The sequence below is a fragment of the Schistocerca americana genome, chromosome X (assembly GCF_021461395.2).
Source record: "Schistocerca americana isolate TAMUIC-IGC-003095 chromosome X, iqSchAmer2.1, whole genome shotgun sequence".
Classification (NCBI taxonomy): domain Eukaryota; kingdom Metazoa; phylum Arthropoda; class Insecta; order Orthoptera; family Acrididae; genus Schistocerca; species Schistocerca americana.
The window spans coordinates 840857082-840929170 of record NC_060130.1 but is presented as its reverse complement, the minus strand read 5'-3'; the positions used below and the strand labels follow the sequence as shown (position 1 = coordinate 840929170).

General features: G+C 43.5%; 1 protein-coding gene across 1 annotated transcript; it reads right to left on the bottom strand.

Moving 5' to 3' along the window:
- Positions 1–15982: 15982 nt before the first annotated feature.
- On the bottom strand, positions 15983–54934 carry LOC124556343. Its single transcript, XM_047130311.1, has 4 exons — positions 54838–54934; positions 53031–53150; positions 16971–17202; positions 15983–16808 (listed from the first exon to the last, which is right to left on the bottom strand). The coding sequence occupies exons 1-4, from the start codon at positions 54932–54934 to the stop codon at positions 15983–15985; spliced, it is 1275 nt and encodes a 424-aa protein (XP_046986267.1).
- Positions 54935–72089: the final 17155 nt, after the last annotated feature.

Genomic DNA, 72089 nt, shown 5'->3' with positions numbered 1-72089 from the left:
AGGTTAAGCAGTGTGTAGGCTTAGGGACTGATGACCTAAGCAGTTAAGTCCCATAAGATTTCACACAAATTTGAACACTTTTGGATGACCTTCTTCGTTATGGACTTAGCCTTGGGTGATAATTGCCTTGTATATTAATTAATTATTTTAAATTATATTCCCACAGTCTATTAAATGTGAGCAGTTAAATGGAAAGTGTTTCCTTACCCTTCCGATTGACCACTTCCGTCTTAACTATTTGTATCTTGTTAAACAGTTTATGTGTCTGTCATGACATTGTCTTTTCTAATTTTCACACATATTTTAATGTTGATGATTACGTATCGTTTGTTTTGTGGGAATTCTCAAGCATCATTTCATGTCATAATGTAATTATTGTGATTTTGTGATGTGTCATGTAATGTGTTTGGGAAGAGCTTGTGTAATCCTTGTCCTTTGTGAAAAGAAAGAAATCATTGTTTACTTGTGTCGCGATGTAACTGACAGGTAAGTGCTTGTCTAGACAGCTTGGCTAAATGAGCCAGTGGGTGTGTCTTCAACGGAATAGTTGTTGTCTCAAAGTAGCGAGACTGTCTGACAATATGGGACTGTTGTCGAAAAGATCCTGAGCTGGTCAATGAATGAATGTATTTTGCGTTGGTGTTTTTTTATCACCAATTAAAGTAAATTTTGCACATATTGTTGGACCTATGAGAATAATGACTAGACCCACATGCCTAGGGCATCAAATTAATAAAGAAAGATAAGACGAACATGGACAGTACTGCTTTTACGTTCCCTCCTTACCCCTCTAGTAACTAACAGAACGAGCGTGGGTGTTAAAAATTTATTTAGTGTACTATGACCATTCTGAGTACCACAACCTCAACCTAAATTTCTAGTCGCGTCAGAAGGTGATGCAATAAGTTCGACTGTAGCCGCCATGAACTAATTTCGTAATGTGATATGCAGATTTCCTGTTGGTAAAGTAATGCATGTGTAACGTGGATTTGGTTTGTACGTGGGGCAGGACTGATGATTGCCGAGGACACTGTTTCCTATTTTGTAATATTTCTTTCTGTCATTAGTTCGTGTGTACTGCCTATGGTAGTAGCTAAGGCGTGGCCGGGGTGGTTCCGTTAGACAGCAGGAGGGGCAGTTGCGACTGGGGGTCTGAAGCGGGCTCGGAATTAAGCTGTTGTGTGGCAGTGGCCGGCAGCTGTGTCATCCTTCCCTCTCAGGTGGGCGGTCAGCAAGCGCCGTTTGAGGGGATTAACGTTTCGGCGAACTGAGTGCACCTAGTTGGTGGGGTCCTCATACAGTCGGATGCACATCCGTGGGGCTATGAGACTTACCAGTGGCGTCTCAGGCTTGCGGGCGACCACACAGAAGCTGAGAGGTGCGACCGGACGTCGAGCAGTGAACAGCGAGCAGCTCCAGCCTGCCCAGCGTGATGAGATCGTTTGAGGGTATTAACGTTTCGGCGAACTGAGTGCACTTAGCTGTTGGGGTCCTCAAACAGTCGGATGCACATCCGTGGGGCTATGAGACTTACCAGTTGCGTCTAAGGCTTGCGGGCGACCACACGGAAGATGGGAGGTGCGACCGAACGTCGAGCAGTGAGCATCGAGCAGCTCTAGCCTTCTGAGCGTGATAAGATTGTTTGATAACGCGTGAAATGCTTAGCACCACCGTTAAACGCTGACGCAGATACTTAGCGCCGCTACTTAGAGACGGTCCACTTGGAGCTCTGGACATGGACACCAGGACGAGTTCTGTTTGGTTGGCGCTTGCAAACTTTAGAAAAAGTTCTGCGGTTCGTCAGAACAGCAACTTTCTGAAGCAGAGGTCTCCCACCACTTGCTTAGCATAATAAGAATGATTCCACTGGCAAAGACTTTAACAAAAGTTTTACATAACAGAAGGAAGTGTTAGAGACATAGAGAAACTGGCCAAGAATGAGACAATCCTTCAGAGTGGCTCATGCGTATCGCGAGCGAGACTGAAGGGTATTAGAGATAAGATTTTGAATATTCAGTTTTCGAGAGATGCCCTACGACCTTTCGCAATCCACTACCTGCTTTAGTGACAGCTCAGCATAACAAAAGTAGGTCCATGCAGCGATGAGGCGAATCAGTAGCCCTGACTTGGTAACAGGCGCATTTTTATGATTCGCATAACTAGGAACTTAAATCGGCCATACATTGTGAGTTGATACCCTGGCCACGGCTTTTCTGTTTAGTAGCACAGCTTGTCCCCTTCACTTATCGTAATCGACGCAATCATCATGACCAATGAGACCCCGCATTTTCCATTCAATTAAGTACGTCGTGAGTTTATTATCATAATTGCTTCCATTCCCTCCCGGGGGTATCCTTTCTGATCCAGTATCACAAGGGATTAACTTGCAAGGATTCAGATTCCGTCTTGCACTTATCTGCAGTTTGTGTACGGTCAAAATTTGTCATTAAATCAAATTTTTGATGAATTCTATTTTGATTTCAGTAGATGAACATACGCTCCCCTACACCCACAATTATTAATTTAATACAAGACCAACATCTACGATTCATTTGTCGGGGCCAACCACCTGTTCCTTTTCCTTGCGCATACCTCATTATCATACATCTGAAACGTAGTGGGTCGATCCTCATATCGAGAGGGGATGTTTGATAGTAATCACTGTTTTAATATGTACACGTGTTCCTATAACCCCAGTGTCGTACTGCAAAAGACTGTTAAAAATAATCAACCGATATGGACATGAAAAGAGAAGGAAAAGCGGCGAAGTTAAATGGAAAAGTACAGCTATTGGGTTATGCAAACGAAATTGCAGCCACAGCGGAGTCACAGGAAGAGACGGCAGAAACCGTAGAGGACTTATCAAAGAGCCCCAGTAAGGCTGGACTGACGATTCATACAGACAAGACAAATGATAGAAGAATTCAGAGAAGCCAGTAATAATGCCCCCATTGCAGGTTGGAATATGGAATATAACCATAGTGGAAAATATTAAATACCTTGGCACCTTGTTCAACAGGCAAAATAATTTAAAATAAGAAATTAACAACGTATTGTCAATGGGTCTAAAACTTATTTCAGACTGAAACATATAAATTCATTAACAAATCCGTCAGCTAAGACCAAACTTAAAGTCTATAATGCAGTGTTAGTACCAGTGTCGTTACATGGCGCAGAAACGTTAAGAACCAAAAACAAAAAAGAAGAGAGGCTGCTCATCTTTTAACGGATAATCATGAGAAAGATCTTTGGACCAATCTGTGAAAAGAACGCGTAGAGCGTTAGAAAGACCCAGGAACTGTACGGCCTAATGAAATATCCGAAAATCGCACAGAAAATGAACGCGCCGAGAACAAGGCTGGCAAGGGACGTTACGAAAAGGTCAAAAACGAGCAGGACTAAAGCTGTGCTTATATGAAAACCTGGTGGAAATCGACGGACTGGAAGACCAAGGAAGCGGTGGGAGGATGAACTGCAGAAATACTTTCAGCAGTTGGGTGTCCGTGGGAAATGGATCCAAAGTGCACAAGGCCGCCATCTACGGAGGAACATAGTGAGTTCAGAGCATGATCTTCAGCGCCCGTGATCGCCGATATGTTTGTATAATATGGGATAACGACAAAGTCCCGCAGAAGAAGGAATTCTAGTCTTATTTGCATCCGCGACATCAAGTTATCCGTGATTCTATAAAACGTTGATGGTGAATATCACAGGCTTAATGGTGATCACTTCGAACACCTTCTGTAAATGGACGTTCATGCCACCTTTGTGACCTTCGTTGACCTCCAAAGAACTTACTGTTACACACCATTGGATTCATCTCGATAGTCGCTATCAGAAAATAAGTACCAAGCTATAGCATTCCATTTTAAAAAAACAAAGTTGACATTCATATCTGTGAAGCTACCCCACCTAGCAACAAAAAATCAATGTCATATTATGGACCCCGTTGTCCGATGCAACTTTTGTCGCTCAAAAGTTTCAGCTACTATCATACTTTCGGAGTTATTCTTGGTGGCAAAAGTTAGTGAGTTACCCTGTATATTTTCCTTGTCTGCAACGTCATCAGGCGGCATTGAATCTCATGGTGAGCACTAGCCATGATGTTTTGTCTCATCAAGGCAGCTACTGCAGACTACTCCCTAGATTTGCCATGGATAATACTAATCTAGTTTCATCTTCCTGAACTGACCATTTCCTTTGTACGGAGGGATTTTGACTCAGATTTCGGCACACTAATGAGAAGACATAAGGATTGCAGTCGAAAGAGAAGATTTTTGTCATGATCCTTATTTCATCTTAAAACGTGCGTTTCTAGTGTGATGAGATGCGAATGAACAGTATAACAATATTAATTCCGGTTTTATCAGCAAACTTGTTCGCATGTTCGTAGATATAAAAGGGCAATGTACACAACATAAAAAGATTAAGATACTACACCAGCAAGGGACTATACGCCAGTACACATGAATTTTTTGACTCGTAACTACGTTTTATTGCTAGAGTTCAATTGAGATTTATATTTTTGTGTTAAACTGACAAGTCTAACAATACTAAAAACGATCTTTGTACGAGTAAAAGAATCACAAAGATACCATAGTAGCTGACAAAAGAGGCCTAAAAATGAGAAAAATGAACAAGTGGTAAAGCAAGTTAACGAATTTAATAAAGTCAGTCGGGTGTGTAATACGTTCGTGGATATCAGAGTAAGACTGCAACTGAATGGTGTAATCTACGTAAGGCCATGTTACTGCTCCTGTGGTCATGGCCCATACGTGCAATAGTTATTCAAAATTAGAAAATAGAGCTCCGTAACTTCTTTGCATGATCTATTGTTAGAGACCTTTTACTTCTTGTGGTAGATCGAACTATTACTACAGACGGTAGTGAACCTGAACTACGTGCGAATACATCACATGACGAAAGAAGAACACTACATTATCTCAAGTACTACGCTCAGCTGTCTTACGATGAATTTCGAACAGGCATCTGACATGAACCGAACTACAGGTCACCAGTTAGTTCCTAATTAAGATGCATTTTCACGACGTAGGTGACAGACCTTATAGTTTTTTAACTACTACCAATATGTATTTATTCATCAAATAGTTAGCATACTTAATATGTGGTATTAGAATTAGGATAGGGTCACCTTGGATGGACTTAAGAAGACATGAATGATACCAAGACATCTAACAGCTGGATCGTAAAGGGTAGATTACACTCACGCAGGTTAAGATGAACGACACGTTACAGCACAAAAAGTCCTTCTGAGAACCTCGAACGTTTTGAGAACAGAAATAAATTTCTAGTACGAAGATGACATTCAGTGTCTTTACTGTCGTCGGTAGTGATTTTTATACCAGTTACATTTTATTTCATTTTATTTTGAAATAAGTATTATGCTCACTTAAAATTGCTTTACGTCCGTAAACTATACAACGATGATTTCTGATACAGCAGTAATATGCATGTCGAATGGCATATGACACGGATTACATATAGTCTTGATGAAATAGCAATTTAACAACAATTTGCAGCAAAATCGTACTTGTCTCCGTCATCGATTTTCGCAAGTGTCTCAAAACTGTAAACTGAACCGTAACTCGAGTCTTCACATCTACTACCTTCGACTGGCCAAAGGAGACGAATCTATTTGAACGTAATTTGTTTGATGCTGATTGCGATTCTCAAGTTTCTATTCACATACATGTGCATGTACTCATTATTAACACACGCTGCCATTCCTTTATCGGTCCACTTGCGAAATTTCCTATTCGAGCGCGCAACTTCAAAAATTCAGAATGGGGAAGAACCGTAGGACAGTAAAAACATAAAAATATTGACCGAGGCTCCAGATCGTCGAGTGCCTAGGGTAATGGGGTCCTGTTGCCTTGCAAACCTTGGCGAACCTAATTCTCAGGATCCTATTACCGTAAAAGAGCCTACACTAAACGTGCAGTCATATGACCATCTGAGTTTACGACAATGTCAAGCCGCTGCGTAACCGTTTCTGGTGTTAACTGGCAGCAGTTCCCAGCAGCCGTTGCCAAATCCATGCACTCTGCACCGCCCCCAGAGCAGAGTTGGCACCGCAAGCAGCTTATGCGGCAACACCACACACCCCACCCACGCCACGATACAACTGACACTACAGTTTCCACCAGACACTCTGGGTGTTAACACGTCACGGAGTAACAGAGGAGACTCACCCTTGAATGGCACTTCAGATGATGATGTTTGGTTTGTGAGGCGCTCAATTCAGTGGTCATCAGCGCCGTACAAAGTCCCAATTTTTACGCAGTCCAAGTTTTACACAATCCAATGCAGCCACTGTCACGAATGATGATGATGATGATGATGATGAAATGATCAACAACACAAACACCTAGTCCCCGGACAGAGAAAAATCTCCAACCCTGTCGGGAATCGAGCCTGGGACTCCGTGATCCAGAGGCAGTAACGCTAGCCACTAGACCACGAGCTGCACGCGCACCTCAGATGACTTTCATCTAGTGTGTGACTTGAGGGAACAGTGAACGGAGAACGAGCGCTTCAGTATAGCTAGAGCTACAAAGCATTATTTTCTACTAAGAGTAATTTTCTAGCTTCAGTCGGTCTTGACGTTCCCATACCTATGTGAGGGATGACAACAAGGGAGATAATCCACCGATGGGAACTTGATGCAGACTGCCTGCAGAATAAATGCCCTCACCATAGAGACACTAGCTTACTCCCTTCCCTCCACCAAATACGGAGGTATCTACATGACAACTCTGAAATTCGTACTTAGGTTCTCGCAGAGGGTTCGTAACACCACTTTCAGATTATTTCTCGACCACGCAGTTTCGAATTGGACATGGGAAGGGTGAACACCTAAATCTTTCCATGCGAACTTTGATTTCTCTTATCTTATCACGATGGTCGTTTAACCCTAAGTAGGTGGGAGTCAAAAAAGTACTGTCACCGCTCTTCAGTTGGTTTATTGCATCTTGTAACTGTTCTCCCAATAAAACGCAGTCCATTGTTCGCCTTTCCCGCAACATTTTCTATCTATAGTTTCCGATTTAAGCCATTGGTAACTGTCATTCCTAGGTATTTAGTTGAATCGACAACCTTTCAGCTTGTATAATTTATCTTCTAAACGAAATTTAACGGAAGTTTTACACATGGCCCAGTCACATTAATGTGACCACTGCCTATGTTCCACGTCAACGTGCGACAACCACTCACAAACGGCTCGCGTGTTGGAAGCGGGAGGGACGCGGAAAACAGTGCAGTCGTTGTCCTGATGCGCAAACTGAGCGGCGTATCTGACGTCCAAAAAGCTACGATCAGTGGTTTTCGAGACAAGGGTGGAAGCATTTCCTATACGGCTAAGTTTATAAACTGTTCAAATGCCGCCGAAGTTAAAGTATGCTGTGCATGGCAACATGACGCTATCCAAAACATACGCCCCGGGTACAGCGCTGCACCATGGGCCATAGATCACACGGGTGAACGACTACTGCGCAAATACCTACGAGCGAATAAATGTAAAACTGTTGAGTAACTGACCGCCCACATGAACCAATGGGCTAGCAACAGTGTCTCCTCATCGATCGTTCACCGAACATTGCTGCGTATGTGCCTTCGCACTAGGTGCCTGGTTCAAGCACCAATGCTGACAGCTGTTCACCGCAACTGGACGTCCATACGTACACTGGATGGCGACAGGTAGTCTTTTCAGTTGAACTACGTTTTCTGCTTCATCGGACAGCCGTTGGCGTGTACGGCATGAAACGCCAGAAAGCAAATACCCTGCAACATCAGTCGGAAGACTCCAGGCCGCAGAAGGGAGCGTTATGGTTTGGGCAATGTTTTCGCGTAGATCATATCGTCATTCTGGAAGCCAAAATGGATCAACACAATTATGTATCTATCCTTGGGGGCCATATCCACTCCTGCGTGCAGTTTGTTTTTTCCTCGGCACGATAGAGTCTTCCAGCAGAACAATGCAACGTCTCACAGTTTGCAGTGTACATGCGTGGCTCGACGAGCACAAGGATGAGTTTAGCGTATTCCCCTGGCCACCAGACTCGTCGGATTTAGACCCAGTCGGGAATATGCGAGACCACCTCGATCGGGCTGTTCGCGCCATGGATGCTTAACAGAGAAAGGTAGCTTGGCTGACCACGGCTTTGGTGTCGGCACGGCTCCACATCCCTGTCGGTACCTTCCACAATCGTACTGACTCTCTTCCTGCACGTCTCGTAGCGGTCAGCCATGCAAAAGTCTGTCACTCAGGCTTTTGCGAGATGGTGACATTAATATGACTAGACAGCGTAGTACTCATGTGGAAGACCTTAGACCTTTTATTGTCCAATGTCGATTGCGACTTTCGCAACATGAAAGTATCTTCTGTAAATAAATTTGGAATTCGTAACGATGTAATGACGCGCGTACTACATGATGAACAACAGCACCAACTGCAACCAATCTAAGAGGAAATAGGACTGCTGATATCGTCTCCTACATCGCTAGTATACGTTACGATTAGCAGAGGGCCCGTAACACTTAGGGAACCCCAGATATCATTTCTGTTTCACTCGATAACTTACCCTTAATTACTAGGGACAATGACCTTTTTGACAGGAAATCATGAATCCAGTGGCACAGTTGAGATGATACTCCACAAGTAAGCAATTTTTATGAGAAGTTGTTTGTAAGAGGCGGTGCCAAAAGCCTGCTGGAAATCTGGAAGTATGGAATCGACTTGAGATCCACTGTCAGTAGCAATTATTACATTCTGTGATTAAAGAGCCAGTTGTATTTCACAAGAACGGCATTTTTTGTATCTGTGGTGGCTATGCATCAATAGATCGTTTTTTAGGTATTTCATAAAGTTCAAACACAGAACATGTTCGAAAAACTACTGCAAATCGATGCCAGTAATATGGGTTTATAACTGATCGGATTACTTCTGTTTTCCTTCTTGTGTGTTGTTGTGACCTGTGTAACTTTCCAGTCTTAGGCACGGATCTTTCGTCAAGCAAGAGGTTACGAGGTTGTGTATCGTTGCTAAAAATGGAGCTCTTTCTCAAGCGTACTCCGAAAGGAACCTAACTGGCATACATTCAGGACCGGAAGACCTGCCTTTATTTAGTGACTTAAGTTGCTTTGCTATACTGAGGATATCTACGTCTAAATTATTGATGTTGGCAGCTGTTCTTGATTCGAATTCTGGTACATCTACTGCATTTCCTTAGGTGAAGGAGTTCGGGGAAACTTTATTCAGTAACTTCGATTAGTTGCACTGTCATAGGTAACATTACGATTGCTATCCCACAAAGGAGGTATTCATTTGGTTTTCCCAGTGGTATACCTTACATGCAAAGCGAATCTCTCTCGATTTTCTGCCAGATTTCGAGACCAGGTTTCATTGTGGAAATCGCTTGAAGCATATGGCATTGAAGTCCGCGCAAACTTTAGAGCTTCTATAAAATATTGACAATCTTAGATATTTTGGGTTCTTTTAAATTTGCAAAGCTGTTTTCGTTGCTTCTACAATACTGTCCTGACCTGTGTTATGTACCGTGTGGCGATCTGTTTCATCCCTTATTATTTTCTTTGGTATGACTGTCTCAATTGCCGTCAAGAAAATTTATTCGGATTGTAGCCACATCTGGTCTGCGGTTACGTATTTAGTTTAGAAGGAACGGAGAGCATCTCTTAGGAAGGTGTCAATACAATTTTGCCTACTTTTTTAGACGGATATTCACGGACTGATAAGAAAAGTGTAGCACCCAGAAGACATGGTCGGATGCCAATGTAATTTCGTACACGTACACAACATCAGTGGGTATCTAAATGATTGGGGTGGTAATTCTCTGTGACAGGTAGGACGACCACAAGAGTGCATTAATGTTGGTCGTCTTTATGTTATTACCAGGCCTGGTGGGGCATAAAAGGGGCATGTACAACGTCAGTAGTTGAGTGATCACTGTGAAGAGCATGGACTGCTGATAAATGGCGTCAGAGTGTGTCCGGCGTTGAATCGTAGCTCTGCGCTAGCCCGTAAGATTATCGCCGTGAGACAGCGGTTGAAGGGACTTGCAGAGGATAGAGCAGCACGGAGAACTGCACCAAACTTCGGACGGAAGACCACAACAGTAACAACAAATGTATGTGGGTGGATCTGTAGTTAAGCTGGCTAGGTCACATCTAATGTTATATAGCAGGTAAAGAACGATTTTATTGGTCACAAAGTATGCATGACGCGTTTCGGAATTGTTTTCATCTTTAGAAAGCCAAGTGCAAAGTCGTGCCCTTGTCCTAGGCATTGTCGTTTTTCACTAGGATTTCTGAAGACGGGAGTAATTCCCAAACGAGTCATGCGTATTTTGTGATCAATAAAGTCATTCTTCACCTGCTGTATGACTTTTTATGTGACCTAGGCAGCGTAACCGCAAATCTACACATATTTACTAGAATGGTCGCTAGTCTCCTATGTCATTTCATGTTGGTTGGTTGGTTGTTTTGGGGAAGGAGACCAGACAGCGAAGTCATCGGTCTCATCGGATTAGGGAAGGACGGGGAAGGAAGTCGGCCGTGCCCTTTGAAAGGAACCATCCCGGCATTTGCCTGGAGCGATTTAGGGAAATCACGGAAAACCTAAATCAGGATGGCCGGACGCGGGATTGAACCGTCGTCCTCCCGAATGCGAGTCCAGTGTCTAACCACTGCGCCACCTCGCTCGGTCATTTTATGTCACACCGTTATAACAACATACGTTTTTTGACGTGGGTGATACAGGCGTTAGGTACGTTCTTTAGATAACAGACAGTACCATTGAATGTGCGAATCAAAACGTCACCGTTGGTGGTCACCGTCGGACGACGACATTGCTTGTGGACGAGTTACGCTCCGTCTGTGTGCTGCCAAAAGAGAACATCAGCGTATTTGTTTTTAAGAACCGAAATCATTCGTCACTCAGTCCATCACGCCTAACATTCGTTTAGTAGAGCGCTGCAACTTACTGCTCAGATCATTACCACATAATACATACCGAGCTAACTCCGTACTCTAGGACAAAGCACGAGCTCTATTCGGCTCGCAGGCTACGGTATGCACGGGCACCCATTGTTTGCTGGAACGTCCATTGTTCACAACCGTAGTAACTCGGAACACCACCTTTTAAAACACCTGAAAATTTATCTGTAACAATCAAAAATTTGTTTGGATCGTCAACTGTTTTTAGAGGTTTTAACGCCTTTGCGCAACTAAATGTGTCCGTAGTTGATAGGACTGAGATTAGTCGTTGGCGAGAAATTTCAAGTTCATATTTTTCATTGCTCTTGTACAACATGAGGCTTCATGATAGTTCCATGAAATGCTTACGAGAGGAAGTAATACGTTCCTTTAATTATTCTGAAATGGACGTTCTGGGAATTTGAACAGTTAGCCTGTATGTGACGTGCAAAGTTTTTCAGGTAGCGTTTCTAACTTTCTTTTTGAACGTTTTCTGTTGTGGAGCCAGTCCAGCACTGATCTCCAACACTAAATAATCTAGGAACTACTGTTTTATAAACGACTTCCCAAATGGATTTCTAAACTTCCTTAACAGTTTTCTAATGAACGGTACAATTGGATCCCGCACTCCACAACTAAATTGTTCCATCCTAAATCGCTCCGGATAGACTCCGATAAATTTCACGGTTGTAACTAATTCCGATGACTGATCGGCAGTGGTTTAGCCAAGTAATGCTTTCTCAAATTTACGTGTATGTTTAAATTTCTTCCATCTGACCGATGAAGTCATCCATTGATAAGGTATGTGACCATCCAGATTTAGCATGTAGTAATTCCATGGGTACGTCTTGATCGCTAAACTTTTAACGATCAGGACGTTTCCACGGAATTACTGCATGTCATAGCGTTAAATTGGCGATCATCTGCCAGTTTTTACAATAAGTGTTCATCATCTGCGATCTTCCTTAATTTCAAAAAAAAATTTATGGTAATGCAAGCTCCGTGTAACAACTAGGCTGTGTGCAAATACTGTGAAGGTCCCACGACGGGGTATATCTGAAGAGCCACCGCACGCGGTATAGACTGAGCACCCTTCGTAGTTTCGGCAAACACGACACAGTGTGGGCGTATTGACACTGTAGTTGTTCAGTGGACGCCTTGGCATAGTAAAAGTACTTACGTTTCGATCGAGGAAGTTTAACGTAAGCGCTGGAGGAATAACTGAGGTAAGTCTACAAATATTCCTTCAAAACTTGTCTCAGTTTCACGGTTAGTTCTTAGTGTATGCTAAATAGTCAAATATTTCCAAATGTTTAAGTAGGTGTATCATCAGTAAGTTCTACTGAACGTTTTTGATTCTACAGCGGCCATCTTGGCTCTCAAGGTCATGAATTTATAACATTCGTCGTCTCACCCCTACAGATCGGGATACAGACGATAATCAACTCTGGTGGATATGCCACACATGTTTTCGTTAGGGATGCTTCCCACACAAATCAAACAACGTAAGTGAAAACATTTCTGTTTTATTTGTATTTTCGTTCAAATGACTTAGCACGCACAAAATTTCACATCCCGACGGCCCGGATTACGACACAAAAGAATAAAAGAAAGTATCCCTAGACATGTGTAAGGAGTGCAGAGAATTATACCTCAAAATAGCAAACACCAATGATTTTTTATGTTGCGCGACTTGCAAGATTTAGTTACACGGACATTGCACAATTTACGATGAGTCTTGTGCAGATTGTGGCCAAGAAAATGCACAGTAAACCGAATGATCTCATTTTGTAAATCTTACTTTTGTCTTTTATTTAATATTTCACCATGATTTATTGTGTGTATTAACCAAAAGTAAATGGATTATATGTCTTAGCCTCAATGTCTTCAACTACCGGTAAGGAAACCAGTGAACTTCTTAGACATATAAATACGATATTAAAAAGACTAACGTTAACACTTCATTGTTTTTCTTCACGACACAATATATTTATAACCCGAAATGTATTTATAAATATGTATATACAGTTCCTGACTTAAAAACAAGGTATTTTTGTAGTTTTTAGCATCCGGCTTACAACTAGTAGCACTGGGATACACACCGCAAATTAAAGATGTTTTCATGGTCAAATATTATGTCTAATTTTACATTGAAAAAGCCAAAAAGGGGTATATCATAGACAGCTGATGTGTCTAGCTGTACAAAAAGAAGTTTTACTAGAAGTGCGCCATGGCACATTAGATATGCGATTTTGGAAATGTGTGCCATCTCTCCCGGATTTAAACTACTTCCTTACCGGGCGAAAAAGTGTCCTTTCTCTTTAGTGATGTTTATCACTGAGACCGACGTGAAAGTATTCTTCCATCCATTTAAGCAACTGGTCCCAAATTTCATAAACAGGTATTTTCTTTAAAATCAGTGCAGAACCGTGTCGATGGCCTCCCGGGAGCCTTGTGTGTCTCATGAAATAACAGAACCAGCTAAGTTTCAAACTAGTACAATTTCGAAAATCTATATTGATTCTCACGGATAAGTTACTGGGCCAAAAAAAAAAAAAAGAAAGAAAAAGAAATGCCGGCCTCTGTGACCGAGCGGTTCTAGGCACTTCAGTCAGGAACCGAGCTACTTCTATGGTCGCAGGTTCGAATCGTACCTCGGGCATGGATGTGCGTGATGTCAGGTTAGTTAGGTTTAAGTAGTTCTAAGTGTAGGGGACTGATGACCTCAGATGTCAAGTCCCATAGTGCTTAGAGCCATTTTAACCATTCAAAAAATATGATCCTAAGCAAGCACATTGTCTGTTCTATGTTTCTACTACAAACAAATATACAGTGAGTACTTTCTTCCATTCAAATGGGACGCTTCGGTGCTGCTATTCTCGAAGAATTATTGTTGCTGATACGGGAATTATTTCTTTCGCAAACTGAGTATAAAATCTCACTGGTACATAAAAAAGCATTGTAGCGCGCCCTATGTGGAGAGAATTTAGTTACTTTTGAATCCCACAGTCACACAAATATTAATAACGTTTGAGCCGTAGCGATTATCTAAAGGAGAAAATTCAGTGAGATCTTCTTCTGTGAAGCAACTTCGAAAGACAATATTTGCTTCTGTCACCTTTATCTTTAGCCTCAAATTTCTGTGCTTGTATGATCAACGAGCTGCTGAATGGGCAGTTTTAACCCCTTTCATAGGCTAAAATTCCTTGTTGGTTTTTGAGAATACGGATTTTTATCCTGATGGTATTCTTACCATGTGAGGAGCGAAAACTAGTATTCGTAATGAATCAGATATCTTATGCTGGTTTGTAGTGTTACTGCAGTTTCTTCTCGTCTTACTTGTACAACGGCTCACCTGAGCACATATGTGTAACATAACGGCGAAATTCGGCGACTCAGGTAATGAAGGTACCTCTTCTTATCTCTGTTAATATTCTGCAATTGTTGGGTGCAATTTCCTAATGTTGGGTGCCGAGCCAGCTGTTCAGATCACTCGTAACTGAAATGGGGGATGCTATAGGCTATGACCATGCGAGCGTCTGGATGACATTGAATCAGTATTGACTTTTATACTCTCTGAACTATGCCGTCCTTCAGGCAAGGTTTATTTGGTAACACCACACTCACGTTTACGCCAGCTATACCTGTTTTACGGACTCACTTCCTTCCTTTACAGCGTGAATGTGTTTTCAGTTTCTATACTGGTTCATGTCCTCGTCGTTGTATTGTGAACTAAGATGAAGTCTATATATTGCGGACCAGCCTGTGGATCCTGTCTTCTTCTATATTTACTTTCTTTTGCATTTCTGATTGACACAACACCCATATCGCTGCCTTATGATAACAGAAAGTTTGTAAATGTTCAATTTCTAAATTTTAACTGATTAAAGAAAGAAGGCAACATTTCCGTTTTTGCTTTTATTTAAGTATACATGCATATTTGGAAACACGGAACATCAAGATATTATCGAGGTACACACATCAGATCTCTTACTAGTATTGTAATATGCAGACACAAATGAGGCTAACGTCAACCATAGGTGTTTAAGTGAAACTTACAAAATACTTCAAACGTTTCTACTTTAACTGGAGACAATTCTGTCTACCATTCTTGTTTTAACCTAATATAGAAAGTTTCTAAATGTTTTCCATCATATGGGTAAGTTATTATTTATGGAGACTAACATTGACATCCACAGGGGTAAAAGCAGAAACACCTAATTTACAATTCTCTGAGTTTACATGTCACAACTAATTTGTTAATTTGCAATAAACATGGTACAACATTTAACTTGCATAATCAATATGAAAAGCAGGATTGAAAAAAATTATATTTTCATACATTTTTGATGCCCCTTCCGTATGACGTGATCTTGAGTGGTAAAATTTATATCTTTCATCAAAACATTTCTTATATAGTGCCCTTTTCCGTACTTTTCCTCATTTCCCGGAATTTTTGTTCGAAAATATGTTATTTTTGTAAATAGGAAAACACTCGACATCACTGATATTTTTTCATGAAGAACTATTGTTATCCACGTAGAATAAATTTCTGCTATGTACAAAAATACATCAAACATGCAAATATAGAATATATATTTAATATCGCTTTAAATTACTTTGAAAACGATATGTTCTTTAATTTACCATGTGAACAATGAACACCGATTTTTATATGTTTTTCCTCTCTTCCTTTTTTTATGTGGTTTTTATGTAATTGCTGAGATTCACGGGAAAATGAATGCGTCCACCAACTATACCTTCTTCTTCGAAAGACGTCGATTACTTAGAAATCATTTTTACAACTCTAACGATAGTAGTGAACACAACACCATTTTCCCACGTTTTTCAATTGAAAAATTAGTGGTTTCATAAATTTCTGTTTTATAAATTTCTCTCTTCAAATATCTCATCAATATATGTCATTTAATGTGAAACTGACTGTTGTTGGTGACTGTAGATACCACCAAATTTACATTTTATCAGTATATGGAGAAAAGAGCTGCTTGAAAGCTGAGAAGGTTGAACGCCCCTTTGGGATCTTAGCTGGCCCCGTAGGAAGGCCTGGATAGAGATCAGGGTTTCCATCAACGAGAACGTAATGAGACAAAGCGACCACCTGATCGGCACTCGGATTTGCAATTCCACCACTGCACTCCTGGTACTGCAAATTTTCATCTGCCTCCGGATTCTCGTCAAGGAAATTATCTACCTGAGCACACATCTCGGCTTTGTTCTGTGGACGATCCTTGTTGCGCATTCCGTTTCCAAAAAATATTTTTTTGAACTTAAAAAAGGATTTGAGGGAAGAAGGGAGTGACCAACGAATTTTTACCTCAGTGTTACTTCCATCGCTATCATTGTTATCATCTGTTTCAATATCTGCTTGCGGCTCCGGCAATGTTTCCATAGCCAACATCACACTATCATCTGCTCTCATTCCTAAAGCTTTGTAGCAATATTCATTTGTTGGAGAGTTTGATACCGTCTCGTATTTGGTTTCTCCCCAAGTAATAGTTTTCTTTGCATTGGTTTGGACTTCCGGAATTGAAATTTTTGTATCTAGTTCTCTGCGCTCCCAGCTATATGGAATTTCAAGGGGTTGCATTTCAAAAGACTCTTCATCTTCCAAAATAGGTGGCAGTTCATTGAACGCCCGATCACTCACGGAAATTGTTGGAACATTACTTGGTGTGGGATACTCTTCTGTATTAATATAGTCTTCTTCGTTTGTTGCGAAAGAATTGTCATCATCATCATCAGTAGCTGACATCTCTCTCACTCGTTTGGCACGATACCTGAAATGGTGAGCAACACAAGGTTTGACACGTTAATTGATTCACACTAGGTTAGCATTAATTTCAGGTGTTACTAAAGTAGAAGAGTTTAGAAGCAGAGGATGCAGGCATGTGAAAGCCACTACTTTAAAAAGCGTAGCTGAATGGTTAGACTAGATTTACCATGTGATGATACAGGCCACTACAACAGCCAGCATCACAAGCACACCTACGCACAGTGCTGCAGTCACTAACGGAAAGCTAAAAGGGTCTTCTCTTCCGATGAAGGAATATCCAGTCTTTCGCTTGTCCCCAAGATAAAATCTTAAATCGATTGTATAATCTCTGTCACAGGTAAAATAAGCTTTGTCCCAGGTCCCATCTTGTTGACATACCACCATCGTCTTAATGGACTCTGAAAAACAAAAAGGAAGGAAGGAAGATTAATCACGGAAAAAGAGATCAATTACAAAATAAATTAGAAAAAGCGAGAAGTGAGACAGTTGTGGATAATGCGCAGCGCAGTTGTCTCTCGTATCTGTGGAAATGAGAGCCAAATCTCAAGAGTTAATAACAGGAGAAGCCTTCACGAGCATAACAACGGAAAAGTTACGAGGCAGGCAGACAGCACCAGACCACAACTGAATTACATAAAAGTCAGATACTTCTAGTCGTGTTGAACGAATGCTTCCAGCTGGTGGCGCCATGGGACGCCAGCCGCACTTAAGAAATAACACTGTAAGCTGTAGCTACACGGAGGAGCCAAATAAACTGGTACACCTGCCTAAAATCGTGTAGGGCCCCGCGAGCACGCAGAAGTCCCGCAACACGAAGTAGCATGGACTCGAATAATGTCTGAAGTAGTGCTGGAGGGAACTGGCACCACGAATCCCGCAAGGCTGTCCATAAATCTGTGAGAGTACGAGGGGGTGGAGATCTCTTCTCGACAGCACGTTGTAGGGCACTGCAGATATGGTCACTAATGTTCGTGTCTGGGGAGTCTGGTGGTCTGCGGAACTGTTTAAAATTCAGTAGAGTGTACCTGAAGCTACTCTGTAGCAATTCTGGAGTTGTAGAGTGTCGCATTTTGCTGCTGGAATTGCCCAAGTCCTTCGGAATACACAATGGATATGAACGGATGTAAGTGATCAGACAGGATGCTTATGTACGCTTCACCTGTCAATCGTATCTAGATGCATCATGGGTCCCATATCACTTCAATTGCACACGCTCCACCCCATTACAGAGTCTCCACCAACTTTAACAGTCCATTGCTGACATGCAGAGTCCATCGATTCATGAGGTTGTCTCCATCCCTGTACACTTTTTAACATTTTGAAATGTTCCGGATAATAAGTTGCCGTCTCTTTATCTAAGAATAGATGATGAATGCAGCTAGCCGCTATCTCTGTGTAATGTCTTGTCTGTATAGACGTGTATCTGTTGCCTTTAAGATCCCTTCACCTTCACACATAAATCTATACAGTAAAGTAAGGCCCTCCCAGTTCTCGGCTGATCCGTGATAAGACAGGCGAAAAATTAGACTAATGGAGGATTATTAGTATTATCTTTATTTTCTTTCGCTCTCTCTCTTTCTCTCCTTTATCTGTGTATAGTTTTTAATATAAGATTTCATTACGTTGTATGGGGATAAAAGGAATCAGCCAAATAGAATCTTTGGTGGAGTCCTTCGTCTTGGTAATCAGCGGCTGGCTTGCTGCGAGAGATCTTTACATTTATTATTACTGTTAAACACTGCAGTCAGTCGATTGGACAATTTGTTCCTTTTACGAAAGATTGCGAATTCCAGATGTGTACGAAGCCTTTTTGGACGATTTAACACAGACTCAGTGATTGCAGGCTCTCTTCGACACAACTGAAACTTCCCCACTAATTACAGGGCCAACGTGATCAACAAATGATTCAGAAAAAACTCATTCGTTCATTCACTCCAGAACAAAAAGTCACAAACCTTACTTATGGAGGAAATCGTATATTAAATCCATCTCCATTACATGTCCAGATCTCCGGTGATTCCACACCTTAATTATTTTCTTTTTACAATCTCTTTCTCTTCAAAACAAACCGCTAGCGGCACAACTGTTAATTGGCTCGCTTTAGCGAGAAAAAAAGCAGAATATGTCTCTCTCAGAAACACGTCAATCCCTCAACAGATACTCCAGAAGCTGTCCTAGTTACCACTCTAACAACCATGGAGAATCCATATATGCATCTCTGTTATTTCAAAGAATAAACGCACTAGAAAATACTTTGGCGTCGACGAGCTGTCGCCGCATATATTACGAGAAAATCAGATCAGATAACTTTTCCAAAGTGAATGAATGTGGATGGTTTGATGGAAAATGATTAATTGGTGCGTCGTAGAGGGTATTTGCTGTGGGGACATTACAACTTCCATCCGCTTGATTCAATTTGAAACGAGATTCGTCCGACCAGCCAACATGTTTCTGGCCATCAAAAGTCCAATGTCGGTGTTGACGGGTACAGGTGAGGCGTAAAATTTTGTGTCGTGCAGTCATCAAGGGTACATGGAGTGGGCCTTTGGCTCCGAAAGCCCGTATCGATGATGTTTCGTTGAATGGTTCGCATGCTGACGCTTATTGATGGTCCAGCACTAAAATTTGCAGTAATTTGCTTAAGGGTAGCACTTCTGTCACGTTGAACGATTCTCTTCAGCCGTCGTTGGTCCAGTTCTTGTGGGACCTTTTTGCAGCCGCAGCGATGTCGGAGATTTGATGTTTTACCCGATTCCTGATATTTGCGGTATTCCTCGTGAAATGGTGATACGGAAAAATCCCCACCCACTTCATCGCTACCTCGGAGACGCTGTGTCCCATCGCTCGTGCGCCGACTATAACACCACGCTGAAACTCAGTTAAATCTTGATAACCTGCCATTGCAGCAGCAGTAACCGATCTAACAACTGCGCCAGACGCTTGTTGCCGACCGCTGCGCCGTACTCTGCCTGTTTACATATCTCTGTATTTGAATACGCCGGCCGTTGTGGCCGAGCGGTTCTAGACGCTTCAGTATGGAACCGTGCGAACGCTACGGCCGCAGGTTCGAATCCTGTCTCGGGAATGGATGTGTGTGATGTCCTTAGGTTAGTTAGGTTTAAGTAGTTCCAAGTTCTAAGGGACTGATGATCTCAGATGTTAAATCCCATAGTGCTCAGAGTCATTTGAATCATTTGTATTTGAATACGCATGCCTATACCAGTTTCTTTGGCGTATCATTTCAGAGCGAGAGGAGTGTAATATGGGAGAGAGTCTCTGGAAGAGACACGTATACGTCATGATGAGCCTATAGTAGATCTAGGGCATGAATTTACGACAGAAAGTAGCTCAGAGAAACTAAATGGTGACAAAGCCGTACACGCGGACATTATCACAGTAAACAAACCCACAGTTAGTCAACGGCTTTGCCGCATTGGTAACACCGGTTCCCGTCAGATCACTGAAGTTAAGCGCTGTCAAGCTGGGCTAGCACTTGAATGGGTGACCACCGGTCCGCCGAGCGCTGTTGGCAAGTGGGGTGCACTCAGCTCTTGTGATGCAAATTGAGGAGCTACTTGATTGAGAAGTAGCGGCTTCGGTTGCGTAAACTGGCATACGGCCGCGAGGGTGGTGCGCTGACCACATACTCCTCCATATCCGCATCCAGTGACGTATCTGAGGCTGAGGATGACACGGCGGCCGGTCGGTATGGTTGGGACTTCATGGCCTGTTCGGACGGAGTTCAGTTTTTTTAAAATTTTATTTTATGCACAATTAGGGTAGTAGACTGTGCCACTGAAAATGGTGTGATAGTGTTGCGTAAAGTTAAGGAAGAAATTAAAACAGTTAATAGGAACATCTGCACAGTAGTGTTTCTTAAAGAGGAGTATTCCCACGCACCGTACAGCTAGAGCAGATGAAGTGGAAAGGCTTCGATGAAAGGGTGATACCAGCGGAGCAGTAAGTTCATTAGGAGCGGTGAAAATACCCCTCAGTGTGAGAAGGTTTGGGGACGTTGAAAACACTTTTCATGTTTATGGGTCAGTGTTAGACATCTCATATTGCGGGTTGACTGACAGGGATTTTCTTATACAGCATAAAGTAAAATTAGACTATGCATAAAAGTGTTAAGTTTACCAGGGAAATACATACCTTTAACAGTGGAAAAGGAACCGAAAGGGTATGAATTCGAGACTGATCAGGAGACCGAAGAACAAATCGGACCACGTGAGAAAAAAATATTGTGGCTGAAAGTGGACGGCAAGGTGACGCGAGAAGTGGAAAAGGAAATGGTTATACCCAAACGGGAAGTTTCAAAGGTGTGTACGTTCCGGAATCACTGGTGACAGTGCGAAATGGTAGGTGCATAGTGAGTGAATTATTTCTGTCAGAAGGCAAAGAGCAATTAAAGAACGTCAAGTTAGTGACGGAAGAATTACCGTAACTAGCTAGGATACGTGAATTTAATAGCAGCGAGGAAGTCATAGGAAAAGCAGGAAATAGCTGTATCATTTTGCGGAAACAATTGAGAATGCATTATTTAAATGCCAAAAAATGTGGACTACGGAACAGACTGTAATACGGACATCAAAGCAAGTATATCACAAGGAAAAGACAGTCATATCAGATAACGAAATAAAGACAATATGGGATATAGTGGAGGAGGAGACCAGTAGAACCAGACATGAAGATGACCTCAGATGTTGAGTCCCAAAGTGCTCAGTGCCATTTGAACCATTTTTTAACGAACAGTTTATAACTGTTACTGAAAAGGTGGTGTTGTCAGATTCTGTAAATGCTGTCATGGGATACTTCAGACCAGACATTTCAAGTAACTTCCATAATATGAATTTGACCTTCACTACCCCAGCAGCGGTAATGGCTGAATTCATGTTCATTGAAATAAATATACAAAGTCGGAAATTCTTGACTGGCGTCGTGTACAAGCCGCCAAAAATAAGCTCAATGAGTTCCTTCCAGTCGGAATTACATTCACTTCAGTGTCAATACGAACATGTCATCGTAATGGGTGACTTGAACATAGACCTGCTAAGAGACACTCCCTCCGCAATAAACCTAAGAAGACTGTTTAGTTGCAATAGCATGAACATTCTTCCATTACAACCTACACACCATACGGCGCACAGTCATACTCTTATAGACGCAATCGCAACGAAACAGACTGACGAAGTAAGAGATGTTGGTCAAACATCGGCCCCTGGCCTCTCAGCACATCATGTAATATTCCTGGCCTACTCTGTGCAGCCCCCAAGGATCAAATCGCGTTACATAACTTGTAGGAACATGAAACGTATTGACCTTGACGCTCTAACAGCCGATTGCTCAGAAATCTCATGGCATCAAATAATCAGAAAACCCACAATCGACGGCAAAATTAATGAACTTGGTGATAAACTCACTGCCCTCTATGACAAACATGCACCTGTGCGCACAATCCGTGTAAGAAAATCTCCTGCTCCATGGCTGACAGCTGAATTACGTCAAATGATGACTAATAGGGATGCTGCCCACAGGCGTTTCAAGGCAGATCCGAAACCCGAGCGTTTCGAAGAATATAGAAAGCTACGGAACAGAGTGAAACAATGCACTCGCAATGCTAAAATCAGGCACGCTCGCTCCCTTGTATGCAGCGATCTGACGCCCACGACTCTATGGAAGACTCTCCGTAGCTTGGGGGTCGGAAAGGCAAAATCGGAAACTACTTTTCATGTGTCAGCTAACGAATTAAATGAATTCTTCTCTGCACCTCTGAATACCAGCACAGCTGATAATTACCGTCCACAAGAATCCCCAAACAGGATAACTAACAACGATACCTTCCATCTAAAACATGTAACAACAAATACGGCAAGAAAAGCAATAATGAGAATCTCTTCTGATGCAATAGGCAACGACAGTATCGGTATAACCATGATTAAGAATGTTGCCGATATCTTAGTACCTGTCTTAACTGACATATTTAATTTTTCCCTCGTGAGCGGAATATATCACACTGCATGGAAAAGAAGCCTAATTCGACCCATCCCTAAGATCGAAAACCCGCAACTCCCTAGTGATTACCGACCAATTAGCATACTGCCTGCTGTTTCCAAAGCACTTGAATATATTGTTCATGACCAAATCACTGAACACTTGCATGAATTCAGCCTATATGACAAATTTCAATCCGGTTTCCGTAAACATCACAGCACAAACACTGCTCTAATTAAAGTAACTGATGACCTGAAATATGCCATCGACAATCGAAAGGCAACAATATTGACGCTACTGGACTTCAGCAAAGCTTTTGACACTGTTAACTTTGACATATTGCTCAGAAAAATGCAACAGCTTAATTTCTCTGATAGTGCAATGAGATGGTTTGAAAGCTACTTAAAAGACAGACAGCAATGTGTTGTCTGCGTAAATGAAAAATCTTCCTGGAAACATGTTTCCTCGGGAGTGCCACAAGGATCAGTCTTAGGACCACTTTTGTTTTCTTTATATGTCAACGATATTTTGTCGGTTCTGTTCTCCTGTAAATATCATTTCTATGCCGACGACCTCCAGCTCTACCTAAGCGTCAGACCTGAAGATGTAATCACTGCAATCGCTCAGATGAATGATGATCTGTCTTCAGTAGTGAGATGGGCGAAAAACCTGGGGCTTAAACTAAATGCAAAAAAGACGCAAGTAATCTTAATAGCCCATCAGAAATTAATAAGTTCAGATTTCCGCGAACGGCTACCTCCTATTCTGCTCGACGGTACTCCTATACCATATCAGAAAACAGTGAAGAACTTGGGTGTAACTTTGGATGAGCATCTCAACTGGGCGGAGAATACAGTCGCAGTGTGCCGAAAGACGTCTGCTTGTCTCTATGCTCTCAAAAAGTTTCGGAACATATTTCCACAGGACTTGAAACGCCAGCTCGTGCAAGCACTCGTTCTACCGAACCTCCACTATTGTGATGTGATTCAACAAGGCATGAGTAGTGAAAACAAAAGACGGCTAGAGCTAACCATGAATGCCTGTGTGCGTTACACCTGCAACATTCGCCGATATGATCATGTTAGTGCTTCATACTCCGAGCTAGGGTGGCTGCGGCCGGACAAATTGCGTGACTACCACACTCTATGTCTACTCCACCGACTCCTCATCGCGCAAGCACCCCAGTACCTTGCTTCAGAGATTAAAAACCTGTCATGTCATCATAATCGAAACACGAGGTCACTCTTATTTGGTATCCTAACTATGCCCACTCACAATACAAAAACTTTTGCAAACTCCTCACTTGCCGCTGTCCGCCTCTGGAATAAACTGCCCCTTACCTTTCGCAAAATTCGATCTCCTGCTGCTTTTAAGAACAAGTTGAAGCATTTCCTACTATCATCCTCACAAAGTTCTCCACAAAATTAATGTACAAGGACAATCCCCTCATCTGTCAAATAGCAAAGCTAGCGTCTCCTATCTTGCTCCTGAAATGCCTTCCTCTTCATCTTTCTCTATTAGCCACGCAATCTTCTTTTCCTTTATATTTCGTTAATTATGTTTCATCATGTCTCTATTCTTCTCCTCCCTTCACCATGAGTCTCCCTCATACTCCCTGCTGCCGGCACTCCTATCTAAAATCTGTCTCTTCAATAATGTCTAATTATAACAGTACTTGTGACCTAAGAATATAAACTCTATATGTATGTATTTTTCCAGGTGTACCTTTCAAATTGTTTATTTCACTTTTTGTACTAGATGTAGCTTAACATGCCTACTAAAACATATGAATGTAAAATAAGTAGAATGCCTGGTTAGATGTAAGAGAGGGCCTGATGGCCCTAATCTTGCCAGGTTAAATAAATAAATAAATAAATAAATAAATACTGTACATCATAAAATCTTTAAAATCAATAACATCTAGTGGGTATGATAGAATATCAACAAAATTAATAAAAGAATGTGAGTTACGTAACATATTAAGCTATCTGTGTAACCAGTCGTTTATCAGTGGAATATTTCCTGAATGGTTGAAATATGCTGAAGTTAAGCCACTGTTTAAGAAGGAAGATAAAGAAATAGCGTCAAATTTCCGTCCGATTTCACTTTTGTCAGCATTCTCAAAAATTTTAGAAAAGGTAACGTATAATCGCCTTTATAACCATCTTATCAGACATAACATACTGTCAAAGCCGCAGCTCGGATTTATAAAGGGTTCTGATATTGCCGGCCGAAGTGGCCGTTCGGTTAAAGGCGCTGCAGTCTGGAACCGCAAGACCGCTACGGTCGCAGGTTCGAATCCTGCCTCGGGCATGGATGTTTGTGATGTCCTTAGGTTAGTTAGGTTTAACTAGTTCTAAGTTCTAGGGGCCTAATGACCTCAGCAGTTGAGTCCCATAGTGCTCAGAGCCGTTTGAACCATTTTTTGGTTCTGATATTGAGAAGACTATCTAGACTTACAGCGAAAATGCACTTAATTCATTAGACAAAAAATTGCAGGCAACTGGTATATTCTGTGATCTGTCAAAGGCATTTGACTGTGTAAATCACAATATCCTTTTAAGTAAATTAGAATATTACGCTGTAACAGGAAATGTTGCAAAATGGTTCAAATCTTATATCTCTGGCAGGGAACAAAGGGATTTATTAGGAAAGAGACATGTATTAAGCTATGAGGCATCATCCAGCTGGGAACTAATTACATGTAGGGTCCCACAAGGCTCCATCGTAGGGCCCTTACTTTTTCTTGTGTATATCAATGACCTTTCATCAGTACCCTTACCAAATGCCAAGTTTGTTTTTTGTTTGCCGATGATACAACCATTGTAATAAATAGCAAATCAAGTGTAGTCTTAGAAAGATCGGCTAATAAAATATTGGTGGACATTAATCACCGGTTCCTAGCCAATTCTTTGTCACTAAACTTTGAAAAAACACACTACATGCAGTTCAGAACTTGTAAGGGGTGACCCACGAGTATATGCCTAGCAAATGATAACAAGCATATAGAATAAGTGGACAGCGTTACATTCTTGGGATTACGGCTTGATAATAAATTCATCTGGGACGAGCACACCACAGAACTCCTGAAGTGTCTAAACAAATACCTATTTGCAATGCGAGTTCTGTCAGACATAGGGGATATAAAAACGAAAAAGCTGGCATACTATGCTTACTTTCCCTCCATAATGTCATATGGGATTATTTTTTGGGGTAATTCATCAAGCCAAGCTAATGTTTTCTGGGCACAAAACCGTGCAGTAAGAGTTATATGTGGTGTGAGCTCAATAAAATCACCTCAGTTCATGGAATCAATACTAGAATTAAGAATAATCTTCACAAGGATTTAAAGTCAATTACTCTTGTTCAAAAAGGTATTCATTATTCAGGAACACATATTGGTGGCCAACTCCTTCTTCTCTATTGACGAATTTCTCAGTAGTATATGTATATATATATATATATATATATATATATATATATATATATATATATATATATATACTCCTGGAAATGGAAAAAAGAACACATTGACACCGGTGTGTCAGAACCACCATACTTGCTCCGGACACTGCGAGAGGGCTGTACAAGCAATGATCACACGCACGGCACAGCGGACACACCAGGAACCGCGGTGTTGGCCGTCGAATGGCGCTAGCTGCGCAGCATTTGTGCACCGCCGCCGTCAGTGTCAGCCAGTTTGCCGTGGCATACGGAGCTCCATCGCAGTCTTTAACACTGGTAGCATGCCGCGACAGCGTGGACGTGAACCGTATGTGCAGTTGACGGACTTTGAGCGAGGGCGTATAGTGGGCATGCGGGAGGCCGGGTGGACGTACCGCCGAATTGCTCAACACGTGGGGCGTGAGGTCTCCACAGTACATCGATGTTGTCGCCAGTGGTCGGCGGAAGGTGCACGTGCCCGTCGACCTGGGACCGGACCGCAGAGACGCACGGATGCACGCCAAGACCGTAGGATCCTACGCAGTGCCGTAGGGGACCGCACCGCCACTTCCCAGCAAATTAGGGACACTGTTGCTCCTGGGGTATCGGCGAGGACCATTCGCAACCGTCTCCATGAAGCTGGGCTACGGTCCCGCACACCGTTAGGCCGTCTTCCGCTCACGCCCCAACATCGTGCAGCCCGCCTCCAGTGGTGTCGCGACAGGCGTGAATGGAGGGACGAATGGAGACGTGTCGTCTTCAGCGATGAGAGTCGCTTCTGCCTTGGTGCCAATGATGGTCGTATGCGTGTTTGGCGCCGTGCAGGTGAGCGCCACAATCAGGACTGCATACGACCGAGGCACACAGGGCCAACACCCGGCATCATGGTGTGGGGAGCAATCTCCTACACTGGCCGTACACCACTGGTGATCGTCGAGGGGACACTGAATAGTGCACGGTACATCCAAACCGTCATCGAACCCATCGTTCTACCATTCCTAGACCGGCAAGGGAACTTGCTGTTCCAACAGGACAATGCACGTCCGCATGTATCCCGTGCCACCCAACGTGCTCTAGAAGGTGTAAGTCAACTACCCTGGCCAGCAAGATCTCCGGATCTGTCCCCCATTGAGCATGTTTGGGACTGGATGAAGCGTCGTCTCACGCGGTCTGCACGTCCAGCACGAACGCTGGTTCAACTGAGGCGCCAGGTGGAAATGGCATGGCAAGCCGTTCCACAGGACTACATCCAGCATCTCTACGATCGTCTCCATGGGAGAATAGCAGCCTGCATTGCTGCGAGAGGTGGATATACACTGTACTAGTGCCGACATTGTGCATGCTCTGTTGCCTGTGTCTATGTGCCTGTGGTTCTGTCAGTGTGATCATGTGATGTATCTGACCCCAGGAATGTGTCAATAAAGTTTCCCCTTCGTGGGACAATGAATTCACGTTGTTCTTATTTCAATTTCCAGGAGTATATATATATATATATATATATATATATATATATATATATATATATATATATATATAGTGTCGTGATGGTGGGGCTTGCGTGATCAAATGATCCTGAGAGCTATGCCGGCTGTAGCTTAGCTACCGGCAGGGCCTCCCAAGCCGCACAGGTCGAAGGTGAGGTTACAGACTAAATGGGATACCCTGGTCCTCCAGGTTGAGGGCTGGGCGTGGGGCTAACAGCCCCACCTCGTAAAACCAGTCGTGTTACGAAAACTAGAGAGAAGCCAGAACAGACACCCAATACAGCGAACTAAGCACAGAAAAGGACTACGATTTGGAACATGGAATGTACAGTCTCTGTACAAATCCGGGACAGCAATAACTATAGTTAGAGAATTGAAAAAGCAGAAAACGTCGGTGGTGGCCCTGCAGGAAGTTCGGTGGGAAGGTACAGGGCCAACAGACGTAGAAAATTACACAATATTCTATGGGGAAGCAGTAAAGCACAGTTTTGGAACTGGTTTCTATGTTAACAAAGACATTGTACCAATAGTAAAGAATTTACTTCAGTGAACCCAAGAATCTCAGTTCTAACATTATCAGTGAAAAACCATCAATTTACCTTTGTAAACTGTCATGCACCAACAGAAGAAAGCGAAGATCAAGTAAAGGATATATTCTATGCAGAGCTGGAAGTTGTTATGGATTCCATCCCTAAAAACAGCTGCAGAATTCTCATCGGCGATCTTAATGCCAAGATTGGAAAGGAGACCAGCTTTAGAATGAAATTTTCACTCTGCAGCGGAGTGTGCGCTGATATGAAACTTCCTGGCAGATTAAAACTGTGTGCCGGACCGAGACTCGAGCTCGGGAACTTTGCCTTTCGCGGGCAGGCTTCTGTGAAGTTTGGAAGGTAGGAGACGAGTTACTGGCGGAATTAAAGCTTGGGTAGCTCAGTTGGTAGAGTACTTGCCCACGAAAGGCAAAGGTCCCGAGTTCAGGTCTCGGTCCGGCACACAGTTTTAATCTGTCAGGAAGTTTCGAGACCAGCGTTACTCACACAATAGGGCTTCATAGTCTGCATGAAAATAGCAACGACAACGGAATGAGGCTAATTAGCTTTGTTTCGTCCAAGGGCATGTTTATCAGTAGCACTAACCACCCACATAGACAGGTGCACAAAGGAACACGGGTATCTCCAGATGGGAAAACAGTCAACCAAATAGACCACATAGGAGTCAATGCAGAAACCAGGAAGTTGGTTATGAATGTAAGAAATTCCCGTGGGGCTGAGTGAGTGTGGTTCCGAAAATTTTTTGGTTAAAAGTCAACTTAGAGTTAGCCTGAAACAAACAAAGATGTAAACTAAAGAAAGTGGCACGTTTAGAAATAGAAAAAGTAGCACAGGAAGAAACCAGAAATGAACTTCCAGTACTGCCGAAAACAGAGGACTCAGATGTAAATCAGCAGTGGGAAGGAATCAGAAATGTGGTTACAAAGGCTGCAGGAGCAGTCTTTGGAAAAAGAGTGTCGAGGGAGCAGAAATGGCTCAATGAAGTCTGTGAAGAGGCGGTCGACAGGAGAAAAGAAGCCCGTGACAAGCGGTTACAGTCAGCAACTGATCAGACCAGTAAGGCAGAATTTGAGTCCGAAGAGAAACACAAGCGATATTGCGGAGAGAAAACAGGAAGTTCTTGGGTGGGGTTATTACAGAAGCGGAAGAAGACTTCCAGGGAAGGAGGATGAAGAACGTGTAGAAGTCTGAGGAAAACCTATAAACTCACGGAAAAATTCATAAAAAATGCCAAAGGAGAGACGCTGACAAATGAGTATCGAACTGCAAAGAGATAGGAGGGATATTTCAGTGACTTATTAAGTTGTGAAGACCCAACGACACTCTTTAACATCCCCCTACCACAGACAGCAGACCCTGAATACCTACCGCCAACTGTAGAAGAGATCAGGAAGCAGATAAGACGACTTAAAAAGGACAGAAGCCCAGGAGAAGATGGCATCCATGCCGAAATAATTCAGGAAGGAGGTGAATAGCTTGTCGGAAGGATTCACAAATTAATAGAGACCATGTGGAACACTCAAAACATTCCAGAAGACTAGAGGACTGCACTAACCTGTCCCATCCACAAGAAGAATGACCGAATGGTATTTGAAAACTATCGTGGTATCACTCTGCTCAATATTTGGTGGAAGATCTTCTCAAACTGTCTTCTATATCGAATCCAACCGTTGACAGACACCATTATTGGAGAATATCAAGGAGAATTTCGTCACGGGAGATCTACTATCGACCAAATCTTTGTCCTACGTCAGATCGTAGATAAAAGGTGGTAGTTTGGCCAAGAACTACGCATGCTGTTTGTCGACTTCAGAAAAGCATATGACTTCATTCATCGGGAAAGTATACTAACGTGTCCTGAAGAGTTCGGTTTTGCCGATAAACGAGTAAGCCTCACTAAGGCCTGCCTGATGGATACTACAGCAAAGGTAAAAATTGAAAATAAGGTGTCTTAAACATTCAAAATAAAAACTGGGCTACGGCAGGGCGATGGGCTATCACCCGTTCTTTTCAAACTCGCATTAGAGAAGGTAATGCGAGAGATGTCATATAATGAATTCACAGGAGTCCAGACCGGGGCTGTGAGCATCAAGTACCTCAGATATGCCTATGATATAGTGCTAGTATCTGGGCTGCAAGAAGAATTAGGGGAAATGGCTGACATTCTGGAAACAACAGCGAGGAAAATTGGACTTCAAATCAATCGTGACAAGACGGAATACATGGTTATACATCTCAAGATCCACTTCCACCCTTACAGGCAACTGAAGGTTCTTACCGTTAAGACAGGGAGTTCAAATACCTGGGCGCAGTATTCAGAGATGAACCATCCAGTAAAATGGAAATACAGAAAAGAGTGCAGGCAGGTAATCGCTGTTACCACGGCCTTAATGCTCTCCTCAAAACCAGAAGTTTGTCAAGGCATTTCAAAATAAACATCTACAAAACACTCCTACATAAGGATGTGCCACCTGGAGTACAACCAAGCATGATCTGAACAAACTAATGATATTTGAAAGGAAAGTTCTTCGGAAGATTTTTGGACCATTTTACGATAATGAGAGTGAAAAATCGAGGATTCGTCACAATACAGAGTTGAATGATATTTACAAAGAGCCGAACATCGTGGCTATAATGAAGACACGACGACTCCAGTGGGCAGGGCATGTTGCTCAACTGCAGGGCAACCGATGGCCGAAAACTGTACTCAACACCAAGTCAACCGGCAGAAGTCCCATAGGAAGACCTAGAACTCAATGGAGTGACTGCGTATCCAAAGAATTTCAGAGAGTGGGACTACTGGAAGGATGGTAGAAAGGAGCCGAAAATAGGCTGAAGTGGAGGCAATCTCTCAAAGCAGCGCGCGGTCAATTGGGCTTGATAGCGTAAAGTAAAGTATAAAGTACAATCTAACTTCTGCACCATTTCAGTGCAGTAATGTGTTCGTTGTAAATAAGTATTATAGTAGTTCTATTATATGTTTATTATCTTATAAAAAAAGCATTTACTTTAATTTTAAATTCAGTGCATTAATGCGATCTTAGTAAATGAGTGTTGTAAAACGATCCTTTCATATAGAGTTCCTTAAAAAAAGACGATCATTCCACATGGGACCTGTGGAAGGTACATTAGCTTATTTGTTTTAGTTGTAAATATATGGCATGTATTGTTGTTCTTCTGACATGTTCTACATCCTGGGGGACTTCCTCACTACGAATCAATTGGAATGAAAGTAAATCTAATCTAATCTAATCTGAAAGAAGTGCATTAGTAGAAGGTTGCACATCGTATGTACGAGTATACTGAGGTAACAGAAGTCATGAGATAGCATATGCACATGCAAGGTGCAAACGGTATAAGCTGCAAAAAAAAAATCGTGTTAATAAAACAGAAGTAATTAATTTAAAAGTTATAGTAACATATCTGTCCATTTTCTAATGTTCTCCTAGAAAAAGCAGTTCATCTGAGGACAATGTTGTTGGACAACTAGACACGAGCAGTGTACCCGGATTAGACGTGACGTGTGTAAACATTATGCACAGTAGACTGGGAGCATCCATTGAACAGGATAGGAACACTACGGGGTGCCTGTTACGACCCCTCCAGATCCATTTATGTAATCAATCAATTCGCGTTATTTACCACTGCGTGTACTGACATCGCGAGCATGAGTCGGAAACACGTAGGCAAGTACGGCCTGCGTGGCTGAGTCATTCCAATACGTCGATAGTCGACAGTCGTCTAGTTACCTGTGCAGACGTTATTGCAACTCTGTTAAACCTTAGGATGGAAGAGAGATTTACTATCGCGAAGCTATACGATATTCATTTAATTTACGGCGAGGAAAAATGTGTTGCCGGCCGTTGTGGCCGAGCGGTTCTAGGCGCTTCAGTCCGGAACTGCGCTGCTGCTTCGGTAGCAGGTTCGAATCCTGCCTCGGGCATGGATGTGTGTGATGTCCTTAGGTTAGTTAGGTTTAAGTAGTTTTAAGTCTAGGGGACTGATGACTTCAGATGTTAAGTCCCACAGTGCTTAGAGCCATCTGAACCATTTTGAAAAATGTGTTGTGAGGGCAGCTGTACATTTTTATCGAGAAAGCTTTCCACTACAAAAATTTCCTGCACCTTCGACATTTTTTGCTGTTCACCAAAGGCTTATATCATCATAATTGTCTACTTTTACTCGATTATTTTGCGATTCATTCGTAACGGAGGTTATCTTTACCTTTTTACATTTAATTCTGTATGCGAAACATATTGTTTGTTCTGATATGCTTTCATTTTATTATTAAATAAATCATAATAGAAAACTACTTACGAGTACGTATTTAATTTGAATAGATTGAGAGATACTGTCTCATTACTTTTACATTGGAAGCTGAGGAACAAATTCTGGGCCGCAACCACGGAGATCCTACTGAGAGAACTACAAGCATCGTCTGCCAAGTGGGTGTACCGTACACGGTCGTTCATCGCACTTTGAAAGAGGGGCGTCTGCGGCGTTATCACATTCAACGCGTACAAGCGTTGGAAGAGCAAGATTTCACTCTGCAACGAGTGCACAGCATAATTTTGTAAACGAAGTACTCGTCAGAGATGAAGTACGTTACGCTCGTGACGGAATAACTAATTTCTATAACATGCACACGTGGAGCGTACACAATCCGCGGCAGGTAGTAGCAATACATTTTAAGCGCCGCTTTCCCGTAAATCTATGGGCGGGTTTAATCGATGGTTACATTCTTTCTTTCTTTCTTTCACTTGCGTCATAGTCCCGCAGCGATCGCAGGGTCGGCGTGGCTACAACGGATTGGGCAATGTTAGTGTTAGGGATGGCCTGATGCCCTTCCTGCCGCCACCCCGTACCCCCCAGGACGGAATCAGTGTACCCCAAATGTCTGCGTCTAGTGTAACTCGTGAAATAGTGCGGACATGTTTCAAATGTCTGCGACGCGTGTAACTGAGGCGGAACGTGAGGACCAGCCCGGTATTCACCTAGCGGGATGGGGAAAACCGCCTAAAAACCACATCCAGGCTGGCCGACACACCGGGCCTCGTCGTTAATCCGCCGGGCGGATTCGATCCGGTGCTGGCACGCCTACACGAGCCCAGGAAGCAGCGCGTTAGCGCTCACGGCTACCCTGGCGGGTTAATTGATGATTACATTATTGGGCTTTAAGTTTTACCTGAACGGTTGACTGGTAGCAAATACTGACCATTTTTAGAGGAAACATTGCTACTAACTGTATTAGAAGATATTCAGTTAGCTTAATCATAACATTTTATTCCCGCACAAAGGTGGACCACCCCACATTAGCCAGAGCGTATGGAAGATTATTGAATAGGCGATTTCCAGAACGAGGGATAGGATGTTTTGATCCTCGTCGATGGCCAATTCACAGTACTAATTTATATCCGTTGGTCTGTTACTTTCGAGGCCATATGGAGGAACATTTTTATGCTCAGCAAGTAAATAATGCATACGAACTCACGCAGAGGATTTTCGATGCTGCCAATACCATAAAGGCAAATGTGCATGTGTGTAAACGAGTGCGCCGTAATGAAGCATGTGTCGAATCTAATGGTGGACATTTTGAACACTTATTGTAGTATTGGTGTCAGAGGAAACTTCTAACGAGGCGGCGCAGTGGTTAACACGTCGTATTATATTGTATTGAACTAGGGACCTAGAAATGACGGAGAGGCTTCGTCCCCGCCCTAGCCCTCAGTGGTTCACAACCCCACGACAGGCTAGAGCAGTCCACTCACCCCACCGCCGCCCCACACCGAACCCAGGGTTACTGCACGGTTCGGCCTCAGTGGATCCCCCGGGAACGTCTCACACCAGACGAGTGTTACCCAAAATGTTTGCGTAGTAGAGTAATTATGGTGTACGCGTACGTGGAGATGGTGTTTGCACAGCAATCGCCGAAATTGTGTAGCTGAGGATGAATAAGAGGAACCAGCCCGCATTCACCGAGGCAGATGGAAAACCGCTTTCAAAAACATTCACAGACTGGCCGGCACACCGGACCTCGACACTAATCCGCCGGACGGATTCATGCTCGGGACCGGCACACCTTCCAGCTCGAAAAGCAGTGCGTTAGACCGCACGGCTAACCAGGCGGGCTTAGCACACCGTACTCGCATTCGGGAGGACGACCATGCTGGTTTGGGTTTTCCGTAATTTTCTTAAATCGATTCAGGCAAATGCCGGGATGGCTCCTTTGAAAGGGCACGTCAGACCTCGTTCTCCAGTCTTCCCTAATCTGATAGGACCTATGACCTCGTTATTTGGTTTCCTCCCCTAATCAACCAACCAACCAATCGCGTTCCGTCAGTTGGCAAAATAAGGAATGCGCCTACTGTCAATCCTACAAATATCTGTCTTTCAGGAATACAAAAATAAAGAGTAAGAAACATTCATTAGCCTTTTTTGTCAAGCACATCGAGATGTACCGCCTCGATAAATTTGACAGCTTATAGCGTTCACATGCTGTATACAGGCAGTATCATGTACACAAGGTATAAAAGGATAGTGCATTGGCGGAGATGTTATTAGTACTGAGGCGATTCATGTGAAAAAGTTTTCGTCGTGATGATGGCCGCACGACGGAAGTTAAGACTTTGAACGCAGAATGATAAATGGAGCTGGACGCAAGAGACATTACATTTCGGCGGGAATTCAGTATTCTGAGATCCACAGTGTCAAGAGCGGGCCGAGAATACGAAATTTCAGGCATTTCCTCTCACCACGGACAGCGCAGTGACCCACGGTCTTCAGTTACCGACCGAGAGCAGCGGAGTTTGGGTACAGTTGTCAGTGCTAACAGAGAGGCAAAACGGCGCGAAATAACATTAGAAACCAATGTGGGACGTACGACGAACGTATCCGTTAGGACAGTGCGGCGAAATCTGGCGTTACTGGGCTATGGCACATACGACTGACCCCAGAGCCTTTGCCAACAATACGTCATCTCCTGCAACGCCTCTCCTGTGCTTGTGAGTATGTCGGTTAGACCGCTGGCGACTGCAAAACGGTGGCCTGGTCAGATGAGTCCGATTTCAGTTGGTAAGAGCTGATAGTAGGGTTCGAGTGTGACGCAGACTCAGGAAGCCACGGATCCAAATTGTCAACAGGGCACTGTTCCAACTCGCTGTGGCTCCTTAGTAGCGTGGGATGTGTTTACATGGAATGAATCGAACATGGACTGGGAATGGTTATGTTCGGATACTTGGAGACCATTTTCAATCATTCATGGACTTCACGTTCCCAAACAGCTATGGAATTTTTATGGATGACGATTCGCCCTGTCACCGGGTCAGAATTGTTCGTGACTCGTTTGAAGAACTTTGCTGCCCATGGTGAGAAGTAATGCCTGGAATTTGTTATTCTCGGGACACTCTAACACTGTGGATCTCAGAATATTGAATTTCCTAACTATTTCCGATTTGGAATGACCTATGCATCTAGCTCTAACTACCAGTACACGTTCACACTCTGCCAATTCCCGTCGTGTGGCCGTAATGACATCAGAATCCTTTCCACATGAATAACCTGAGTGCAAATGAGAGCTCCGCGAATGCATTTCCCTTTTCTACCTTGTGTACGCGAGACTACTGCCATCTGTATGGGTGCATATCGGTACCAAATGACTTTTGTCACCTTACTGTGTACCTATGAGATGAACAGTAGTACTGTATATGTTTTATTTTTATTTTCAGATGTCTTGGTTTTATGTTTATTTTGGAAATGTCTTATGAACAGCTGTGACGTTATCACCACGTCCATTGTGATTTGTGTTCTTCATGTACTGTTTAATTCTTTTGATCTTTCTTTACTAGTGCATATTTTGTATCGATATATCAAGGACAACGATATGTGAGAACAGTTGACTGGGCTTGAGACGCTTGCCCACAACTGAAAATGGAAGATCCCCGCAAAATACCACATTAGTGAGTGAAGTGTTTGTGTCACTATAAGAGAGTGAAGGTGGGAATTTAAGGAGATGGGACCTGGATAAACTGAAAGAACCAGAGGTTGTGCAGAGTTTCATGGAGAGCATAAGGGAACAATTGACAGGAATGGGGGAAAGAAATACAGTAGAAGAAGAATGGGTAGCTTTGAGGGATGAAATAGTGAAGGCGGCAGAGGATAAAATAGTAAAAAGACGAGGGCTAATAGAAACCCTTGGGTAACAGAAGAAATATTGAATTTAATTGATGAAAGGAGAAAATCTAATAATGCAGTAAATGAAGCAGACAAAAAGGAATACAAACGTCTCAAAAATGACATCGATGGGAAGTACTAAATGGCTAAGCAGGGATGGCTAGAGGACAAATGTATGGATGTAGAGGCTTATCTCACTAGGGGTAAGATAGGTACTGCCTACAGGAAAATTAAAGAGACCTTTGGAGAAAGGAGAACCACTTGCATGAATATCAACAGCTCAGATGGAAACCCAGTTCTAAGCAAAGAAGGGAAACATAAAAGTGGAAGGAGTATATAGAGGCTCTATACAAGGGCGATGTACTTCAGGACAATATTGTGGAAATGGATGTAGATGAAGATGAAATGGGAGTTATGATATTGCGTGAAGAGTTTGACAGAGCACTGAAAGACCTGAGTCGAAACAAGGCCCCCGGAGTAGACAACATTCCATTGGAACTACTGAAAGCCTTGGGAGAGCCAGTCCTGACAAAACTCTACCATCTGGTGAGCAAGATGTATGAGACAGACGAAATACCCTCAGACTTCAAGAAGAATGTAATAATCCCAATCCCAAAGAAAGCAGGTGTTGACAGATGTGACAATTACCGAACTATCAGTTTATAAGTAAAAAAAATGGTTCAAATGGCTCTGAGCACTATGGGACTTAACATCTATGGTCATCAGTCCCCTAGAACTTAGAACTACTTAAACCTAACTAACCTAAGGACATCACACACATCCATGCCCGAGGCAGGATTCGAACCTGCGACCGTAGCAGTCGCGCGGTTCCGGACAGAGCGCCTAGAACCGCTAGACCACCGCGGCCGGCTAATAAGTCACAGCTGCAAAATACTAACGCAAATTCTTTACAGACGAATGGAAAAACTGATAGAAGCCGACCTCGGGGAAGATCAGTTTGGATTCCGTAGAAATGTTGGAACGCGTGAGGCAATACTGACCCAACGACTTATCTTAGAAGAAAGATTAAGGAAAGGCAAACCTACGTTTCTGGCATTTGTAGATTTAGAGAAAGCTTTTGACAATGTTGATTGGAATACTCTCTTTCAAATTCTGAAGGTGGCAGGGGTAAAATACAGAGAGCGAAAGGCTATTTACAATTTGTACAGAAACCAGATGGCAGTTGTAAGAGTCGAGGGGCATGAAAGGGAAGCAGTGGTTGGGAAGGGAGTGAGACAGGGGTGTAGCCTATCCCCGATGTTATTCAATCTGAATATTAAGCAAGCAATAAAGGAAACAAAAGAAAAGTTCGGAGTAGGTATTAAAATCCATGGAGAAGAAATAAAAACTTTGAGGTTCGCCGATGACACGTAATTCTGTCAGAGACAGCAAAGGACGGAATGGACATTGTCTTGAAAGGAGGGTATAAGATGAACATCAACAAAAGCAAAACGAGGATAATGGAATGTAGTCAGTTAAGTCGGGTGATGCTGAGGGAATCAGATTAGGAAATGAGACACTTAAAGTAGTAAAGGAGTTTTGGTATTTGGGGAGAAAAATAACTGATGATGGTCGAAGTAGAAAGGATATAAAATGTAGACTGGCAATGGCAAGGAAAGCGTTTCTGAAGAAGAAAAATTTGTTGACATCGAGTATAGATTTAAATGTCAGGAAGTAGTTTCTGAAAGTATTTCTATGGAGTGTAGCCATTTATGGAAGTGAAGCGTGTGCGATAAATAGCTTGGACAAGAAGAGAATAGAAGCTTCCGAAATGTGGTGCTACAGAATAATTCTGAAGATTAGATGGGTAGATCATGTAACAAATGAAGAGATATTGAATAGAATTGGAGAGAAGAGAAATTTGTGGCACAACTTGACTATAAGAAGAGACATATTCCGAGGCATCAAGGGATCGCCAATTTAGTACTGGAGGGCAGCGCGGAGGGTAAAAATCGAAGAGGGAGACCAAGAGATGAATACACTAAGCAGATTCAGAAGGATGTAGGCTGCAGTAGGTACTAGGAGATGAAGAAGCTTGCACAGCATAGAGTAGCATGGAGAGCTGCATCAAACCAGTCTCAGGACTGTAGACCACAACAACAACAACAAGAGAGTGAAGACTTTTGTTTTCCTTCTCGAATTGTGTATCCTACTGGCCAAGTGAACACAGGTGGACCACTTTGCGATGACTTTCAAACTTCTGTATTAAAAGCTTAAAAGTCTTGACAAGGAGCTGCGTGATAGCACCGCTGGTGGCCACTTTCGCCGACTCACAGCGGCAGCATCCCAGCGCGATGGAAAAATCGGACCCCATAGAGCGAGCGCCGAGGTCCATTCTGCATGGGGTAGCATGCAGGTGCCCTAACCTAGGTTCAGAATGAACACCTTGCGAAGAGTCTGGCAGTTAATGAGAAGCATGCCGAAAACTAATGAACCCCCGCAATCACTGGGACGGACCATAGACACAAAAGCATCAAGAACGCACACGTGGAGGGGTGAGAACCTTCTGCTTCGCAGCAGCCGTTTTTAACTGCTTCAGGAAGTGAGAACGTGTCTACATTTCCAAAACCTCACAGGCACTGGTACGGAACGTAGATAAAAGGCGAAGAATACGCACATGGAGGCGTGTGATGCCAAAGAAATGCAGAAAAAGTCACCCTGCTTAAAAATATGTTTGCTGGCCAGTAAGGAGGTTATTTACAAATCACAAGCGCCAGTAGAATCTCAGACGAAGCACAAACATGAAACTGTCCAGGCCTCACGCAGGAACACCGGTCACAAAGAAGTGTTACGTGGCTGCTTTCACAACAACTGAGGAATGCAGGAAAACATCGGAACACTATGCGACCAATTCTGGGAACAGCCCTACCCTGAAAAAGTGAGAAAGATGCTGATTGCCGAGGCACACACTAGTCCACACAAGGTAGAAAATTATCAGGTTGCACTGCGAAGCGTGGTCATGAAACGGCGATAAGTCACTGGATGGCATTGCAAACACTCTCCCGCTTGCAAATCTAGTCCGCCGGTGACAACGCTGAGACGAGTCGTTGAGCTTCGCTAGGTGTTGGGAAGAGAAGAGAGACAAACGATGAAACAGTGCGGAAGGAAGAGGACATGGGAGCCCTTCAGTCCACCGCCAAGATTAGTCTCCCGACAACTTGATGTCGCAGCTTAGGCCACAGAACCCGCAACGAGCAGCCAGTGCGGACACCGATCCGGGCTTCGCAGCGAAGCCGCGACACCGAGGGGAGCAGGTGACTAGACACCGCACAACTAGTGAGCCGATGCGCCGGACCCACTAGCGCCTGTCGCCGTCATTATTCCTCGACAAGTGACCAGCAAGAATGATGAGTCGTGTTCCCGCCCAGGCAAATGGTCCGTGAGATGCAGTGTGACAATTATTGACCTACGAGGGTTATTCGGAAAGTAAGGAACGATCGGTCACGATATGGAAAATACAGTGAAAATCTGATGAAGCTGTGCACAGATGGGTTGGGCGCTGTGTCTAGTAGATAGATCGCATCATGTCCCTCTTTTCAGTTCTGAGTTCATAGTGAGAACGTAAATATGGGTAGAAATTAGCATCTCCCGCCAAGTATGAGGGTCTGGCGAAAGATTTCCCCTGAAGCTATGCAGTTCGCATAACATAACTGTCATACGGTTCGTTCTGCATAACAATTCTCGGACGCACTCTTCAGGGGCAATGAAGATGTTCCCGCAGCGTTTTCGATGGGAACTGTTTGATTACCCACAATACAGCCCGTAACTGGCTACCCCTGAGGTTCATCTCTGCTCAAATGAATCGCTGGCTATGAAGACAATATTTTGACACAGACAACGAGCTGCAGTCCGGAGTAGAAAATTGTCGAAAAGCACTGGCAGCTGTCTTCTACACTCCTGGAAATGGAAAAAAGAACACATTGACACCGGTGTGTCAGACCCACCATACTTGCTCCGGACACTGCGAGAGGGCTGTACAAGCAATGATCACACGCACGGCACAGCGGACACACCAGGAACCGCGGTGTTGGCCGTCGAATGGCGCTAGCTGCGCAGCATTTGTGCACCGCCGCCGTCAGTGTCAGCCAGTTTGCCGTGGCATACGGAGCTCCAGCGCAGTCTTTAACACTGGTAGCATGCCGCGACAGCGTGGACGTGAACCGTATGTGCAGTTGACGGACTTTGAGCGAGGGCGTATAGTGGTCTCCACAGTACATCAATGTTGTCGCCAGTGGTCGGCGGAAGGTGCACGTGCCCGTCGACCTGGGACCGGACCGCAGCGACGCACGGATGCACGCCAAGACCGTAGGATCCTACGCAGTGCCGTAGGGGACCGCACCGCCACTTCCCAGCAAATTAGGGACACTGTTGCTCCTGGGGTATCGGCGAGGACCATTCGCAACCGTCTCCATGAAGCTGGGCTACGGTCCCGCACACCGTTAGGCCGTCTTCCGCTCACGCCCCAACATCGTGCAGCCCGCCTCCAGTGGTGTCGCGAGAGGCGTGAATGGAGGGACGAATGGAGACGTGTCGTCTTCAGCGATGAGAGTCGCTTCTGCCTGGTGAGCGCCACAATCAGGACTGCATACGACCGAGGCACACAGGGCCAACACCCGGCATCATGGTGTGGGGAGCGATCTCCTACACTGGCCGTACACCACTGGTGATCGTCGAGGGGACACTGAATAGTGCACGGTACATCCAAACCGTCATCGAACCCATCGTTCTACCATTCCTAGACCGGCAAGGGAACTTGCTGTTCCAACAGGACAATGCACGTCCGCATGTATCCCGTGCCACCCAACGTGCTCTAGAAGGTGTAAGTCAACTACCCTGGCCAGCAAGATCTCCGGATCTGTCCCCTATTGAGCATGTTTGGGACTGGATGAAGCGTCGTCTCACGCGGTCTGCACGTCCAGCACGAACGCTGGTCCAACTGAGGCGCCAGGTGGAAATGGCATGGCAAGCCGTTCCACAGGACTACATCCAGCATCTCTACGATCGTCTCCATGGGAGAATAGCAGCCTGCATTGCTGCGAAAGGTGGATATACACTGTACTAGTGCCGACATTGTGCATGCTCTGTTGCCTGTGTCTATGTGCCTGTGGTTCTGTCAGTGTGATCATGTGATTTATCTGACCCCAGGAATGTGCCAATAAAGTTTCCCCTTCCTGGGGCATTGAATTCACGGTGTTCTTATTTCAATTTCCAGGAGTGTATAACGAGGGAATTGAAAAGTTGGTGCAACGCAACGACATATGTCTAAGTCTGAGCGGCGACTCTGTAGAGAAGTAGCTGGAAGGTGTAGCTAACCGTTGCAAATAAAACAGTTTTGATTTTCACTGTGGTTTCCAATTTTGCAACCTGTCGTTCCTTACTTTGTGAACAGCCCTCATATATAAAAAAAAAACATAATTAGGTACCAAGAACGGCGTGCACATACTTTATTCAACATGTAAACGTCACTACAGATTGTCGGATTTAGGCTAAGACATGTTCTATACACCTGCCATAGTTGGCGATGACGTGGTGCAAAATTCTGCATGATGCGCTGAAGTGTCGGAATATCAATGCTATCCATGACCTCCTGAATGGCTGTTTTCAGCTTGTCTTTAATACAACCCACACAAAAAGGAGTCGAACGTGTTCATATTCGGAGAATATGGCGGCCAATTGAGGCCAATGCCTGTGGTCTCTGGGTACCCCGGAGCCAGAATGTGGTCCCCAAAGTGCTACTCCAGAACATCAAATACTCTCCTGCTTCAATGGTGTCGAGCTCCGTCTTGTAGCAATCAGGGTCACCTTGGATAATGGGGATGAAATCATCTTCCGAAACCTTCACGTATCGTTCGGTAGTCACCGTGCCGCACGGAATATCGCACCGCTTATTCCGTGACTGCACACTGCACACCTCACAGTCACCCGTTCAGGGTGAAGAGACTTCTCGATGGCGGAATGCGGATTCTCAGTCCCCCAGATGCGACAATTTTGCTTATTGACTAACTCATCCATATGAAAGTGGGCTTCATCGCTAAGCCAAACCATACTAATTCCCATCATGCCCCGCGTCCAATCGTGCAGTTTGAACTTCCTAATGCAAACCGTTCAGAAGTTATGACGTTTTTATTTCATGTAGTTCAATAACTGTCACTCTCTATGTAATGTTAGTGTAAAAGGTAATGAAATAAAAGCAATCGTTTCATGTTGCCGGCATCTAAACAATCTGTTCCATTCGCTTGTCCATCCCTTAATCTTATCACCTTTTTGCTTTTTGATTCTACTTAATTAATGATGTCACTTGATTATTGGCTCCCCACATTGGGCAATACTATTAGTAATGTGTATGTCAGTTTATGCAAGCGATGAAAGAATTCTCTATTTACTATAGTACATTCCGATGTGTTGCACAATGAGACATTCGTTTTCATATATGTGGATCTAAAAATCATTCGATCCAATTTTGCTAGAGAAGCTTTCGTCTTGAATGTGTATCGGGAATTTCATGCTGACCTCAACGTGCAGCATTGTTCTTCACCTTGTAGGGCTTGTCCAACATTTATCGAAGTAATGCCCCCTAGTACTGCTCGGTATTCACTGGTAGAATTAGGAAGTTTTCGTGATGCTTGCCATAGTGCTTGCTGGTCTATACGAGCTGACATTAAGTGGCATTTCACAAGCCATTGCACAGTCAACTGCTTGAACTTGTGCTGTGGCATTCATTCAATTTCATGTCACAGTCATAGCTCCAAATAAGTACCATATGTCAACATGAATATCCTCGAAATACGCTTTCATGAGACTTTTTGACTTCCTCGCATCATTTCCATCACAGCAACTGGTCAGACTGTAGTGCGAGCTACAAATGCTGTCAGCACTGTTGGAGATTTCGCCCGGCGTCTCATGACAACGAGCCATAGTGCTTACTCCTTCGTTCCCTGCGCTTTCCGCTGATAATCATGGTAATAAAATTAGCTGTATTAACGAATCTATAAAGTGATACACAGTATTAATCTGCTATATACGACTGCTCTGTGCTGCGACCTTAAGAGACTTCATAGGTAATTAGGCATTTGTTTACTATAAGAGAGTTCAAAAGTGAGGAGGTATCATGTGATAGAGATAGAACATGCTCTTAGCACTCCGTCATGAGCCAGAAATGAATTTATTCTAGTCCTGTGATGCAGAATGTAACAGATATTAAGCTGATGATGAGAGAATGCTTACAGAAAATATAGCCTATGTCATACTGTTGGGGCCGGCCGCGGTGGTCTCGCGGTTCTAGGCGCCTAGTCCGGAAACGCGCGACTGCTACGGTCGCAGGTTCGAATCCTGCCTCGGGCATGGATGTGTGTGATGTCCTTAGTTTAGTTAGGTTTAAGTAGTTCTAAGTTCTAGGGGACTGATGACCGTAGATGTTAAGTCCCATAGTGCTCAGAGCCATTTGAGCCAGTTTTGAACCATACTGTTGGGCAGATTTTCCACCAGAACTATGAATACTTTAGCGACGTGAAGATTTTTCTTTGCTCCGGTTTCTTCTGTCTTCGAAAATAACTCATATAAAGGGGTGTAATCTACATTTTGCGTGAGAAATTTCTGATGTATCGATAAGAATATCAATGTCTCGGATTGGGTAAAATAGATTTTTTAATCTGGGGGGGAGTCTATGTTTGGGGAGAACTGCAGTTAGTACTAAACGTCCAAGTCGGGCCTGCTTGTATTGCAATGTGTCACGGCCAGCGATAAGAGTGGTCACAAAGTTTCGGCCAACTGGAAACTGAAGCTTAGCCTCACAAAAGTGTTGCGTGTATTCTCTGATTTTTATGTGGAAATTTGAGAAGACTCAATACGGCGAGTGTTTGCAGTGGACGATTATTCCCCTGATGGAGATCTGTTGGTTGACAGCTGGGAGGTCACAGCGACAGTCTCTCCCGCCTCAGAGGATCTACATCTACATCTACATCTACATCCATACTCCGCAAGCCACCTGACGGTGTGTGGCGGAGGGAACCTTGAGTACCTCTATCGGTTCTCCCTTCTATTCCAGTCTCGCATTGTTCGTGGAAAGAAGCATTGTCGGTATGCCTTTGTGTGGGCTCTAATCTCTCTGATTTTATCCTCATGGTCTCTTCGCGAAATATACGTAGGAGGGAGAAATACACTGCTTGACTCCTCGGTAAAGATATGTTCTCGAAACGTCAACAAAAGCCCGTACCGAGCTACTGAGTGTCTCTCCTGCAGAGTCTTCCACTGGAGTTTATCTATCATCTCCATAACGCTTTCGCGATTACTAAATGATCCTGTAACGAAGCGCGCTGCTGTCCGTTGTATCTTCTCTATCTCTTCTATCAACCCTATCTGGTACGGATCCCACACTGCTGAGCAGTATTCAAGCCTTGGGTGAACAAGCGTACTGTAACCTACTTTCTCTGTTTTCGGATTGCATTTCCTTAGGAGTCTTCTAATGAATCTCAGTCTGGCATCTGCTTTACCGACGATCGACTTTATATGATCATTCCATTTTAAATCACTCCTAATGCCTATTCCCAGAATTTATGGAATTAACTGCTTCCAGTTGCTGAACTGCTATATTGTAGCTAAATGATATGGGATCTTTCTTTCTATGTATACGCAGCACGTTACACTTGTCTACATTGAGATTCAATTGCCATTCCCTGCACCATGTGTCAATTCGCTGCAGATCCTCCTGCATTTCAGTACAATTTTCCATTGTTACAACCTCTCGATATACCACAGCATCATCCGCAAAAAGCCTCAGTGAACTTCCGATATTATCCACAAGGTCGTTTATGTATATTGTGAATAGCAACGGTCCTACGACACTCCCCTACGGCACACCTGAAATCACTCTTACTTCGGAAGACTTCTCTCCATTGAGAATGACATGCTGCGTTCTGTTATCTACGAACTCTTCAATACAATCACACAATTGGTCTGATAGTCCGTATGTTCTTACTTTGTTCATTAAACGACTCTGGGGGACTGTATCGAACGCCTTGCGGAAGTCAAGAAACACGGCATCTACCTGGGAACCCGTGTCTATGGCCCTCTGAGTCTCTGAGGATCTGGTACGGCTGGAGATGTGCAGACAACTGCCGCAATGGAAAACGTGGCAATAGGTCTCTTGTACTCTCCACGGCAACACGGTCGCTGCTCCCCAGCAGTCGTCGGCCAGCGCGCGCTTGGCGATTGCGTGTATGTACAGTTGGACAATATTTTCGTCAGATATGTTTTGCGTAAGGTGGAAACATTGGGGTTGAGGAGGGTGCTTGTGTTCTAAAACGTCGGTGCACACAAGACCTCGGATATATTTAGCGCTATGATCTAATTGTTGCTGAAATTTAATTACTTGATTTACAAAGTGTTAGTATGTGGTTCTCAAACGTTGAACATAAGTTTTATTATGAAAAAATATCATTTCAAGGTGGTAGTTCGTATTTTAAGTGATCTATTTGACTCCTGTAAATTGTTAAACATTTAATTTGACGTGGTAGTGCAAATGAACTATTTCCCGCCGTTTTTGATATCGCAATTGCGCTAGCCCTCCCGTTGTCTCCAGCATTAGACAATAGAAACACAGTATCCGGAGGAGGAGTGAGAACCTCTGCCTGCATGTTTGGGCATGTTGGTTCATGCATGTGTTCATACAAACAGGAAACAAGAAAATAGGGTTTCCACGATAGATTGGCCTGCAATGTCTTCAGATGGTAGTATATTAAGATGAAGCTCAAAGGAAAGACAATATACAGGGTGATACATTGATAGTGACCGGGCCAAATATCTCACGAAATAAGCATCAAACGAGAAAGCTACAAAGAACGAAACTCGTCTAGCTTGATGGGGGAAACCAGATGGTGCTATGGTTGGCCCGCTAGATGGCGCTACCATAGGTCCAACGGATATTAACTGCGTTTTTTTTTTAATAGGAACCCCCATATTTTATTACATATTCGTGTAGTACGTAAAGAAATATGAATGTTTTAGTTGGACCACTTTTTTCGTTTTGTGATAGATGGCGCTGTAATAGTCACAAACGTATAAGTACGTGGTATCACGTAACATTCCGCCAGTGCGGACGCTATTTGCTTCATGACACATTTTGACCCGTGTCAAAATGGACCGTTTACCAATTGCGGAAAAGGTCGATATCGTGTTGATGTATGGCTATTGTGATCAAAATGCCCAACAGGCGTGTGTTATGTATGCTGCTCGGTATCCTGGACGACATCATCCAAGTGTCCGGACCGCGTGCCGGATAGTTACGTTGTTTAAAGAAACAGGAAGTGTTCAGCCACATGTGAAACGTCAACCACGACCTGCAACAAATGATGATACCCAAGTAGGTTATTTAGCTGCTGTCGCGGCTAATCCGCACATCAGTAGCAGACAAACTGCGCGAGAATCGGGAATCTCAAAAACCTCGGTGTTGAGAATGCTACATCAACATCGATTGCACCCGTACCATATTTCTATGCACTAGGAATTGCATGGCGACGACTTTGAACGTCGTGTACTGTTATGTCACTGGGTGCAAGAGAAATTATGGGACGATGACAGATTTTTTGCACGCGTTCTATTTAGCGACGAAGCGTCATTCACCAACAGCGGTAACGAAAACCGGCATAATATGCACTATTGGGCAACGGAAAATCCACGATGGCTGCGACAAGTGGAACATCAGCGACCTTGGCGGGTTATTGTATGGTGCGGCATTATGGGAGGAAGGATAATGGTCCCCCATTTCATCTATTGCAATCTAAATGGTGCAATGTATGCTGATTTCCTACGCAATGTTCTACCGATGTTACTACAAGGTGTTTCACTGCATAAGAGAATGGCGATGTACTTCCAACATGATGGATGTCCGGCACATAGCTCGCGTGCGGTTCAAGTGGTGTTGAGTAGCATATTTCATGACAGGTGGATTGATTGTCGAAGCACCATACCACGGCACGCACGTTCACCGGATCTGACGTCCCCGGACTTCTATCCGTGGGGAAAGTTGAAGGATATTTGCTATCGTGATCCACCGACAACGCCTGACAACATGCGTCAGCGCATTATCAATGCATGTGCGAACATTACGGAAGGCGAACTACTAACTGTTGAGAGGAATGTCGTTACACGTATTGCGAAATGCATTGAGGTTTACTGACATCATTGTGAGCATTTATTGCATTAATGTGGTATTTACAGGTAATCACGCTGTAACAGCATGCGTTCTCAGAAATGATATGTTCACAAAGGTATATGTATCACATTGGAACAACCGAAATAAAATGTTCAAACGTACCTACGTTCTGTATTTTAATTTAAAAAACCTACCCGTTACCAACTGTTCGTCTAAAATTGTGAGCCATATGTTTGTGACTATTACAGCGCTATTTATCACAAAGCGAAAACAGTGGTCCAACTAAAACATTCATATTTTCTTACGTACTACACGAGTATGTAATAAAAATGGGGGTTCCTACTTAAAAAAGCGCAGTTGATATCCGTTTGACCAATGGCAGCGCCATCTAGCGGGGCAACCATAGCGCCATCTGGTTTCCCCCTTCAAGGTAGACAAGTTTCGTTCTTTGTAGTTTTTTTTTTCATTTGGCGCTAATTTCGTGAGATATTTGGCCCGGTCACGGTCAATGGACCACCCTGTATACTTTGAAGCAACTGTCATATAAAATCAGGATGATAAGGAGATCGTTACTGAGAGAATATGCCGAAAATCTCGTGAAAAGCATGCCAAAAAGGTGACAAGCTATAATCGATAATGATGGCTATTGAATTAACTACTAAGTAATTGTGCAATTAGCAATAACATGTATTTTCGTATATTTATAATAGTGTCCCTTATTTCGAACAGATAACGGCGTACACTTTCTTGTGGTTGCCAGAGCCTCGTTTTTTAAAATCACTATTAAATCTTTTGGTGGGTGGTGCTGGGTTTTGCTAGATGCGCTTTTGTCTTGAATTCGGATGAAGAATCGCATGCAGACTGCCAAAGCAACAATTTTTCTCCACCCAGTACAGTGTTAAGCAATAGCGTTTTTTTCATTTTATGAAGAAAGAAATGCAACATGGTCCTCCGGTAAAGTAATATTATCACACTGGGTTTGTTCAGAAATAACGTTTCTGCTACTAGTCATGATTTTATTTTTATTTATAGTTCACATAAAGCCTTTTGGGAAATGATTGCTATTTTCAGGTGCTTCTTTATCTGTATACTATGCCAATTATCCTTAATGTTTTCACGTGTGAGCTTCTGCACTACTCTGTTGCCGTTACTGCAGAATATAAAAAACACATTATTTTAGTTGATTATCAAGCTTTATGTATAGTTATTGGCGAAATTTGGAAGTACTTGTATTTACAGTTTTCTTGCGGTCAATATATGAAGAGTGCCACACATATTAAACATCAAACACTATTTTCTGTGCGCAGTATACGTTGACAATAACAAATTACACACACAAATTGTTACAAACATGATTTTACATATAGTCAACAGAGGTTATGCTGTAGGTCTTCCACAGAGTATGATATGCTTTTGTACAGAGGGTGGTTATCTTAACCATGTGGGTCATAATTTGCTTATATCTATTGCTTATTTCTATGTGTTACTAATTTTATTTAAGTTTACTGTCAAAGCATCTGAATAAATCGCTGGTTTACTTACAAGTTCCTGCTTGAATAGTTTGTCTTCACATTTTTTGTAACGTAAATGTATCTCCAGTTATTTTAACCGATACATTTTATGCCCTTTATTTAGTCGATGTAGTATTTGACATTTTTCTCTGCATTTTAAAGTATTGTATTTGTGTGTGGCTATTGCTGACTTTGTGTGTGTGTTGTATGTGCGTATGTAGGCTTTAATGTGCTCTGTAGATCTGGAGTTGAAAACTCGACTTTTTTGTCCTAGGTAGAACATGGTACATTTCTGACAAGTTATCTTGTGTAATCCAGAGTCTGAGTATGGGTCATGATTACGTTTTACGATATGCATTAGTTTTTGTTGTAGTTTAGAAGATGTAGAGAACCCAATTTTTACTTTGTAGTTTCTCAAAATATTTTTTATCTTCTGTGATATATTGTCAATGTATGGGTTGCTAGACATACATTTGTTTTTATCTTTTCTTTGGATGGTGTGATTTCTGTCTTGGTCTTTTTTCACTATGTCTGTTACTGTGTCAACTACGATATAAACACTGCCAACTGCAATCTGTTTCACAGTGTTTATTTTCTGTTGCGTGTTTTCTTGGTTCACGTAGCATTGTTAGCCTGTTTATGGATGTTTGGGTGACCTGATGTGGCAGACATTGAGGTGTCAGTCGTTGTGTTTTCCCTACGAATTTTGAATGTGCATATGTTGTGTCTGGTAATATTTAGGTCCAGATCTTGCTCATGTTACACTAGAAACGTAATTTTCTCATATAGGATATTGAAGCAGTTTTGAATATCTTTTATGTCTATGGCATCCCCTTTCACTAGCAATAGTCTGTCATCTACATACCTCCTGTAAAATTCAATTTACTTTAGGCAAGTCCTTGGCAGTTTAATAATTTTGGTTTCAACTGATATACGTGTATGTCACCTATGGTACAATATACGTGATCCCACTACTAGACAAAGACATAACTGATGTTCTAAATTGTTCAGTATTCCACATGTGAAAATTACCTTTACAGCTGAACATGAACGAGAAAAAGCATCAATTACCTGGAACTAAATAGTTCAAGACGGAACAACACATGCACATTCAAAAATCTGTAAGGAAAATTCAATGAATGACACCAAAATTCCAACAACCTAATGTCAACCGAACATCCATAAAAAGGCAGCATACGAGTCAATACTACATAGGGTGACTAAAATACCTTTGAACCAAGTAAACATGCAACAAGAAATAGACATAGTGAAACAGTTCGCAGCTGCCAATGATGACAGTTTTATGGCAGTCGCAGTACTAGACAAAGTGAAGAAATATCCAGACACAAATCACATCACACAAAAAAAGACAAGAAAAAATGTACGAGTATATTTAGCACCCCTACATCGGCAATATATCACGGAAGAATAAAATATTTTCAGAAATACAAATTAAAAATAATAAACTACAATAAAACAAATACATAACATAAAGTGTAATAATAAACCATTGTCAGACGCTGCAATATACAAAGTAACATGCCAGGAAGGGTCCATGTTCTACCTGAGACAAAAAGCCGGAGATTTCAACACCAGGTACACAGAGCACATTAAAGCCTACACACACATCTACAATAGCAACACACGTATGAAATACAAAAGACCCATTTGGCAAAGTAGAGCAAAATGTCGAAGTACTCTAATGACTAAATAAAAGTCATAAAATGGTGCTGTTAGAGGAACTGGAGATGTACTCACATTACAAAAATATATGAAGATAAAACATTCAACAAGAAACTTGAAAGTGAATCAGTGAATTTCTTCAAATGCTTCGAAAGTATACTTAAATAAAATTAGTAACACATTAAAATAAGCACCACTGTAAATAATATAAGCAAATTATGATTCAGACTGTTAAGACAACTATTGCCTATACAGAAGTATACGTACCCTGTTGAAGACCCATACCAGTACCTCTGTTGACTACATGTAAAACATCTTTCTGTCTGCTTGTTTATGCAAGTTTGTTATTGTGGATGTATACTGTGCACATAAAATTGTGTGTTATGTTTAATATGAGTGAGACTATCCACAAATTGACCACAATAAAACTGTAAGTACAAGTACTTCCAAATTTCGCTAGTAACTACACATAAGGCTAGATAATCAACTTAAAATGGTGGGTTCTTAATTTTTTGCAGTAAAGGCAACAGAGCAGTGCAAAACCTCACACACCAAAAACATTACCAAAAAATGGGATAGTATATAGAGAAAAACGCTCTTGAAAATGACAATCATTTCCCAAAAGGCGTCGTGTGAAATACACATAAAGGAAGGTCATGACTGGTAGCAGGAAAGTTATTTATAAACAAACCATTTGTTTTCACAGTCGCTGGATTTCACAAACCATTTGTAATGGATCAGTTCAGAACATCATTCAGCGCCCGACACAACAGGCGTAAGAAATATGCTAGAACGGTACCTTTTGGATGGTGACACAACTGACATTCAGCACCTGCTAAGTGCATGTTATTTCATAGGAATAAGCTCCAGCAGCGGTGATGGACTATGGAAGATTAAATATGAATATCGATATCCTTATCACGTGATAGAGGTAGTGAAAAGTCTTTAGAAAAATACATGCATTTTAATAAATACAGGTAGAAATTGATCAGAAGAAAATAAATATTAACGAAGATGTTAGCCAATGGTGTAGACTATCACCTACTTTTAATATTTACATTGACTTCATTCTTCGTAATTGGAAAGATAAAGTAAACGACGGAATTAAGATAACGACTGAGAAATACATGAATGTACTTTTGTTTGGAAATGACGTCGTTATTGTTCAAAAGAACGAAGATGACTTCCAAACCTCCATATATCAGCCGAATGGACTACGCCAAAAATGCAACTTTAAAATTTCTAGTAATACAACGTACATAATGGCATTCCGAAGGAAATATCCAGTCAGATCAATAACTGTTTTGTAGACTTCAGTTTTAGAACAAGTCTCCCAAATCTCGTATTTAGGCTGTGCTATAAACTTTGATTTTGACTCTGATATTGAAAAGAAAGTACACAAAATACACACTGTCTGTGGTGTCAGTTGCAGAAGATTGGGCCTTAAAGTACAAAAAGAGACCATTAAGAAATTCTATAAAGCGATGGCGGTTCCTGTGATATTTTATGGAAGCCAAAGCTGGTTACCACGAAAAAGAAAACAAGACAATAAAATTCAAACAGCAGAGATGAAGTTCCTAAGGAAGACTAAAGGCTGTAGATCAAGAGACATGATTGGAGATGAAGATATTGGAATAAAATTAAATGTTTTCAACATGAACGCAAAATTTTAAAAATGCCGTGAAGGTTGGAGACAATGCCTCATGTGAAAATCACAGAACTCCCAGGAGATCCTGAACTACAGGCCGAGTGAATACAGGTAACACACTATTCCTGATGATGATGATGATGAGGAAGTTCCAATAATTTCCTGAGCGTACTCTGATTTACTGTTTGGTGCAAAAAGTGCCTGTTACCTGTATTATCACACCCCCAAGAGTGTACTGAAAACTTCGGTATTACAGAGTAGCTGCGTGGTATAAATCTGTGCAGAAAACAATGTCTACACATAACTGATACGTGGGATAAAGGTACAACAAAAAGCAGATCTATTACCCGACCACGGAATTATTGCACTTGGCAGATATCATAAACATGTCGTGACGTTAGAGTAAGTTAATACAGTGGTGACTACGGAAAACGTATCGCTCTGTCAATGTTTTCAGAGCAGTTATGCTCACAGTATCAACCACTGTTACGCGCTGGCTCACGATAATCTGACCGAAGTACCTTCCATCCCAGGTGCAATAGTATTGTGGTCGATTAATATAAGTCTGCTCTGCGATGCAAGTGGCGGAAACCTACCTTGAGACATCATGTAGCCGTAGTCACACTTGTATTCAGCAGTAGCATTTATAGTCGATGACCCGTTAGTAAGCTCGCTCTCGGCGTGGGGATACTGGTCCGGGTTACCGCAGGTAATCTCTGCAAAATAAAAATTGTCCTCTCAATAAACATTAAGAACTGGAAAAGTTAAGCAGAAATAAAATCTCTGAGTTACTGATGTGTTTTACAAAAGGAAAGCTGCTTTTGAAAGTGCACTGTGTGCACCCCCACCTCAAAGAATATTGAAAATTCCTGGCAGATTAAAACTGTGTGCCGGACCTTTGCCTTTTGCGGGAAAGTACTCTACCATCTGAGCTACCGAAGCATAACTCACGACTCGTCTCCACAGCTTCAGTTATGCCAGTATCTCGTCTCCTACCTTCCAAACTTCACAGAAGCTCTTCTGCGAACCTGCAGAACTAGCACTCCTGGAAGAAAGGATATTGCAGAGACATGGCTTAACCACAGCTTTGGGGATGTTTCCAAAATGAGATTTTCACTGTGCAGCGGAGTGTGCGATGATATGAAACTTCCTGGCAGATTAAAACTGTGTTCGCAGAAGAGGTTCTGTGAAGTCTGGAAGGTTGGAGACGAGGTACTGGCTGAAGCTGTGGGGAAGGGTCGTGAGTCGTGCTTGGGTAGTTCAGATGGTAGAGCACTTGCCCGCCAAAGGCAAAGGTCGAATCTCGATCCTGCACACAGTTCTAATGTGCCAGGAAGTTTCATATTAGCGCACACTCCACTGCAGAGTGAAAATCTCATTCTCAAAGAATATTAATTTGTTCGTATTCCAGATGGGGTTTCATTCCGTATGACAGTAGTTTTATACTCCCTTAAGAAAATAAATTAATTTTATATGGTATTCCTAACATTTCCATACTTTTTGTGCCCATAACGAAGTCGGTTTATCTAGGAGCTGTATATTTGCTGGAACCGCATACTACAAGGGGTTGCTCGGAAAGTAAGGAACGGTCGGTCCCGAAATGGAAACCACAGCGAAAATCAAAACTGTTTTCTTTGCACATTTAGCTACACCTTCCAGGTAAATCTCTACATAGTCGCCGCTCCGACTTAGACATTTGTCTGAGCGTTATACCAAATTTCCAACACCATCGTCATAGAAGGCAGCTGCCTGTGCTTTTCGATAATACTCTACGCTGGTCTATAGCGTATCCTGCGCCCAAGTGTTGTCTTCGTATCCAGCGTTTCATGTGAACAGAGATGATACTGAGGACGAGTCAATTAGGGCTGTGTTGAGGGTGATCGAACACTTCCCATCGAAAAGGCTGCAGAAGAGTCTTCACTACCCCTGCAGAGTGCGGCTAAGAATTGCCATGGAGAAGGAAGGGCGTGGCAGTTGTGTTAGGTGGGCTGCATTCATTAAGGCGAAGCGTCTCAGCGGACCCTCCTACTTGGCGGGAGACATCGTTGTTCTAGGCACCTATACTCGCTCACATTGCGCTCACAACTGAAAAGAGCGTCTTGATGCCATCGACGGGCATACTAGAGACACTGCCGAAAACGTCTGTGAAAAGCCTCGTTGGATTTTCACAGTGGTTTCCATTTCGGGACCGATCGTTCCTCACTTTCTGAATAACCCTCGTATTATTGTATCAGGAGGAGTCCAGCAAAAATATGCAAAAAACATTTATTCGTTTGAAAGTCAGTCAGGAAACCTTTGCCTATAGCATAACCTACTGCTTTATTTGTACACAGATACGTTTGCTAAGTCGCGATGATATGTTCAATCCTGTACATGTAAAGGATAGCAGTTCTTGTCTCGTACGGTTTATTGCAGGTACAGTGTGAGAGACGTGTTTCTTTTTTGCAATAGGTACAGGCCTGTTGCTAATGGCAAACAAGTCGGTGTGGAAGAACAGCATATTTCCAAAAGATTCAAGGCTCGGCTCTGAGCACTATGGGACTCAACTGCTGTGGTCATAAGTCCCCTAGAACTTAGAACTACTTAAACCTAACTAACCTAAGGACATCACACACATCCATGCCCGAGGCAGGATTCGAACCTGCAACCGTAGCGGTCGTGCGGTTCCAGACTGTAGCGCCTTTAACCGCTCGGCCACTTCAGCCGGCCCAAAAGATTCAACCAATTTAACAAAATTATAAGTTCAACATGAATGAGGACAGACATATGTGGCAAATTTGAATTTATGCATCAAAACTAGAAGTTGTTACGTGGTTGTTTATGCAGCTGCCGATAGGAGTCATCCTAGTGCAGGTTTCTCGTTCGTTATCTCTTGTGCGTTGACTAGAGGCTGAGGATAGCACAGCAACAAATGATGGTTTACGATCTCCTGTACAGCAGTTGCAATTCAGTTACAGTTGTGCGACGTGATTTTCATGTGATGTGGGACACTGCACGTCTTACAGCCGAAGCTTTCGACGATGACAGCTGTAGGTTCAAGAGACTGGTAGTTTATGCAAGGGGAAGTCCACAGATCGCCCTCAAAATATCATGTGTTTCGTGCCATTTCCCGAGAAAAAGATTTGCTACCTGTTCCTCATTGTGGTGAAGATGGTTACATGAGTCACATACCTGGATATGTTGGAGTTATGGCTCTTTCCTCAGTCTCGAGGACAATCGGAAGATGTAATTTTTGAACGAGACGAAGCGGAAGGCTCTGGAACCTGCATGCAAGAGTGTTTCCTAACGATGAGCTGCCTCAGCAATAGATCTCACCGTGGACTATTGGCCTCCAAGGTCACCTGGTATCACGGTATACGATGTTTTGTGTAATTTAGTGAAAGACTCCACCTATGTACCGTCCCTCCCATAAACCCCGCATAGCTACAGCAAGGTTGCACTAACGCCGGACATGCTCGCAAATATATGGGAAGAGTTTGACTACCGCCTGGGTGTTTGTCGTGTGTCCAGTGGAGGTGACATTGAACACTTGTGATAAGGAAGTGGCAACTTCGATTCCAAAGGAAACTGAAAAGAGCACTCCCAGATCGTACGTGAATGCATAAGTCATATCCTTGTAACAACGGATAGTTCTTTTCAAATTAAAAAGTTTGTAACCACTTACTTAAGTTAATATCCGCGCTGTATATTCCTCTTTAAAGCGAATAAACATTATAAGGTGAACACTAGGCTACACCCACGATAAGAGCATGACAAGCTGCCTTTCAGAAGAGTACGTCTGAAGCATAGATAATAAAAAGTCTCAGTAGTATAATACACACAAAATTTGACTTAAACTGTGTGGTATTCCATACAGTCTCTTATGAAGCGCCTGAGGGCTATTCGCTACTTAAGAAACATTAACAGCAAATTTTAACAGTAACTGTACAGTCAATTAGTCGCTTTCTTATACTGCATCGAGAACTCGTCAATAGTCACTTCGGTTCGACAAACTTGTGGCACATCCTAAAGCATTTATCCATGAAACGCTGAAACGTTCTTATACAGTAACTGCTGAGTCGGGCGGGACTGTTCCCCCACCTAGTGTTTTCCACCATTTACTTCATAAACGAGGTAAAACTGAGGTTGTGGCTATAAAGACGTCGTAACTTAATTTCAGATATGCGGCATGCATCGCGTCCACCTGCAACATAGGCATCACGCATGACAGAACACAGATACGGGCTGCCTTCATCATAGTGAGTGAAATGAAAGCAGATGGTGGATAGTAAAATTGTTCCATTCGACAATGATGTCGTTCCAAAGACATCACTGGAGTGCACGTTCAAGATGTAGCGGTGGGACTTGTAGTCCCATACCACCATCTGACGGTAGAAGTTCAAGTCACAGGCAAATATTAAGTAACTGCGAAGGACATTACGTATCAACAGTGGTGGTTTGCGATGGTCGATACCCATCGAGTGGTCAAGTCAACACTAACGCTACATCAGTGGCCGTAACAGTGCTATCGTTAGCCATGGTCAGAATCGGAGTCCTCAAGGGTGGTGAGAGGAACAGAGTGTCTGTGCTGGGGAGGCGTTGTGCCAATGTTTTGTAAGCCAGCGACCGTGTCGCGTAGGGCTTCTACTTTGACATAAAGACGCCTTGTCTTCTCTCGCATGGACGTTGTGAGAGTGGCCGTGTCTGTTTCCTCGTGGAGGGTACCTACCATCGTGAGGGGAGGGGCATGCAGGCTCCACAGAAGCACCTTATTCTGCAGGCGCAGGAGTGTCTGCATCCGGGAGGCACTAATCGTAGCCTACGCAGTGGAGCCATAGGTGAGGGAAGGGTGGACAACCATCCGGTACAGCCGGAGCTATTGCAGACGTCCAGGTTTCATGGTTCCCTGATACCAAATACCAACCGGTGGCTGTGGCCGTGCGGTTCTACGCGCTACAGTCTGGAACCGCGCGACCACTACGGTCGCAGGTTGGAATCCTGCCTCGGGCATGGATGTGTGTGATGTCCTTAGGTTAGTTAGGTTTAAGTAGTTCTAAGTTCTAGGGGACTGATGACCTCAGAAGTTAAGTTCCATAGTGCTCAGAGCCATTTGAACCATTTGAACCAAATACCAAGGTGTCCGGATAGATAAAAAGCTGCTCTTCCATCGCCATGCAGAATATGTAACCCAAAAAGGGCTCAAGCTGATAAAAGCGTTGTACCCAATGTTCACCAGCAGGGATCAATCTCGTCACCAAGCTCCGGCTGTACCGGGTGGTTGTCCACCCTTCCCTCACCTATGGCTTCACTGTGTGTGCTACGATTAGTGCCTCCCGGATGCAGATCCTCCTGCGCCTGCAGAATAAGGTGCTTCTGTGGAGCCTGCATGCCCCTCCCCTCACGAGGGAAGCTACCCTCCACGAGGAAACGGACATGGCCACTCTCAAAACGTCCATGCGGAAAGATAAGGAATCTCTATGTCAAAGTAGAAGCCCTACGCGACACGGTCGCGGGCTTACAAAACATTGGCACAACGTCTCCCCAGCACTGGCACAGACACCCTGTTCCTTTCACCACCCTTGAGGACTCCGATTCTGACCATGGCTAACGATAGCACTGTTACGGCCACTGATGAAGCATTAGTGTTGACTTGATCACTCGATGGGTATCGACCATCGTAAACCACCACTGTTGATACGTAATGTCCTTCGCAGTTACTTAACATTTGCCTATGACCTTAACTTCCACCGTCGGAGGGTGGTATGGGGCTACAAGTGCCACCGCCACACCTTCAACGTGTACTCTAGAGATGTCTTTGGAATGACATCATTGTCGAATGGAACAATTTTACTATCCACCAAGAGAGTAAGACCGTGAGCCACAGGTAGAGCTGTATTTCAACCTCCCACAAAAAAAGGCTAGAAGGTAGTTTGACACGCCGCCCGGACTTGTAGGGATGTCAGCCCGACCGGAACATCCACACGCTTCATCTGATGGTAATCCCGGATTGTCAGGAGTGGCAGCTTCGGACTGTGACCCAAGAGTGTCGTGTAACGCTCGTCTGATCTCCCTCGACAGTTTTGTGGTAATGCGCTGTCGACCCCTCCCTAGTAGTTTTGTTTCCATCTTTTCCTTGATGGACTTTCTCGAGCGAAAGACTTAACGAGGAAAACATTCTGTTGTTCTACTGTTACACGATCCGAAGTGAGATCCATACTTTGTTTCTTGCTTAAATTGTGTTTTCTTTCGACTACTTTCTCGACATCAGCAATGTTCTTGTTTTTTGGTCTTTCCTAATAAAAACAGACTGAGGAATATCGTTCGCGTTTGGCCTCTGCTGCCGCAGATACAACAATATACGTATTATTAACGGCGTTCTTACGGATACAGTCTCGTATCGAGACGCCGATAAGCCGTAGGCGTAGAATTTGAAACAAAATATGACAGTGAGGGGGCAGAAACTCGGCTCCACATCTAGGCAGCACATCGAACTTTCTGTGAAGTTAAACGGCGAATAAATTTTTTTGACAAAAATCTTTCATCTTTGATGGACAAAACACTTTATTTTGTCCCGTTTCTAAATATCTCATTTTGTTCCCAATCTCTCAGTCAACTCTGCTAGCAAAACATATATTCTAATATTCTGCAAAGCTGTGGCCGCTCTAGTTACTTTCGCTCTCTACTAGTTGGTGTAATTTTAGATATATAATAGCGGACGGTGTATAATAACGGCTACGTCTTGACAATATGATCGCTTAAGAATACATACGTTGTAGCCCATGATCATAAAGGGATATAATGTAGAGCGATGCATTCTTTAATGCTTTCATAGGGCTGTACAGTCCATGAAGAGATGGAGGTGTTCCACGCAAGGCCCTCTACCTCTGCTCCCGTGTAGTTTTCTGATATTAGTCATAGGTCCCGGCAGTGATTTCTTGCGAGAATCTGAGCTGACAAGAAAAAAGTAAACTGCCACTGGAATTTTGAAGGTGTTTACGTCAATCCTCTTCGAAGAGACGCGGGAGGCGGGACACAAATCAATGCCCACATTGTTACATCATGTCATACCAGACTAGATGCACTAAGAAATAGATTGAGCAGTGGTGGTGGTAGTGGTGGTGGTGGTGGGGAAGGGGGAGGGGCGAATGGAACCTGGTATCATTTCGAAAGCAAATTAATACACTCCTGGAAATTGAAATAAGAACACCGTGAATTCATTGTCCCAGGAAGGGGAAACTTTATTGACACATTCCTTTGGTCAGATACATCACATGATCACACTGACAGAACCACAGGCACATAGACACAGGCAACAGAGCATGCACAATGTCGGCACTAGTACAGTGTATATCCACCTTTCGCAGCAATGCAGGCTACTATTCTCCCATGGAGACGATCGTAGAGATGCTGGATGTAGTCGTGTGGAATTGCTTGCCATGCCATTTCCACCTGGCGCCTCAGTTGGACCAGCGTTCGTGCCGGACGTGCAGACCGCGTGAGACGACGCTTCATCCAGTCCCAAACATGCTCAATGGGGGACAGATCCGAAGATCTTGCTGGCCAGGGTAGTTGACTTACACCTTCTAGAGCACGTTGGGTGGCACGGGATACATGCGGACGTGCTTGTCCTGTTGTAACAGCAAGTTCCCTTGCCGGTCTAGGAATGGTAGAACGATGGGTTCGATGACGGTTTGGATGTACCGTGCACTATTCAGCGTCCCCTCGACGATCACCAGTGGTGTACGGCCAGTGTAGGAGATCGCTCCCCACACCATGATGCCGGGTGTTGGCCCTGTGTGCCTCGGTCGTATGCAGTCCTGATTGTGGCGCTCACCTGCACGGCGCCAAACATGCATACGACCATCATTGGCATCAAGGCAGAAGCGACTCTCATCGCTGAAGACGACACGTCTCCATTCGTCCCTCCATTCACGCCTGTCGCGACACCACTGGAGGCGGGCTGCACGATGTTGGGGCGTGAGCGGAAGACGGCCTAACGGTGTGCGGGACCGTAGCCCAGCTTCATGGAGACGGTTGCGAATGGTCCTCGCCGATACCCCAGGAGCAACAGTGTCCCTAATGTGCTGGGAAGTGGCGGTGCGGTCCCCTACGGCACTGCGTAGGATCCTACGGTCTTGGCGTGCATCCGTGCGTCGCTGCGGTCCGGTCCCAGGTCAACGGGCACGTGCACCTTCCGCCGACCACTGGCGACAACATCGATGTACTGTGGAGACCTCACGCTCCACGTGTTGAGCAATTCGGCGGTACGTCCACCCGGCCTCCCGCATGCCCACTATACGCCCTCGCTCAAAGTCCGTCAACTGCACATACGGTTCACGTCCACGCTGTCGCGGCATGCTACCAGTGTTAAAGACTGCGATGGAGCTCCGTATGCCACGGCAAACTGGCTGACACTGACGGCGGCGGTGCACAAATGCTGCGCAGCTAGCGCCATTCGACGGCCAACACCGCGGTTCCTGGTGTGTCCGCTGTGCCGTGCGTGTGATCATTGCTTGTACAGCCCTCTCGCAGTGTCCGGAGCAAGTATGGTGGGTCTGACACACCGGTGTCAATGTGTTCTTTTTTCCATTTCCAGGAGTGTATACTGGGTCTGTGGCTGAGAATAAAAGGGAAATCTTCAATCGAGACATACGATATTTACGATCTGGTGAGCTATGGAATCAGATAGATAGTAAATTCTCTGGTAAAATGGTCTGGGTCTTGAGTGCGCTGTCAGGGCAGGAGGCCTAGAAGAGACATCAGATATACCAAGCACTACAGTGGTCTGCCAACGAAGCATGGAGGGAAGGAAGATTGGGATTAATGATTCCGTCGACGACGGGGTCATTAGTGACAGAGTGCAACCTCCAAATTGACTAAGGAATCATCCCAATATTTCACTTCGACGATTTTAGGAAACCACGAAGTCCTTAATCTGGCTTGTCTGAAAGGGACCTGAACTTCCCAGATGTGAAGCCAGTGTCAACCACCGTAACACCTCGCTCTGTTTCTACGAGATTTCTACATTAAGTGATTGCTATAATTTTCGTAAACTTTTCACCTACAAAAGTGTTGCTGCAACATACCTTAGAGTGTGGTAATTTTACAGGTACCAATTCAGTTGCAAAATAGGTGAATACGCACCCAAAAACAAATAAACAAATAAACGCACCACGAAGCAATTATGCAAATGGGACGGAAACATGGAGAAGAAATGCTCATGTACAGACAAAAAAATGCTTGCACTTTCAGAAAATCTGGGTAATTACTCAAGATAAAGAGCTTCACAAACTGAGCACGTCAATAATGCGTTGGTCCAGCTCTGTCTCTCATGCAAGCAGTTATCGTGATATCATACCAACCGTACAACTGGCACGTTAGATTGTCAAAATCCCGAGCTGATTGGAGGGCCCTGCCCATAATGCTCCAAATGTTCTCAATTGAGGTGAGATACGGCAGCATTGCTGGCCGAATTAGTGTTTGGTAAGCGCGAAGACAAGCAGTAGAATATCTCGCCGTGTACGGACGGGCATTATCTTGCTGAAATGTAATCCCAGGATGGGTTGCCACCGAGAGCAACAAAACAGGGCATAGAATATCGTCGACGTACAGTGACGCTGTAAGGATGCCACGGATGAGAACCAAATGAGTCCTGCTATGAAATTAAATGGCATCACAGACCATTTCGCTTGGTTGTTGGACCGTATGGCGGGCTACAGTCAGGTTGCTATTCCATCGCTGTCCAGGACGTCTCTAGACACGTCTTTGTTGGTCATCGGAGATCAGTTCGAAGCGGAACTCATCACTAAACACAGTTCTACACCAGTCAATAAGATTCCTCTTGAATACATTGTACAACTTTTCTGAAATTATAATATGTTGGTATGCACATGTACATCACATCTACCGGTTTCCGTCCCATTCGTGGTGCATCTATTTTATTTCTTTCCTCTTTCTTTGAGTGGATTCTTTTTACTGATATAAGACAATATTTAACTCGCCGGTGTGGTCCAAGATGGATATGCTAAGCAAGACTTGTATCTTAGCCTCCAAGATCACGTGACCTCAGTCATCTGTTTTTTTCCGTCTGACGATATCTCGAAAGTGAAGAGGACATCACTCCGGTTAATAGCGGAGCAGTGAAATGTAGAGCCCTGTCAAGATTTACGAGATGATCACAGGGTATGAAAAGGATTTGTAACACTGCAGAGACGAGTGCAGTACTGCTTTCAAATACTATGATTACACGCGCAACGCTTCCTTTCGCAAGTACGGGTGTACAGTTAAATAGTGACACGTAATGTACTGTATTTATTGTTAAGTTAGATAGTGGGTGAAATTGGAACCCACATAGATGTGGACTTAATCCGAAAAGTTTACATTTCAGATAAGTTTGTTCTAACTACGACAATATTTAAAACAGTACTCAGAGGTGGCTCATATCCACACAGCGGCAATTACCTCACAGATGACTCGTTTGGGAAACACGTGCAAGGAAAATTATTTTCTTCTGTTGTGTCACACTTTCACTCGCGCCAGTTTTCGCTGTTAATTGTGACACATCCTGTATACCAGATGGATTACTCAGAAGATACTGAAAGAACCGTGGCCGACAGATCTATTGTGGTGATCACTACTCGTATGCTCCGTAACTGTCAGTAACGCATATAGCTCTACACAGTACATCGTGACATGGATAGAAATGAGAAGCCTGAGATGAGGGCCAGAGAAAACGAAATTCTTCATCCACCGGCCCGCTCCCCCTCCATAAGACTTTGCGTAAGCAGAATTCGCTCAGATTCAGCTTTCATCTAAGTTATTGTAATATGGTGATTTAAAATAATGTAAAATGCAAAGTAATTATATGTCTCCTGATAAGCCAAGGAAGTTAACATTCTCAACACTCACGGTTGAAAGACTGTGCGTAAGACTGAGTCACCGTGACACACTTCAGGAGCCTCCTTACAGAAACGAAAATTCCTTTTATACGATTAAGGGGCTCCGGAACGCCCTATACTTGCAACGTTAAAATAACGCTTATAAATTACATCTTTCCTCACAAAGTATTTGAGGTAGGAAGTTGAACTTTTTACAGATTATTTATTGGAATATGGGCTACAACTTAACACAGGAATTTTACAAAATTTTAGTTCAGTTATTAAAGATGATTTTTTTCAATTGTAATGAAAATTCACAATATTTTTTTGCAATTTTTTATTTATATATTCAAAAATATACAGTTTTTTGGAAGAAGGCTGTGTTAAATTATGCAGAAGGTACTGTGTAACATTTACTGAAAGTTTGAAACAAATATGTTTGGAAGATCCTTAGAAAACATGTAATTAGTATGAGAAAATAAAAGTTTTGGGAATCGAGCGACGAAGATTGGATTAACTTTTTAGTGCATTCCATGTCCATAGGATGGATTGTCTTCATCCTCTGCAAACTCCTCCTCCAGCTTCCTCTTGTTCCTCCTCCTGTTTACTCTTGCTTGTATTTCTAGACTCTTTACAGCCCTGTCTGCAGCCCGAAGGCGTTCCTTGTCTAAAGCAAGCATCGCTCGTTGTTGTGTTCGTAGATTTTGCTACCAATTTCTTCAGTTGCAGTTACTGCAACACTGTTCCAAAAGGTGGTCATGTATGAACACTTATCACATTTCAGTTGTATTTCACTAGCAAGTCCTACGTGCTTTATTATGGAGAGTTCCAGACCAACTTCACTACAATGAATACATCTTACACAGTTTGAAAAAGTTCCTTTGAGAACCGACATATCAAATATTTCATTCACATCCGATTCGCCCATAAAACATTAATAGTTTTCACTCATTGAACTAAGCTTCTTCTGTGAAGTATTTTCTTTCCCACTTTGACTGCTATGGGCAGGTTCACTCACTTGGTTACAGTCTTTATTGTTTACAGTAATAACACATACCTTTGGCTTTCCAACATTTCTCCTTTTCTTAAAAGCCTTCAGAGGATTTCTAATAACTTTACTTTTACTCATTATTATACTTCAACAAAACAGAGACTCAAGAAACAGAATTAATTACGAATATTTTCGAGATAACGACAGAGTAAATAAACATGAAACAATCGACAATCATACCAGCGATATATATTGAACCATCACAGGTTAGCCACAACACATACTTTATCTCACATCACTAAAATGTACCTGATGAACACGGACGTTAATAATAACACCATTTGACGGCAGTTTAACAGCTCCACAGTGGGTCACGCCCATGTAGAACACATTTCAAAAAAAATTTAAAAATAATTGTAGTCTTCGGAATTGAATAAATTATATATCTATTAAAAGGTAATAGTCTGCAGATTCAGAAAACGCACAAAAGTAAAAATTGAACTTTTCATGATTTTGAGCCTTTCCGGAGCGCCTTAAAAAATTGCCTCATGGAGAGGTGAGCGATAATTTGTTCTTGGGTTGGTTAGACGGAATTTCTTCACACTGTTGTCATATCAAGTACGAAGTACCTAATGTAAAGTGACATTATACACCCACATGATCACCACAGCAAGCGGCCTCGTACTAAACCTGCTTGTGGCAGGCATAGGTCCCTCTTTGTCAAGTACAAGTGCAATTATAATAATGCCATTATCACGCAAAGCCTCTCGAAAGATTAAATGTTTGTTGGCTCTTTAATTTCCGCACCTATTTCCCATTTTAAAGAGCAGTAATATTTATTTTACAGCTATCTCTAAGATACTGACGTAGCTAACTTCAATATACGTGGATTCTCATACATCAGCAAACACTTTGCTCAGCCACTGCATCCAAAAATCAGTCTATGCTAAGCTGTTGGCCATCGGTCAATCACGTTCTTGAATGGTTGAGAATGCCACGTTGTTCCTTGTTCGCAAGGAAGTCAGCCATTACTGTCAGATCACAGTCGCATTACAGTAGCTCCTCAGTCGTCAGGGAGCTTCATTACGTTCGTTTTTCAATGTCTTGAAGTGCTAAGACATGTCTGCTTTCTACACTTAAACTTGAGGAGCATGCTGTTTTGATGAATCAACTTTTGTTTTACGGCCAGCCGTGGTTTTTAACAGCCATTACAGTATGTATGATGACTGGTAAGATTATTCTAATTTATGCGCTGTGTTGAAGAATGTTTTACAGTTTGATGTTACTCAGATCACTCATTTGTATTGTTCCGTGCACTGATGCCCTTCTGTACAGTCACATGCAGTGGAGTAGGCTTTAGGAGATTGTGAATTACTGATCACTTGGAAAATGTTTTCGGCATCATTTTAAGCTCGTTTCATCCTACACTGAAGCGCCAAAGAAACTGGTATAGGCATGAGTATTCAAATACAGAGATATGTAAACAGGCAGAAGACGGCGCTGCGGTCGGCAACTCCTATAAAAGACAAGACGAATCTGGGGCTGTTGTTAGATCGTTTACTGCTACTACAATGGCAGGTTATCAAGATTTAAGAGAGTTTGAAAGTGGTATTATAGTCAGTGCACGAGCAATGGGACACAGCATCTCCGAGGTAGCAAAGAAGGAGGGATTTTGCCATATGACCATTTCACTCATTGTACCGTGAGTATCAGGAAACCGGTAAAACATCAAATCTCGGACATTGCTGCGGGCCGGAAAAAGACCCTGCAAGATCTGGACCAACGACGACTGAAGAGAATCGTTCAGCGTGCAACCCCTCAGTCCGCAGCTCGTTGTCGTGCGGTAGCTTTCTCGCTTCCCACGCCCGGGTTCCCGGGTTCGATCCGCGGCGGGGTTAGGGATTTTCTCTGCCTCGTGATGACTGGGTGTTGTGTGATGTCCTTAGGTTAGTTAGGTTTAAGAAGTTTTAAGTTCTAGGGGACTGATGACCATAGATGTTAAGTCCCATAGTGCTCAGAGCCATTTGAACCATTTTGCAACCCTTCCGCAATTTGCTGCAGATTTCAGTGCTGGGCAATCGACAAGTGTCAGCGTGCGAACCATTCAACGAAACATCATCGGTGTGGGTTTTCGGAGCCCAAGGCCCACTCGTGTACCCTTGATGACTGTACGACCGAAAGATTTACGCCTCGCCTGGGCCCGTTAATACTGGCATTAGACTGTTGATGACTGGAAACATGTTGCCTGATCGGACGAGTCTCGTTTCAAATTGTATCGAGCGGATGGAAGTGTACGGGTATGAAGACAACCTCATGAATTCACGAACGCTGCATGGTAGCAGGGGACTGTTCAAGTTGGTAGAGGCTCTGTAATGGGGTGGTGCGTGTGCAGCTGGAGTGATATGAAACTCCTGATACATCTAGATACGACTCTGACAGGTGACAATACGTAAGCATACTGCCTGATCACTTGCATTCATACATGTCCATTGTGCCCGACGGACTTGCGCACTTCCAGCAGGACAATGCGACACCCCATACGTCCAGAATTGCTACATAGTGGCTCCGGGAACACTCTTCTGAGTTTAAACATTTCCGCTGACCACCAAACTACCCAGACATGAACATTACTCAGCATATCTGGGATGCCTTGCAACGTGCTTTTCAGAAGAGATCTGAACCCCCTCGTACTGTTACGGGTTTATGGAAAGCCCTGCAGGATTCATGGTGTCAGTTGATGACTGGAAACATGTTGCCTGATCGGACGAGTATCGTTTCAAATTGTATCGAGTGGATGGAAGTGTACGGGTATGAAGACAACCTCATGAATTCACGAACGCTGCATGGTAGCAGGGGACTGTTCAAGTTGGTAGAGGCTCTGTAATGGGGTGGGGCGTGTGCAGCTGGAGTGATATGAAACTCCTGATACGTCTAGATACGACTCTGACAGGTGACAATACGTAAGCATACTGCCTGATCACTTGCATTCATACATGTCCATTGTGCCCGACGGACTTGGGCACTTCCAGCAGGACAATGCGACACCCCATACGTCCAGAATTGCTACATAGTGGCTCCGGGAACACTCTTCTGAGTTTAAACATTTCCGCTGACCACCAAACTACCCAGACATGAACATTACTCAGCATACCTGGGATGCCTTGCAACGTGCTTTTCAGAAGAGATCTGAACCACCTCGTACTGTTACGGATTTATGGAAAGCCCTGCAGGATTCATGGTGTCAGTTCCCTCGAGCACTATTTCAGACATTAGTCGAGTCCATGCCACGTAGTGTTGCGGAACTTCTGCGTGCTCGTGATGGCGCTACACCATATTAGGGATTTGTACCAGTCTCTTTGACTCTTTAGTGTATAACATCTTCAGTTCTCCCATGTTAAAAGTGACAGAAGTGCAAGTCTGTTCTGTGTGAATCGTACTGGATTACGTTTACGACGATAGAGGTTTGGTTTTATAACGAGTAGTATGAACATATTTCCAGCACGAGATTGTAATATGAGTTCACGTTTATGAGAAATAATTCACTGATTTCTTAGAAAATAGCTCGTGTTGCACAATGATTCAATAGAAAGGTGATTCCTTATATTTATACTTTACTTAAATGTACTTCAAAGAGTTGGCTGCCATCTTACGTGAATTTACCCAGTAACTGACAAGCTGAAAAGCGTTGTGATGATTGGGTTTATATAGCATGTGGCACGATTTAAAGCAGATGATAGAACTTTGCACAATCTATTTGTGTACTAGTTAGCTTTTAGGAACTGAGTAAGGTGAGTCGACACATAGGCCGCCAGCTGGACGCCGAAGAGACTCACTCAGTCATTCACTTAAGTCGGACAATATAACTAACCATCCCTCAGAATTCTAAGTCCAAAGTGGCCACCTTAATTCTGCAATTGGGGAATGAATGGATCGTCGTGAGGTCGTTGCGCAGCACGAATACTCCAAGGGTAGCCATTCAGAGCCCTGCTGGCCAGCAGTATGACACACTGGTCTATGCCGAAATATTTGCCCGCACATGAGACACAAAACAACTTGCCACTGAACAAGACCAATGAAGAAGCAGATCAGAGTAGACGTCAGGCACAAAAATTCGAGATACAGCTAGGTTCCCAATACTCGAGCTCACTACACCAGCAGAAGTGAAGATGTTCATCAACCGAATAGAAAATGATTCCACTCCTGGTGCAGATGGGATAACTGACGAGCAATTGAAGCATCTCCCAAGAAAGCCACCGATACTGCTTACACGCATCTACAAAAACTAAATGCTGCTAGGATACTTCAAATCCGAATGGATAATAGCTCAAGTCGTACCATCACCAAAACCAGGAATGGACATCACACTATCCGCCAAGTACCGACCAATTAGCCTGCTGTCGACACTATCGAAGATCCTCGAAAGAATCATACACAAGCAAATCAGAACAGTCTGTCTTGAAAATGACATTTTTCGCTTGGACCAGTCTGCATTCCAGCCCACACTGTCGGTTGATCTGGAGCTGTTCTGCGTCTCAGAATACAAAGCTTATAATTTAAATGTCTCCGGCTATACTGTGGGAAAATATCTGCATGTGCTGAAAGCCTTTGATGGAGTCTGGAAGAATAAATTACTGCTCAAGCTCTGGAACCGACGAACTTTACCAGATTACTGTATACAACTTACCGATAGTTTACTTCAGAATTAGAGAATCTTTGGTAAAAATCGATGGGCAACGTTCCAGTCTCAAACAGCTTGCCGCCAGGATTCCACAGGGGTCAGTCCTCTTACCACTGTTCTTGTTCATAGATGTAAACAATCTCCTGATCTTACCACACGTGGTACTTGCTCAGTTCACTGATGACGCGGCCCTTCTCACCAGTGGTCGACGAGTGACTGCAGCTGTCTTACGCTTACAAGGGCAACTGACAGTCATTGAGCGATGCACCAATTATATCTCTCAATGCCACCAAAGCAATAATTTTTACTCAGAAGCATCCACTGCTATGCAACTGACGGATCCTCAACGACTGAGAAATCTCTTGGGCTATCCATTTCAGGTACTTTGGTGTCATACTTGACGCTAAGCTACTGTTTAACCTTCACAATTAGAGCAAACGACAGAAGATTTTACGGCTCTTCGACCAACTCCAACCCCCACTAACAAGTACAAACAAGCAGCCGTGCAATAAGCTTCATCTATACTGAGAAACGGTCCTTCGAGCAGTACTCAACAGGTGCTCTACGGGGGGGAAAGCAGTATCTCAAACCTCAAGCCCATTCAAAACCAGCAAAACCGCTGCCTCTTCATAATCCTACATGCACCCAGGTTGGTTAGGGTTAGAGACCTTCACGACGAACTAAATCAACCCTCGATCCAGGTCTCTATCGCCCACTCCATACAAAGACTCATCAAGAAAAGTTAGGGTACACGTCCCACCTCTCGTCATCTGGAATACACAGCCTCTGTCCACCCTTACACTGGGCTCGACTGCCTTGTGCTAGCACAGGAGTTCCTCAGTGACATGCAACTTATGGAACAACTAACATAATGTAACGGCTCAAGAGAAAACAGTCCACAGGCTTTACGATGAGCAAATGAACATAATACACTACTGGCCATTAAAATTGCTACACCACGAAGATGACGTGCTACAGACGCGAAATTTAACTGACAGGAAGAAGATGCTGTGACATGCAAATGATTAGATTTTCAGAGCATTCACACAAGGTTGGCGCTGGCGGCGACACCTACAACGTGCTGACATGAGGAACGTTTCCAACCGATTTCTCATACACAAACAGCAGTTGACCGGCGTTGCCTGGCAAAACGTTGTTGTGATGCCTCGTATAAGGAGGAGAAATGTATGCCATCACGTTTCCGACTTTGATAAAGGTCGGATTGTAGCCTATTGCGATTGCGATTTATCGTATCGCGACATTGCTGCTCGCATTGGTCGAGATCCAATGACTGTTAGCAGAACATGGAATCGACGGGTTCAGGAGGGTAATACGGAACGCCGTGGTGGATCCCAACGGCCTCGTATCACTAGCAGTCGAGATGACAGGCATCTTATCCGCATGGCTGTAACGGATCGTGCAGCCTAGTCTCGATCCCTGAGTCAACAGATGGGGACGTTTGCAAGACAACAACCATCTGCACGAACAGTTCGACGACGTTTGCAGCAGCATGGACTATCAGCTCGGAGACCATGGCTACGGTTACCCTTGCCGCTGCATCACAGACAGGAGCGCCTGCGATGGTGTACTCAACGACGAACCTGGGTGCACGAATGGCAAAACGTCATTTTTTCGTATGAATCCAGGTTCTGTTTACAGCATCATGATGGTCGCATCCGTGTTTGGTGACACCGCGGTGAACGCACATTGGAAGCGTGTATTCGTCATCGCCATACTGATACATCACCCGGGGTGATGGTATGTTGTGCCGTTGGTTACACATCTCAGTTACCTCTTGTTCGCATTGACGGCACTTTGAACAGTGGACGTTACATTTCAGCTGTGATACGACCTGTGGCTCTACCCTTCATTCGATGCCTGCGAAACCCTACATTTCAGTAAGATAATGCACGACCGCATATTGCAGGTCCTGTACGGTCCTTTCTGGATACAGAAAATGCTCGACAGCTGCCCTGGTCAGCATATTCTCCAGATCTCTCACCAACTGAAAACGTCTGGTCAATGGTGGCCGAGCAACTGGCTCGTCACAATACGCCAGTCACTACTATTGATGAACTGTGGTATCGTGTTGAAGCTGCAGAGGCAGCTGTACGTGTACACGCCATCCAAGCTCTGTTTGACTCAATGCCCAGACGTATCAAGGCCGTTATTACGGCCAGAGGTGGTTGTTCTGGGTACTGATTTCTGAGGATCTATGCACCCAAATTGCGTGAAAATGCAATCACATGTCAGTTCTAGTGTAATATATTTGTATAATGAATACCCATGTATCATCTGCATTTCTTCTTGGTGTAGCAGTTTTAATGGCCAGTAGTGTATTACCCATCTACCTCAAATACGGAAGTCCAACCACAAAAACGGTAGCATTTCGCGCGCGCCACACACACACACACACACACACACACACACACACACACACAGGGAAAAAAGGGCGGATATATGCACGCTCTAGCAACATTGTAGGATATGGAGGTGCATGGAGGAAGCATAATTGTTCTTCGTGAGCCGTTTCGGAGCTGTATGTGTTAGTGGCCTAGTGACGCTGGTATGGTTGCTCGGCGCGTTCGGTCAGAGAGTTTCTGTAGTGAAAAATAAAAAAGAAAACTTAGTGAAATATTCAACGATGAGATGCAAGGGGTCTCATGAAGTCCCCCCATACCAAATGACAAGAGTGACGACGAACAAAATGAAGAAAAAAATTATAGTTGTTGTGTAATGCATATATAAAGTAGAGGCTTCGAGACTCCTCGATGTCTAATTTTTTTAAATCGTATTTCTGGTGTCTGCTGAAATTATGTCTGATGGAACCTCACAGATATCTCGCTTCACTGTCTAACCCATCAGTAATAGCAAAAACTTCCAGAAGTAATTCTTCCAAACATCTCGTGGTTGCGTAAAGGTCAGAACGGTTCACGCTCGAGAGTTTCCCTTCAGTGGCCAGCGGCTACACGTCATCCGCCGCCTAACGCCAGACGCCGTCCGACCAGACGAACGGTGCTCGGTGCTGTGAGTGTATTTCAATTGCCATTTTCTCATTTGCAACTCTGGCATTTATCTTGCAGTTACTTATTGGATTTAGTATGCCTGAAACTTACTAACACTGTTCGAG

What these genes read in the sequence shown, in the direction of transcription:
- LOC124556343 (XM_047130311.1), bottom strand. Translation starts at nt 54,934, where the DNA reads ATGCTGTTCTTCCACACCGACTTGTTTGCCATTAGCAACAGGCCTGTA. An exon ending in CACTGTACCTGCAATAAACC is followed by an intron (nt 53,151 to 54,837) that starts GTACGAGACAAG and finishes TTTATTTTGCAG; the next exon opens with AGATTACCTGCGGTAACCCG. An exon ending in GTGGCCTGTATCATCACATG is followed by an intron (nt 16,809 to 16,970) that starts GTAAATCTAGTC and finishes TCACCATTTCAG; the next exon opens with GTATCGTGCCAAACGAGTGA.